Source organism: Struthio camelus, chromosome 2 (assembly GCF_040807025.1).
Source record: "Struthio camelus isolate bStrCam1 chromosome 2, bStrCam1.hap1, whole genome shotgun sequence".
In the NCBI taxonomy this organism is placed as follows: Eukaryota; Metazoa; Chordata; class Aves; order Struthioniformes; family Struthionidae; genus Struthio; species Struthio camelus.
The window spans coordinates 135,089,703-135,161,791 of record NC_090943.1 but is presented as its reverse complement, the minus strand read 5'-3'; the positions used below and the strand labels follow the sequence as shown (position 1 = coordinate 135,161,791).

Genomic DNA, 72,089 nt, shown 5'->3' with positions numbered 1-72,089 from the left:
TGTGCACGAGCTGCTCCTGAGTAAAGCGAACTCAATTCTGGTTTGGGTGTGGGTATGGTGCAGCAGGACGGAGCAGACGGCTGCACGCTTCCCAAGCCCTGCTTGCAGCCTCCTCTGAAGGTCGTTCTGCTTTGAGGTCCTCACATGCACCTCATGAAAAGAGATTTTCCAGGGTTGCACAGCTCTATCCGTGGTGGCAGCAAACAACATCATAGCAAGAAAATCATCATAGCTGAACCTGAGAAAAAACTTCTTCACTGTGAGGGTGACAGAGCACTGGCACAGGTTGCCCAGAGAGGTGGTGGAGTCTCCTTCCCTGGAGATATTCAAAAGCCGTCTGGATGTGATCCTGGGCAATATGCTCTAGGTGACCCTGCTTGAACAGGGAGGTTGGACGAGATGATCTCCAGAGGTCCCTTCCAACCTAAACGATTCTGTGATTCTGTGATTCTGTGAAGAAATGGCTAGACTGGAGCAGATGTGCCTGGTTCTCCAGTCTCTTCATAAACAGGTATTTCAGCAGTTTCTTCACAAAACTGCTCTGCCGAGACGCTGCTGCCTGCCTGCCTAGTGTTTCTGGCTGCAATGAGTTTGCTTTAGGTACCCTTGGTCACAGAGATTCCTGCATCCAGAGGTTGCCTCCCACATTACACCGGGATCTGCGCTTGAATAGAGATCTGAGAGGACAGATACAGTCAGGCTCTAGCAAAAAATAACCCTGCTAATACTTGAATTGTCCTCTTCATCTATGCCTTAAATGTTGATTGGGTTTTGCTTATTCAGTTGTGCATACGAATGTATAAGATATCTACAACGTATCTGATTTCATCTGTGCTCTTCAAGCTGTGCTTGCAGACAGAGAAGACCCAATGGTAGTCAAGAGTAGGGATGTTGTTTTCTGATTCTTCAGAGCTAGGGGATTTTCAAGAACCTACCAGGGGAAGCTGCTGATGCAAGCCTGTGAACTGTATGAGCCAAAGTAAAAACAGGGACTTGAGCTGTTAGGGGCTCCAAATTCCCTCTCTAGCTGCTCTTACAAAGATAGGGAATGGAAAAGTGCCTTCCCACATTCAGAGGACGTGATCAGGCCACCTGATGTGTTACAAATGTGCCAGGGGCTCCAACAGTCATGAACAAATAGTTAACACTGATCGTGAGAACACAGGAGTGTGATAAAGTACTCAGATAGGATTTGCTTATTTCTCATTAGGAAGAAGTAACAAAAATATTCATTTTGGAAGTAGCTGCTCAATTAACAAATTTATGGTAACATTCAAGCTTTCTACCACCTGCATCCTGAGTTTAAACTGATATGATTAAGGGACTAGTGACATTACCAGCAACCAAAAAAGTCTGTGCTGGTTTACAAAAATGAACCTCAGTGTGCCGTTAATTGAAATAACCCACTGCATTTACATTATAGTAGGTGAATCTGTTATCCACTGCTCTTACTATAGCAATTGCAGATGTTGTGAACACAGTAACTGGCAGCAAAATATTCTGCTAATTTTTATACTGACAAGCCCATTCAAAAAAATGATAACTGCAATTTACTGTATATCAAGAATTAAACTCTTCTGCAGACCTTAAGGTGTAGCAGTGAGTTCTTCCTTAATCCATCTAATTTCATGTTTGTTTGTCATAATACAGGGAGGGCAGATACTGGGTAAACAGATTTTTTTTCAGAAAGTTAAATAACTCTTCTAGATGAGACTTTGTGAGTAAATAAACACACAGACATAAACATGAGTTAGCTAAATATAGTCAATTCTAGGACAAAATCACAACTTAGTTTGTCTACAGAAGATAAAATGCCTATAAAGACTAATTTTGGTTTCACTGTGCTATGACAAATCATTTGTTTTTTTAAAAAAAAAAAACCTCAATTCTGTTCCACTGAATGGTGGGGGAGGGGGTGGTGGCCACCAAATTGTATTGACCATTAATGAAGTCTGAAAGTAGAATTAATGCAGCATATGTATTCCTGAAGCTCTCTTTATATCATGCACTTTCAAAATGTATATTTTGAAATACACTTGCACCTTCAAAAAAGTATTCAGATCCTGGAATAAGGAGAAAAAATAGTGGGAGGAAGCCTGCCAATTTTTTTAGTTAAAAATGTGTACTTTCTTGTTCATATAGGATGTAACTGTAAAGTAGTCTTTGACATTTCTCTTTGAGAAGATTACAGATCTTTCTCTAAAACACCAATTTTAAATGCTATCTTGTTATCTACAGTTGATGCTCTCACCGTTCCTTTTTATAGCAACCATTTTCAAATGGCCTGTGAGTCACTGCCTCGGTCTAGCCACCACTGTCTCTTTGAACACTCCTTCCTTAGTCCACCCGGTGCCCAAACTGCTGACTGTCCCAGATCTAAAAGATGAATTACTGCATTGAAAAATATTCAACCATCAAAATGGCTGCTGTCTTTGCAAGAAGCTGCATTAAAGATTGGAAGTGGCCTAGCATAGATATTCCCATTATTAACGATATAGTAAAGAAACCAAAAATGTGTTTACCATTTCATGTGTTAATGATTCACAGACTAGTGGGATAAATGTGTGAGAAAACGCAGTGCCTAACTTCCTTGCCTCTCTCTACCTTTTTTAAGAATTCTTGTTTACATTGAAATTTCCCACATCTATACAGAAGTTCTGCTACCTCTGCTGGTAAAACTGGCTATTTTAATCTGCTTATATGTCGATCCAGCAAAAATGTGCTTGGTACATCCTCTGGTGGCAACACTTAGGAACATCAGTTGAGTTTGTAAAGAACTGACTCTCTAGTTTCTGGTCTTGGTGTTTTTGAGCAACCTTTTTATGCAGATCTAACTCTGTATGAGGGAGATTTCACAGGAGATAGATATAAATGACAGGAAAGTCTCACTTCTATGCCAAACTGCCATGATATGGTTATAAACCCCAGTGGCTCTTTGCTATATAGATCCAGAACAGCTGATGGCACTGTCACACCACGGGTCTGAGACTGTGTTGCTGTGTTATCCCACCACCTGAAATCAAGCAGTGAAATTATAACTTTTTTATGAGAAAGAGGCAAAGCTGTGTAAGTCTCTGTTCTGGATGCTTTTGCCCTGAGTGCCCCACAGCGAACTGCAGCCGTCTCAGTGAAGAAACATCATCTGGTGGAGGCAAAGGTGGAAAACTTCATTCAAGGCAGGTAGGTAATGTAGAAGAGGACATATTCTCAGTGCTGCCTTTTTCAACACAAACAGGGCAAAGTAATGGTTATTGAGGCAGTTTTCCACTGGGCTGTACCAGCCCAATTCAGCAGATCCCTCTAATGATGACAGCTTGGCTGTTCAGAAGCAGAAATGCGATGTCCCCTCACCTCTTGCTGCGTTTTCCTGGCTCTGCCTCAGCGGCGCCAAGCCGGCACCGGTGGTGCTCCTCCGTCGGTGCTGGAAATCAGTAAACAACAGTGACAGCGAAGCCTGGCGTGGGAGACGTACGGTGTCAATTAGGAATTAATTAAGTGTATGTGGAATGAGGAAAGAGCTATGAAATAGGTGTGAAATGAAATCAATTTAAAATTAGCTAGTGCCTGATTGTCTGAAGAGCATGTATAAATAGTTCTCTTTCTGATCAGGAGGTTTTCTATTTTACCCAGAGCATAGCTGTTTGCCTTTTTTTTTTTTTAATTTTCATTTTCATTTTTTAACTTGGGGGGATAGGTAATGTACAAAACATTTTGCTGTATTACTTTACACTCGAATAGCAAAGAGGGTCCAGTTACTATTTATTCAGACGCTGTCTTCTCAAGACTTGTTGACAAGGCCCACAGAAATTAAACAGTGCCCGTTTCTGTTTCAGACAGCGGATTCACCTTGGGGCGTATTTCTGTCCTCCAGGGCGAACCCCATGAGGCCGTCAAAGAGAAAAGGAAAGAAATCATCAGAAATCCCCTGGAGATTGGCTGCACCACTGGTTGCCACTTGTATTGCAGTCCCCTGGCAAGGGCAGGGTTTCGTCATACGTCACACACAGAAAGTCAAGCAGAGCCCGTGTCTCCCAGACTTTAGCATCTGAACAAGAACAAGATGACTGCCAGGTGCAGAACATACTGGTTTCTTTAGAGCGGTCACAGGCTTGTGGCGGGTAAGGATTGTTAGAAAGAGGACCAATTCCTGTGTCAGGGCCCAGCAAACCAACTTTCAAGGGACTGACTACATGGCTGGGCAGAACCAATGTAATTTTGTAGAAGTTTGTGATGAACAATCAATAAATAGTGCTATGGCCCTAATATTTATTTATGTATTTGAATAGTAAAATATTTGAATAAATATGTATTCAAAACTGCATGATTAGGGAGAGCAACCTATTACTACTCGAGATACTAGCACATCTCTCTCAGCTCCAGCAAGAGGAAAACATGCGTGCCTGTTATAAGAAGTGTGTAGCAAACATGACAAGCAGACAAGAAATAGCTGCCAGGCCATCTCCCATTGCTAATAGATGGTTTGCCTGAGATATTATGCAAGAGACAGGTCTTGACCAGAGCTCTGAAGGAGTGAAGCATTTGGACCACCCTTACTCATTCTGCAATGCCTGGAAAATATGCTTCCATGTTTGAAATCACATGTTCTGAAGATCTGTGAGTCAAAAAAGAGAACGGACCGATTCATCCTGCAGCTGGAGCTGCAGGACTAACAGAAGTGAGAGTCAGATAATGCCTGAATATAGACAGGTAGACTATTTACTAGATAAAAAAGGTAACACATTTAGTCACTTTCCGAGAAAATTTTACCTTTCAATGAAATCTGTCAGATCAAGGCATCTAGTGCAATGAAGTGGATATAAAGGGATAAATGTCATTCCTGAGAGGTGCATACATTCATACAGGTCTTTTATATGTCATTAATCTCCCATTTAATCATTTTATTTAAAACTTTTAAAATAAAAGGATCTCTAACACTCTTTGTGTGATCTACACCTCTCTCTGAAGTGGTCAACAGCCTTTTTTTGCTCTCACTAAAGACCAATGATTGCTCTGAATTTATTCTGAGTTCTCACCACCAGATTTGTTTCCTGTCCATTTCCCTTCTCACCTTGTCACTCCATTGCCCCCCAGCTAACTTGCAGACATACAGATGAGCAGTGACAACTGCTATCTCATACAGTTCAGAGTTCAGCAACTGTTGTGGTTTTCCCCTGCGAAGGCCTGAAAAGCTTTTTCTTAGGTTGCTGTGGTTTGCAGTCTCTGGGGTTGGTGATACTCTCTTAGACTACATCTCCGTTTTGTGGCTGAGGCTTGAGCCCCAGACGTGCCGAGCCTGCTAACCCACTGCAATAACGGTCTACGTTTGATGGCCAAACACAGATCTCAGCTGGGAGGCAGCAGGCAACAGACTTCCCCAGTGTGGCAACCATCAGCGACAGCTGTCTCTTACCCACAGCTGGTGGCTTACACTAAGCTAGAGACACCAGCCAGGCCTGGGAGGTGGCACTGGCAGCTCCTGTCTCCCAGCTAGGCTGACGCTGGCAGAAGAACCGTTTCACTTGCAGCAATAGCTGAGCAGTGGTCTCGCAGATAGGTTGAGTGCGGGCAGCTGCTGCTGCCTGCCTCTCCCTGATAAGACCAGTGCTTGCCTGAGCTCCTCTGTCTATTCTGTTGGTGGCTATTTGGCTGCAGGCATCGACAGAGCAGAGGCAAGGCAAGGCAAGGCAAGGCAAGGCAAGCCAAGCCAAGCCAAGCCAAACCAAGCCAAGCTCTGGCTGGTCTCAGTTGGCAGAAGGGAACTAGCAGCGCTACCTCCTCGCTGAGACCTGAATGAGTGATTTCTCTTACTTGCTTCGTAGGAGACGATGGGCACCTCTGTCTCCTGGAAAGCAACACTGCTTGCCATTTCCCAGAAAGGCAGAGACCTCATGTTATCCTGCTCCAGAGGTGAGCTGCAAGTAATAGCTGAAAGGCAGCTAGGAACAATGTCCTGAGGCAAATGTGTCTCACCAGCCTGTCCATACTGCATACTACAGATCAGTGGTCTGGGCTAAAAATCTTCTGAAAGGAGGGGGGCTCAGCGAGTGCTGGCTCTCACACCGAGAATCGCTCTACCTGAACTAAGAGGTCTACCAATGCACAGCGTGAGAGTGACTCAGAGAACGAACCCCAGACACATGCATACTAAATCCCGGGCTAATCCTGCACTGAACAAACAACACGCTTGTATTACTGGATGCTTCCTCTATTTGATATCATGGGACCTTAATGTTAAATCAGAATGATGTCAGACTGTTGAACATAATGTGGATTACTGAAGGAAATTCTACCGTCTGTGTTGTTCAGAGGTTCATGTGAAATCACAAGTAGGATACTTTCTGGTCTTAATATGGGAGAGTTTATTAGTTCACTGACACTGGTATTGCACAAACTGTACTTTGACAAGATAGTAAACCTGTTTTAAAATGCTCATTACAAGATCAAAAACCCTATGGCCATATGACACAAAACACTAAAACAACTTCAGTCTGTCAGTTCAAATTTGTTCCAAATATTTTGAATTCTTAGTACAACTTCAATCTGTCTTGACAGATCAGTTTTTAGCTCATCCTGCCCACTCTAATTTTATGCTGAATACACATCATCTGTTTACCCATAGTTGGGATAAAGGCTGGCATATATCCATATCCTGTACTCTGGCTAACTCATCAGAAATACGGCCATGCCTCATTCAGATCAGATTTGTACCCCAGAATGATCCAGCAGCACACAGATCTTACACCGCAGAAATGCAGCCTATGTGTGTGCTATTGACAAAAATTGCATGTGACAGAAGGACTCTAAAAAGAGACTAAAAAGTATAGAAGCTGTAGGAAATTTGACGAGGGAAAAAGAATGAGATCTGAATTAAAAAAAAGGCAAGTGAAACAAAATGTGAAAACTAAGCACAAAAAAGCATGTAATGTAAACATGGTTAACATGGTTACACGTAATACTACATGAAAGTCATTGAGAGTATAGACTAAAAGTTTTTCAGGAGTAGGTGGAAGGTCAGTGTGAGCTTCTGGGTTTGATAAAAGAATTACTGGAAGAAATTCTGTAACCTCTGCTATGAAGAATAGCCTAAATAAACTGAGGGAACCTTTTCACTTCAATATTCATTAATCATAAGTATTTGCAGGTCCCTTTGATAAAGTGGTCTGGATTGCACAGGGGTCTAACTTGAATGTATTTTTACTACAACTCTGTATGTACGGCTGTACAGCTGGAAACAAACAAACAAAAAGAATGTACCAATAAAAAGGGAAGGCTTGACTTGGAGGAGAAGAAGAAAAGCTCATTAAAATCTAATGAAAGACAATTTAAGAGACTAAGGAGATAAAAATACCACAGGATGGCATTAAATTAGTAATTGGAAAACTCTTGAGAGCAGATTTAGACTTGGCAGATTTATAACTCCTTTTCTTACTCTAGCCTAATGTCCTCTTCTTATGGGTATGACTGCTTCATTCTGGGTGACAATGGCTTTGCCCCTGCACATAGACACCCATCGCAACTAAATTGTCGGCTGGAATTTTTCAGTGGGAAGGAGCCCCTGTTTTGATGCTTTTCCTGTTCTCTCCTTTTTCTGACTATTAGTGAAAGTAACAGGCATAAGGAAAAGTGAAGGCTTGTGGCTAAATTAGCTTCCAGATTGGTCAGCAATATACTACATTCAGAGTGAAAAAATTAAGTGTCTATTAGGGAGAGCAGTTGTTAGGAGATACAGTGCAGGTGGGAGGAAATTATTCCAAGGAACATGTCAAAATCAAAGATATTTGGGCTCGTCTGTCTTAGAAGTTGGTGAAAAAGCAGCATTATAGAAAAAACATACAAAGCAATCTCACCTACACATAGCTATCTTTCCTTTTGTAGAAAAAGATTATCAAAATAATGACAGGTTGCTCTTTTCTAATTGGCTAGGTATTAAAAGGAGATGTGTATTCAAGATCACGAGGTCTTTCATGTTTAGACACAACAAAGAAACCACGCACAATTACTCTCTTCATTTACAGGACAACTTCCAAAGCTTTCAAAGAGCATTCCTCTTTTTCTTTTTAGGGGATGATTTCTGAGAATTAAAAACATTTAACAAAACAAGGGTAAAAGGCAGGTTGGTCTAGAAGGAAGCAAGACGCTACATGGAAAGAGAAACTTAGCTGATATAATAAAAGTCCTATGGAGTGCTACTAAAACTGGTTTAAATTTTAAATTTCAATACTTTGGGGTATTCTTATATGAAACAAAAAGTTCATTCCAGTTCAGAAAAATACCAAAAATGTCAAAAAGTATCATTTCCTTTTTTTCCCCTTGCAGGTGAAACAGAGAAGCCAAATGACCTATCTGCCAGGGGCTCCCTGGCTGCCCAAGTGAATGAGGAGCAGCTAACCACGTGCCCCAGGAGCAGGGAGCTGCAGGAGCACGCCACCATGCAGTAAGGCGCCCAGAAGCCATGCTGGCCCCTGCAAACGCTCCTGCAGCTTTTAAAGCTGAGAAGCTCCTGATTGCCAGCCAAGGAAAATGGAAATCTTCAAGAGGCCCATTTTGGGCTCATATTCTGAAGGTTTTCAACTATCTTCTGGAAAACCTACAGCTCCATTCATGAGCAGCCCTGGTTGAGTGTCGGCTCTCACGATTTTCAGGCTACTGCAGAGCAGGGTATCTCATCAAACTAAGCTCCCTCTCTTAAGGGGAATCATTTCATGGAACTTGAAGAAGCCACAGACCTTGGAAGTCTGGGCATATGAGAAGCCTGCCTAGAAATGAGGGAACTAGGCTGGCTTTTTTGTGGAATTCCATCAAAATAGAATTGTTTTCTTGAAGTAGTTTCTTTTCAGTCACTCAGTGTTTCATGTAGGGAAAAAAAAAAAAAAAAAAGATGCTCTATTGGAAAATTCTTGACCTATACTACCTGTGATGCTATTGGGAAACTAATGATTTTTTCAGCACTTTTCAAAATAATGCCAGGTATATAGTATGAATTTTGGAGCTAAATTTTAAATATCTACTTCTGGAAAAGTGCTCTCACAGAATCACAGAATCACAGATTGGTTAAGGTTGGAAGGGACCTCTGGAGATCACCTAGTCTAACCTCCCTGCTCAAGCAGGGTCATCTAGAGCATATTGCCAAGGATCACATCCAGACGAGTTTTGAATATCTCCAAGGAAGCAGACTCCACTACCTCTCTGGGCAACCTGTGCCAGTGCTCTGTCACCCTCACAGTGAAGAAGTTTTTCCTCACATTCAGATGGAACTTCCCATATTTCAGTTGCTGCTCGTTGCCTCTTGTCCTGTCACTGTCCTGTCTCTTGCCATAGGTTCAAGAATGCAATAATTTCGTTAGTGATATATCTTTAGACTTTGGCTGCTTGATTTTTCTAATATTTAATAGATACAATTATGAGAGTTACAATTTTTTAAACCTTCAAGAAGAAAGGTATTCATTTTACATCTGCTGGGTCAGACTTTGAATGCTTCTTCTAAAAAAAAAAAACAAACAAAGAATTGCCTCTTCTAAGCAAACAGATATTGATTACGCTTGTAAAAGGAACACACATGAAGGACAAAGAGAAATGTTTTTTAAAAATCCTGAACCTGACAGTTCATACACATTTCTAAATTGATCTATAAATATTGGGTAGTCTTTTCAGTTGTTTGCTCACAAATTACCTATGAACTTCAATATTCCCTCCTTCCCACTTCAGGTAGAAGAAAGGACACATTTCCTTGCATGACCTAAAAGTGATGCAAGAAGATTTAAGAGCCTGATCTCCCAAGATTTCTCATTAATACCAAGAGTTTAATACCCTACCAGACAAGATTTTTCACATTTTAGTTTTTGCATGCTGACTTACACAGAACAAAATGGGAGAAGGAGGACCAAAGGTTTCCCCTCTACCCTGCCCCTGAGTGTTTATGGCAGCTTGTGCTTACTTCTGTGACATCAAGATTAGGCACACTGGAGGCTCTTCTCTCAGGTCAGCTCATCCACCGATAATAATTACAGGATTTTTCTAAATAAAAAAAGGATCTCTGTGCAGGAATGCAATGAACCATGTACAGTTTAACTCTCACATAAATGGCAAATGCATTCTGCTCTAATGTAAAAGGAAGTGGCAATAACTGGTGATAGGCTGCACGTCCACCTCTTAAAAACAGAAAAATGTCCTCATTGCACTGTCCCTCAGCTTCATAGAGATTGCAAAGAAAGAATTTGACTCTCACTGTTAAAGACAGTGAAAGAAAGTCTCTGCAGTGAATAACTATGAGATGCCAAAGGATCTTTCTTCTCCGCATTTACTAGATGAAAAGGGTGTGAAACGAGCTTTACAGTGCTTGTTAGCCTTTTCGTGATTAAAAACAAAGTTAATCTTGATGGAACACTAACCACAATTATGGTTATTAACTCCAAAATGAGAATGAATCCTTAATATTAGATTCAATTTATTTAATGAGAAACTGGATTTAGGACTGTTACATGATTAACTAACCAGGAGATGTAAAGAAACAAGGAAAGCCTGAATATCTTTCGGCACTCAAATCCTTATGGAAAATAGTAAATACTGTAATGTCAAGCAGCATGCAAAAGCAGCTGTGCTCTGCAGCCACCCACTACTCTGCATTCAGAAAAGAGTCTACACCAGTAAAGCAAGGCATTCGATCAGGAAAAGCAAGAGGAAGTTGCTCCAAGGACCAAGGAAACCAAGGAAACCAAGGAACCAAGGAACCAAGGAAAGAAAATCAACATGACAGAGATGTCAAGAGGCCTTGGAGGAAGGAGGAAGCAGGCAGACTTCTACATTTAAGGGTTATAAGACACTAAATAATCTGTTCATCTGGCACTACAATGGAGTCATTTAAGACTAGGATGCCGTGGCTAAGGCAGTAATAATCTCAAACCCCACTTCTGCCCTAACTGTGTGAACACAGATGAGGGGAAGCTGGCAGTCTGGCCTCAAGCAATACTTGCTTTCAAGGCGGTGATGAAGGCCCTGAGGATGCCCATGTGATGCTGAAATTAAATTCTTGGCATTTCAGAACAGCAGGTACCTAGAAAGGGCAGCAAGTGATTTTGTGCTGGGCGAGAACTCTGTGAGAAAAATGTTTATGCCGAACAGGTATGTAAATATCTCCCCATACAGCATATGCACTCAGGCTGGGGTGTCCTATTATGCAGGAAAGTGACTCCCCTAAAAATGTGTTTGTTGTTTTAAAGTAACAAATTATGACTTTACCTTTAAAATAATAATCCTTACAAAGGAAGCCCCTGGGGATTACATCTGGGGCTCATTGTGCTCTCTGATAGCTGCCTTAGAAAGGTGGTTCTCAACTTTGCATTTCCTGCAGCACCAACTGTGTTATTTTCATCAGCTAAGCTCAATAAATGAGTTCAATTTCATAAATAAGAAGCAGAAAGAAAAAAGATTTGGAGGCAAAATAACATGAGCGATCATGGTGCTCCTCAAAGCAACTAGAGGTTCTGCTGCCTGCCGCAACAATACGACGATCTCCAACGCAGCCGCAGCGCTGCCGGGGAAACCGATGCCCGGAGCCAAAAATATGCCGAACACCCACCGAGGCAGCAGAATTGCACAGCTGCAGTTGCTACAGGCCCCGTGGCTATTAGCTAGGGCACGTCTCCGAGAGCCCGCGGTGCGCCCGCAGCACTCAGATCTCTGGCCCCTGATCTGCAGGCGGGGCAGTGGCCTTGCCCGTTTCCCAAGCTGAGTCTCTCGCTTGCCTCCCGGGCACCCTCTTGTTAACATTGACGTTGCACCCACCCTTGCTCTTGGGTACACTTGCTCCCGGGTGCACTTGCTCCCGCAGCCTTACTGCTATCTTTGTTATGTTTACTGCCGCTTCTTTGAGCCAAATAACCTGCTTAATTGGAATTCCTGCCAACTTAGGTAGCAGTAATTTTGACTCAATTGCAGGCATTTATTTATGAATTTTATCTCTGAGAAGATGTGACCTCAACAGATGGCTCAATATACAATTTTCTTTCTATTTTTAAAAGAAACCACCTTCAATTTTCATATATATAATTCCCTTTCAGATTTTCTCGTAGCCTACAGCTACATTCTTTGACAAGGGGCACATGTCAGAAAAAGCTGATATCAAATTATAATACAGACAGACATCCACAGATATTGAATTTTCTTTGTCTGCCTTTTATACTGGGGACCAAACCCTGCCTGAAGCTCTACAGTATGCAGACATCTAGTGGCTGGATAATATAGTGCAATTAAACATCTTTATAGGACACCTGTAAAAATTTTACACAGTGTCATTGTAACCTTAAGACCAGACACCTCGGGTCCTGCTGAAAAGAGATTCTTTGGCTCCGCAAATCCATTTGTCATTCATTTTGCCCCTGGTTGTGAATATTTTGAGGAACTCTGCTTTCTTGTGTTTCTAGGATTTCTTTTTAAGTTGTGTGTTACTGAGGTGATCAAAATATTCAATACCTTGAAATCAGGAATGTTCAAAATACTGCAGCACATCTGCTAAATCACAGTCTATAATTTCATACTGAGACTCATGCGCTTGATAACCATTACTGGCTTCCCTGCCAAGAGCACATAGCTCTCAGTGTTTTTTGTGTTTGTTTTTAGTTTGTCTCTTGAGTAAACATTTCCTTATCTATGTGAATTACTGCATATTTCTAAGCCATGAATAAATCTTTCTGCTACCTTTGGTTTGCCTTTTTCTTCTTTTTGTTCAGCCACACATAAAATTATCCAGCTAAAGAGATCAAGCCTCTTTCCAATTGTAATCCAAAATAATGAAATTCACTTCCCATTAACCAATAGTACATCAAAAAAAAATCTGGTATCTTCATAACATGAGGTTAAACACAACATTTTCCAGAATTGCTTTACACTTGCCATTTAAAATATTGCTGACATGATGTATCATATGCAGTTATATGTGTTTCGCTGTGTTATCATAGCTTTCATCTGTCTCATACTCACCGCTGTCAGATGTTTACACGGGAGGCACTTCAGAAAGCACTGCTTGTAGTGTGTATTTATATTAAAGCCTAAGGGGTGCAAGGAGTTTATATAAGATTAAGATTTTTTTTGTCTCCAGCTCCGACACAAACACTATCTGAAATAAATAAGCACATATGGGTTACTTTTGTGCTTGAAACTCCAGCCTTCTCATGTGCTTTACTTTTTAAAATAATGTAGCTTGTATTATGGCCTTATTTCTTTATTGTCTTCTCTGAAAAGAAACCCACAGGGAATGTGGTGATTAGTCAGGGTTTGGGATGAGGATTCCCATGCACTGCCCAAGGAAGAGCAAGGACTTCTGGGGCCCTGCTGTGACAGTAGCTGGGTACCCATTGGAGTGTCCCCACTCCCTTGCTGGGAAGAGCAGCAGACTTAGGAAACAAAGCTGGATAGACATGGTTTCTAATCACTGATTTGGGCGCTGCTTATGATTTAATCAGCTTGTCTTACCCAACCACTTTCAGCACAATCAAGTTGGGAAGGAAATAGAAAAGAAATATTTCCAACTACATCTCTGCTAAAGAAAAGGACACTTAGTAAGCAAATTTATTTTTAATTTATGCTCCTCAAGGCTTAAATAGCTCACTGTGTACTTTATAGGACAAGTTTTTTTCAAGGTTAACTGATATTTCCCATCTCAGACCCCATCTTAAGCTGTTTGTCTGATATTCAGAGAGAAGGGACCCTTTGAACCAAAATGTGGTCTGAGGCTCTGAGGAAAACCAAGCAGAAATAAAGAGCTGCCATTGCCTCTGCACACAGCAGGGTACGAACACTGTGCTCCAGGTATTCTCAAGCTGATAAGGATGTGAAGATACTGGAGAGATTCAAGGAAAGGCCACAAAAATAACCCAGCATTGAAAAACAAACCTTATGATAGATGTCATCAACTCAGCAAATTTATCAGAGGGAAGACTGAACAGAGAACTTGATTATTGAGTCTATGCTGGGCTTTTAACTTTGCAGACAAAGTTTGTAACAAATTCATCTGGACAAGGACCACGCGTGTTACGGGGCAATGTAAAGAATCCCTCTCTAAAGTGGCTAGTGAAGTCTTTTTCTTATGTTTGGTCAGACTGCGACAGAGAGGACTGTCTTTTGGTTGATGTAGGGAAGAACACAAAGTCAGTGTAAAGATAAATTCATTAATACCCTTGAAGCACTTGACTACTGTAAGAGAGAAAACCTTATGAGAAAATGAATGATTATGTCTTCATAGCAAGTTTTGGACACCATTTAGTAAAAGAGGGCCTGGGACTGAGTAATGATTAATAGGGGAAAAGAGAAGGGAACAGGACTTTAAAACATATTCTTTAAGCAAAGGGAAACATACTTGATCAGCCAGATACTAACTATATATGTACAGTGTGGTGAATTAATGTTAGGTGCACAGTCTTCATTCTGAAATTTCTTAGCTTTCATAGAATCACAGAATAGTTGGGGTTGGAAGGGACCTCAGGAGATCATCTAGTCCAACCTCCCTGCTCAAGCACGGTCATCTTGAGCACATTGCCCAGGATTGCGTCCAGGCGGGTTTTGAATACCTCCAGCGAAGGAGACTCCACTACCTCTCTGGGCAACCTGTACCAGTGCTCACTCACCCTCAAAGGAAAGTTGTTTTTCCTCACATTCAGATGGAACTTCCCATATTTCAGTTGGTGCCCGTTGCCTCTTGTCCTGGCCCCATCCTCTCGACACCCTCCCTTCACATACTTGTACACATTGATGAGATCCCCTCTCACTCTTCTCTTCTCCAGGCTACACAGGCCCAGCTCCCTCAGCCTTTCCTCACATGAGAGATGCTCCAGTCCCTTTATCATCTTTGTAGCCCTCTGCTGGTCTCTCTCCAGGAGTGCCACGTCTCCCTTGTATTGGGGAGCCCAGCACTGGACACAGGACTCCAGACGTGGCCTCACCAGGGCTGAGGAGAAGGGGAGGATCACCTCCCTCCACCTGCTGGCAACACTCTTCCTCATGCACCCCAGGATCCCATTGGCCTTCTTGGCCACAAGGGCACATTGCTGCCTCATGCTTAACTTGTTGTCCACCAGCACTCCCAGGTCCTTCTCTGCAGAGCTGCTTTCCAGCAGGTCAACCCCCAGCCTGTACTGCTGCGTGGGGTTATTCCTCCCGAGGTGCAGGAGCCTGCACTTGCCTTTGTGGGACTTCAGGAGGTTCCTCTCCGCCCAGCTCTCCAGCCTCTCCAGGTCCCTCTGAATGGCAGCACAGCCTTCTGGTGTGTTAGCCTCTCCTCCCGGTTTTGGATCATCAGCAAACTTGCTGAGGGTGCACTCTGTGCCTTCCTCCAGGTCACTAATCAATAAGTTAAACAAGACTGGACCCAGGACTGACCCCTGGGGGACACCACTAGCCACAGGCCTCCAACTTGACTCTGCGCCATTCACCACAACCCTCTAAGCTCGGCCATCCAGCCAGTTCTCAATCCACCTCACTGTCCACTCATCCAACCCATACTTCCTGAGTTTACCTAGGAGGATGTGATGGGAGACAGTGTCAAAAGCCTTGCTGAAGTCCAGGCAGACAACATCCACTGCTCTCCCCTCATCTATCCAGCCAGTCATTCCGTCATAGAAGGCTATCAGATTGGTCAAGCATGATTTCCCTTTGGGGAATCCATGCTGACTACTCCTGATCACCTTCTTGTCCTCCACATGCTTAGTGATGACCTCCAGGAGGAGTTGTTCCATCACCTTGCCAGGCAGGGAGGGGAGGCTGACAGGCTTGTAGTTTCCTGGCTCCTCCCTCTTGCCCTTTTGGAAGACTGGCGTGACATTGGCTTTCTTCTAGTTCTCAGGCACCTCTCCTGATCTCCAGGACCTTTCAAAGAGGATGGAGAGTGGCCTAGCAATAACATCCACCAGCTCCCTCAACACTCGTGGATGCATCCCATCGGGGCCCATGGATTTGTGGATGTTAAGTTTGCACAAATAATCTCTAACCCGATCCTCCTCGACCAAGGGAGAGTCTTCCTTTCTCCAGCCTTCCTCTCTTGTCCCCAGGGTCTGGAATTCCTGAGGACTGGCCTCAGCTGTAAAGACTGAAGCAAAGAAGGCATTCAATAACTCTGCCTTCTCTATATCTTTTGTTAGCAGGGCACCCGCCCCATTCAGCAGCGGGCCCACGTTTTCCCTAGTCTTCCTTTTGCTATTGATGTATTGGAAGAAGCCCTTCTTGCTGTCCTTGACATCTCTTGCCAGATTTCATTCCAAATGGGCCTTAGCCTTCCTTGTCGCATCCCTGCATACTCCGACAATGTCCCTATATTCCTCCCAAGTGGCCTGTCCCCTTTTCCACAGGGTCCCATGGTCATAGAAACCAAAACCCTGCTGCCAACACCAGTGGCACAGCCAGTTGTTAACTCGGAAAATCCATCTACTCCCCCTCTCATCCTTACCCCTCACAGGCAGGATTGGGGAGAAAATGACCTGGGCTCCCAGACCCTTGACCACCATCCCCAGAGCTCTGAAATCCTGTTTGATGGTATCCAATTTGCCCTTGGAGTCATTAGTGCCCACACAGAAGAGCAGCAGCGGGTAATAGTCCAACGCATGGACAAGCCTTGGCAGTCTTTCTGTGACATCTCTTATTCAAGCCCCTGGCAGGCAGCAAACCTCTCTAGACAAAAGGTGAGGTCAGCAGATAGGTGCCTCTGTCCCCTGCAGCAGGCAGTCACCCACAACAATCACTCGCTTCTTCTTCCAGATGTCCCCGTATGGCACAGGGTCTGTCAGGCCAGTAGCTTCCCTTGAAGCCATGTCCAGCTCCTCCTCAGCTTGGAGGGCGCTAAACTTCTTCCTCAAAGGCAAGTCTTGAGGAGGAACAAGAGCCTTTCTCCTGCGAGAAGCGACCAGTTTCCAGCCTTCTTCAACACTGTTATGATGTGCCGTTTCACATGGTACAGAGCCCTCCAGCAACTCCACTGCAGTGGGGGGGTGGGGATTCCTGGAGCTGCATGGTCTCCGAGAATACCCTGTTAATCTCCTGCTCGTCTTCTCGGAAGCTATGCAGCCTACTAACTTCCTCCCATAACTCCTTTACTTGGCGATACCACTGATCAGCCACAGCACACCTTGCACAGGAGAGCTATCAGCCCAGGCCTCACGGGGAGGCCCTAGGCACTTCCTGCACCCTGACACTGTAGAGCTGCATCTGCTGTCAGAGGGTCTGTCTGGGTTGAAGCTTCAGACACAGGTGATGCAGGAACTCCAGCAGCCAGTGGGGAATGTGCTCTGCAGCATGTCATGACCATACCTGGGGAAGCACACACTACTACGAGAAACGAAGGTGCCTTCTTTGCCTTCCGGCATCCTTCTGCGTGAACTGCTGCCCGTTTGCTGCGCTCCATAAATACATGTGCATGTGAACACTTCCAAATATAACCTCAGGAGATGTGGTGAATAGTTCCCCAGCTGCCTGTTATTTCAGTAGATGGTCCAGGTTTATGAAGAATGAACACATCTCAAAGCTGACTCCATGGCTGATGATGCCGTTGTGAAACCCAGCCAGGGAGAAAACAACAGGCTAAGGCTTCTCCTCTTTCCACAGCCCTTAACTCTGAAAGCATCTTCTCCTTTTCCCCGACTGCCTTCATTCACCAAGGGATTCCCCCACATGTACAAGGAAGGAAGCTTTTCCTCATTCTCACTGGCATTGATGTGACAAGCATGAAAGGATTAATTTGTACAAGGCCATTACTGCACTAGTGCTGTGCCTCCTAGTCAAATTCAACCCAGAAAATGCTGAGCTGATGTTTGCAACCTGGCAGTTCTGGAGAATACTGATGGGTGGGACTTTTGCAAAGATGGTTGTATATGGAGCTCTCCCTCCTCGTTGTTTTTGCAGTCTCAGCAAAATTCAGCTGAAACTTCTCAGTAATCTTATTTTTATGTTGCCCTTGTGCTAAACATGTTTAACATTCCAGTCTTCAGTCACCCTCTGGGATTCAAGAACACCAGTGAATTGCCCTTTACGCGACCAACAGGGTCATTGGCCAGAGACTGCCTTTTATTTCCCGTTAGACTCACTGTTCCAGGTCATGCAATGCTTTTGCATCTGGCTACTATACAGTGCTTGTCACTGTAATATCTGGGGTCAAATCCCTTTATCCCACACCAGTTTATCCACCATTCACTGCTGTTCTACTTGTGCCTTTGTCTTCACGCAAATGAAACAGGGGACCTGCTTGAAAGCAGTCAGGAGTCATGGTGCTATCCAAGACTTTCCTCTGAGCTGACATTCAGGACCCAGGATTGTAGTGCTGAGTGCAAAGCATGTTGAGCCATGGTCTAACTGTAAGCTAAGAGCTTTAGGCCTCTAAGATTTCCTGGGAGCTCCAAAAAGGTACAAAGGCACCAAAAGCATACATTACCTGCAGTGCAGAGATCTACGACAGCACAAGTTCTCCCCACCTCATCTGCCTCCTCTCAACAGCTATGTTTCTTCTTATTCTCTGCACTAGCCAAAAGTTTAACTGAAGGCTGCAGAGCCAGCCCCAGGAAGCCTAATGCTGCTTGAAGTATTATGTCATAAATTTATTGATCAACAAGTGTGTAACTGCTGCCTGTGAATTTATTCTAGCCTCAACACCTCCTTGAAACTTTTAATTCACATTTCTAATTCGTCTTCAAAATTATATGGAGTGCCACACACATTAATAATTATCCTTAAAAGGACTTCCAGTCTGATTCAGACGTTTAGCGGGTGTAAGCTTGAAAAAGAAATTATTAATTTAGGGCCCTACACTGCTCTCAGAATACCTTTATCAGTTTTTATGATTTCTTAAAAATGATAATACAAAGGCAGGAATGTAGAACTCTGGAAAGTAACAGAGCCCTACCACACTCAGTAAAACTGCTTGTTTGCAGTGTAACTGAAGTAATACATGGAGAATCCTTGCTGCAAGCTCCTCCTTATGGATTCCTCCTGAAACCAGAAAGACTAATTTAACTTTTCCCAACACACTAAGAATGTGGGTTGACCAATCTGTAATTAGAATGGGCATGTTTTGTGAATGAATTTGTTCTTGTAATTAGATCTGTTTCTAAAGATAAAATACAGTTTTAAGCATTTTTTACATTTTTTTTTCTTTCAAAGTCAAGCCTTCAAAAAAAACCTAAAAAGTCTCACTAATGTTGAGATAGGTTTGCTAATCTCAGTTGCTCCTTCAGCTGTAGTATTTATCCAGCTAGAACTTCACCGTACAAAGCAATGCAGGAAAGAACAGTAAACACAGGAAGGGAGTACAGGAAAAGGAAATAATAGGCTTCATTTTTTTTGGAGGAGACATTACATCATTTGCATTGCAACGTCTCCTTCTTTCACAGTCAGAATACTATTGTCCAGGTCCAAGATAAGGAACACATTTATTTAGAGAATAAATCTAGCTCAGATTTCATCATAACACCAATATTTGCCGTATTAATATTACAGTTACTCTCAGCTAATACTCAGCAGTTAATAGCATGTTGTGTGCAAAGCGAAAAGATCTAAATGAGCTGTAGGTGTAATCTGGGAACTGCTGGGCTTAGAATTTGGTTCACTCCATTTTTGGAGGGTTCCTTCATTGCTGGGTACAAGGATATAGGGATTGGTCTTCAACTGGCAGAAACCAGTTGACTTCTGCCTCCTAGTTTTTTTGTCTTTTTTTCTTTTTGACATCTTTAGAGCCCAAGACGACGAGAAGAAATTATCAGGCTACTATCAAAAACTGCAGAGAGTCTGGCCTAGCCTTTGCAGGCCAGACATTGCTCTACTTGCAGCAGACCTCATGCAGAGACTCCTGCTGTGAGATGTGAGTCAGCAGGAGGCTGAACTCTGGTGCACAGCGTGTTGGGTTGGGCTCCAGCTGCAGCTGCTGGTGGAGTAATTGCTGAAGGATGAAGGGCAGCAGCCAGTGAAGCTTCTACTTTGTCATTATGGAAGTGCTGGGCACACTGCAGATGGAAGGTGTATTTCTGGCCTGCACTTAAATCATGATCCCCTTGTCTAGAAAATGCAGTCATACATTATTGAATTTGGGCAGGAGGTAGAGAGGGACTTTCTTAAGCACAATCTTAAAAATCTAAAGAGCTTCTACAGGCAAAAAGAACAGTTCAGCTATTACAACTGTCCTGAGCCAGAAATAAACAGACGACTTCATGAGGGGCTGCTTGCTGTGTATTTTCTATGCATTCATTGCCATATATGATGTGAAGGGCAACTGTGTGTCTCTCCAGTGGTAGCAAATGTTTCTGCAATACACGCTTATGAACACATGAAGCAGTGAGCAGCATTCACTCCCCTTATCCAGCTCATGCCTAGTATGTGGGTTTGTCCTATTGTTCACACTGCCCCTAATATGCACATAAATGACTCTGAGAATTCCCAACTCCCTATTCAGCAGCAGCTCTGAAGAGGTGGATTAAGGATGCCTTGCGACCTTCATTTACCACTGCATGGTGATGACTTTGTGATTGATGACTCACCAATCTGCTTCCAGGGAGTTCCTCCCCTTTGTGAACCCTCTGTTTGCATCTCCATTGTGTCCCTGCCTGGAGCTTGCCATCTGCGCCTCAGGCGTTCCTCCACTCACACAGGTCTCTGCATAAACCTGCCCTCTTCATGCTAGTAAAATGGACTGTGCTGAAAACTGTGGTGATCAAAGCTACTTCTCACCATGTTATTGACTCTGTCTGTCAAATCTACATGTTGTGCAGGAATAGAAGCTATGAGCTTGATTAACTGGCTTAGACTACCTTTCCCTTTTCTGTTTTGCCAGTGTTGTGTCCTGTGTGGCCCAGCGTGGCAATCCCCATGCTGTGCAGTGAGCTAAGGACATGCAGAGCAGGTCCCCAGACCACCATCCTCAGCAATGTGCAGAAACAAATGGAACTGTCATAACTCACAGGAGAACAAGGGCCTATAATTTTCTGCCTGAATTGAACACATCTCTGCAAAGTTCCATGACCCAACAAGTAGAAAATAATCCAGATGACTCTGTTTATTGGTACATTGGTTAATTCTCCTCGTTTCAAAACGGTTCCTTATTTCAAAAAGGTTCCTAGTAATGCCAACGTCACTCAGCTTTATTCAGCTAAACAATGTTACATGTATAGGTTTGGCAGAGAAGTGTTCCCTTCTGCCCAAAACTGATTTCTTAATTGACATAATATCCTCTGTGCACAGTGAATGCTTTTATTAGCTTTACAGAATGTACCTCCCCTCTACAGAAAAGACATTAGTTAATGACAGCACAAGAAATACCATAAAATAAAATTAAATCCAAAATTCAAAACAGTGATGAGTATTTCTATATATATTAACATTCATGCCAAGCTTAAAACTAGTACTATTTGGACCAATATTGAATGAGATAGTAAAGAAACTACATAAGTAATGATAATTACCATTTTAAAATAGGTAACAGTGTGAATTGGAAGATTTAATGTGTTTTTTTATTTTAACGTACAGATCCATTCCCAGAATTTCACCGGACCGTGTGGACAGACCAACTGTCACAGCTGTCTATCAAGGCTGAACTAGATGAAGGCAAACAATACAGGCTTTGTGGTTCAACTGAAGCAGCAGTCTCAAAAGTTTCCATTTCTCATCCAAGGGCACTGTGGGAGCATTGTCTTCCCCCACTCTGAAAAGAGAATGGCACAATTATGCTACTGAAATTCCTCTGCAGTAGGTCTGAAAGACTGTTTATGTCCAGCCAGGGAGACAGGGGAAACTAAAAGCAAGGGTTTCATGATAGCAGGTGGGGGGAGTTTCAGGGCATATACTTCAGTGACATAACAGGCCTGATTCTTCTCATTTAGGCTGAAGCCAATGCTGGAAGATTTAACAGCAGTGGAAGAAATGGCAATGAAATTGCAACAGTAAATGCAGTGGTAAAAGTACTACCTTGAAACAAAGCTTTTCTACTGTCTTTCTGAATCAATCAGGTAATTGATGCTAATGTGAAGATCATAGCTGTAAACTAGACAGGAAAATATACTAGCCATATAGAGTTTTTGACTGTTTACCCTTTTAGGGGCCCTACTGTGTGAAGTGCTGAGTATACAGCTCTCATGGGAGTCAGATGTGCTGAGACAGAAGGCAATGACCCAAACTGTCCCTCCTAATAGCAGTAATATTCATTAGCGGTAGAGATAAACAAGTCTTGGTTTCATGCAAACACATACTATGTGTTTCAATATAAACTCTGGAAATCAGCTACTCAGGTTGCCCCAGCGCTTCTCAGTTCAGAAGTGGTAAGTGTGAGAGTGACGTTTCATTCTATTGTACTACAATCTCAGTTTTCCTAAGGTTATTTTAGTGCCAACTATAGCTCAATAAGTAATGAGTAAAAACAATTACACAATAATACACCAATCCTTAAGTGTTTGGGTGTAAATATTCACCTGCAGCTACTTTTGCTTGCAAGTAGAGTCAACACCTCCCTAGAGAGTTCCCAAAACTTTTTTTTAAAGATGGAGTGTGGAGGCAGCCAGTCACCAGCAGTGCAGTTGAGAAATTGGTGTCTACACAGAAGACAATCTACGCAATGATTTCCCTGTGCTCCCTGATTATCATCCAATATCCCCTAAAGTCACAAGGTTTGGCAGCAGGACCATTTGATGGTCAACTTGAAGAACTTTCTACTGGCTCCCTTCAACAGGAGACTGTAAGCCCTTCACAAAGCAGCTATTTTTAGTCATATTTTAGGTAATAGTATAGCAGATGCCCAGTTCTTCCTGTGGCCTTGCTATAAAGGTATAACATAAAAATATTTAATAATAACAAGTTATTCTTGGTATTTTGAAAAACTCTCAGTACATTTTTCAGTGGGCTACTGACATGAGGGTGCAGTGACCAAACCCCGCTGGTAGCGAGCAGAAAGATTTCTCTTGAGTGGAAAGACACAGGGTGAGGGTATTACATTGAACAATCTGAGCCAGTACGCTCAGAAAAAAATAGAAACTTTGTATTCTTAAGGTTCCATGTAGGCAAACTAACGCTGTGACACAGTGACACTTTCTCAATCTCAATTAGTGCTAAACTAATTAACAAAATTGTTCTATACACCACAGCAAGTAGTATCTATCTTCTTTCTTGGCTAATCCCTAGTGTGATGTAAGGGTGACTGAGTATCTAATTACTCCTTAATTGAATGCACACTTTGTACATTTTTCACTAGTTCAAGCTTAATGCTTTTAGTCCAAAAATCAAATTCAGTGAAATTAAGTTGAACTGGGATTTGGGCAGCTATTGTATTAATGGATTACTTTTGGAAAGGAACCTAATTATGAGCCAGTCAGAAGATACCAGTTGTGTTTGTTACAGAAATATATAACATATTGTCTGACAAAAGCCTAACTGTATATATTAGCAGTGTTGTTACTCATGTTTACCCATTATTCTTGTTTAAGAGTAATTTTTCTACCATGCTAAATTCAAAGCACTGTTTAACAATACATATGGTCCAGTATCGCTTTACTCAGACTAAAGGTTTACGTAGATCAAGATATCTGCTTTCTTCACTCTTCTGAAGAGCGTTTGGAAATGTAATAACTGAGCTAAATATTACACAAACGTGCATGTGTGTTATAATTAGAAAATTGTCCACATGTGCTGATTGTTTGAAGTGTATATATGTGCCTCTGAGATTTCCTTTGCTTGGGTTGATCCCTACACATAAATAGAGTCCCCACTGCTTCTGGGAGGTTCTCTGCAGGTCAGGCACCTATCCCCAAAGAAAAGCTTCCAGGATCAGCATCATAAACTGTAAACACCTGGGGAACTTGAGGGCTCTTATCACAATAACCATAGTTTAAAACAAAGAAATATTAACCAGGTGAAGCAAAATTCACAAATAATTATTCTGGAAATAAAAAATTATTGTTTCCTAAATAGTTCTGTTAATATTTCACTGCAAATTACTGAAAAAAAAAAATTAATGGCTGCATATTCATTTCTAATTCTTTCATATATTAATTTTATGTATTTATTTTCCTAACAGAGAGTAAACTTTCTTGAACAAAGCTATTTATCTGAGATAACAATGTCACTGCAAGACTGTAACTTAATCTCGGAAACAAGAGGCAGGGATAGGATCACAGAGAGATCCACACCGGTATATTTCTAAGAATCAAAAGTCCCAAGTTTCCATAGTAATAGAATACACTTATAAAGGAGAAAGATGTTAGGAACATTTCACTGTAAAAGATTACTTTTCAAAGTCATCCAAAAATGTTGAAAAAGTGCATATAAGTGGAATATGGAGAAATGAAATAGGATGGACATGATAATATGCCATTCCATCTGACAAGGAGGTAATGAGATACCTCATTGCAGCAGTCTTAGTCCAAGACCATTACACAAGATCAAAAACATTCTTCTGCTGCTTAAAAGTAGACAATTCCCTTTCTGGACAGCTTTTCCACCTCGTTTGTCTTGCCATATCCCTTACTATGGTTGTCTCACACAACATCTCCATTTTGTCCCTGAAAAAGTATCTTGTCTCCTCCTCCTTAATACCAGATTAAACTAAAAAGTTAAGAAAAATTTCAAAAGACGTGAGTAGCAAGATCACCTTAACACTGACTACATACGACCATTCTCCTATCCCATCTAAAAGACAGCGCCTGAAAGCACGGTCAGGCATGGACTTCAGAGTGTTTCAGAAGAGAAGACTCACTACCTCATTCATTTTTATGTTTCCTGTGACATCTTGTATTCATCTTCCAGGACAAGGCCACAGTTTATTCAGTGCCGTGCTCCACATCTGGCTCTGTGGATATTTAACAGTACCTAACCAACAAAAGTGTATCTTTATTTCTCTTGAGCTGTGGTGATACATAAATATGTTTTAAAAATTACAAATATGTTTTGGTTTGTAACATCATTCTGTATTTCATAGACTTTGGTGTCAGTTACAAAATATTGCTAATAACAATTACTACTGGTATTCTCTTTCTTGAGTGAGTATTACCAGCTGCACAAACATTTTCAGCATCCCAAATAACTTGATCAGTTTGGTTTTTTATCTGTTTTCAAAATATTACCATGTGCTTAACAAGAGTTTGTTTGGAAAACGCATACTTTAATTGCATGATTTTCATCCATATGAAAGAATCGGAAATTCCAAAAAGAGTAAAGATCTGTGAATATTAGGACCCTCAGTTCCAACAAAGTAATAACATTCTGCTTTAATTTCCCAGTATGACTTCATCTAGGTAAGAGAGTGTACTCCATTTCCTGATATCTTGTATAGTACTGCTGAAGAAACATCCATCCGCATGTTGTAGGCTTTCTTTTGTGCGTGTGTGGTCAAACACAGGTACCTGCATGTCCTTCTAATATCCTTGACATTTGAGAGCTGCTACATCACTAGATTTTATATCTACTCATTTGAGTCTTTATATTTTACAAAATACTAAGATTTATCATAAATGATTTAAACTTCCTACCATTTTCCCTCACCACGAATTTGCAGCATTTTCCCCAGAAGTGAAAACAACGTAGCAAGGTCTCAGTGTGTTCAGACCCTAGCTTTTGTGTTGAAATTGCCAATAAACATGATGTGAAGGGGTTTTTTTTTATGACATGTTTTCCTGATTATGCTATCAGTTTCCAAGTAGTGGTGCACAAACCATGCATGGTTTACTGTGAGCAGCTGGAAATTAAAGTCTCACAATGTTTTTTAAAAAAGGGCTGATGATAAGAGTGCGTTGTGGATTGCAAAAAGCGTGTGCTGTTGATTGAGAGCCACAAGCTAAGAAATTGGGGAGACCTTGTCAACATGAAGTAAATAAATCTCATCTAAAGGATATAGCAGAGGTCTGATTCCTAGGTTACCTTAAGATTTTGTTTAGCTTTGAGAAAGAGGCAGTAATTTTTTCTTTTTTTTTTTTTCCTTCTTCCTGTTTCCTATTATTCTACCGGTATTTATGTAATTGTAAAAGGAGCTCAGCAAAGGATTGAACAAGGACAATTCCAGTATGTTACCCATTCTGGAAGTAACTACAATTCAAAATGGTTTTCTTCCTCGTTCAGGGCTTGGTGATTCCCTGTATTGATGCTGTGGCCTGGATCAGCACAAATTCCTACTACAGTGGGCTGCCCATGACTACGGAAACCTTAAACTGTGGCTCCTGTGCCAGAGATATGTCACATGAGCAACAGAAGTTGGTACTCACTAACTTCCTCTACTAATGCTACTCCTAATTCCCTCAGCTCTAGGAAAACAAGTCCGGCTGACATAACAGGGTCAGCCTCACTGCACATCCCATTCCCTCCTATTACAATGAAGTCGTGGGAAGCCACCTGAGAAGGCAGCACTTTTCAACCATTCCTGAAGCTCTTCCTCCCGTGAACTCCCCTGTGTTCCTGGTATGTTTCCAGTAGCTCTCAGATTATGGTGTGTGGTTGAGAAGCTAAAGGTATTTGGCCCTCTGTCCCATGGTCTGCTCATGCTCTTAAATGGAAGCACGTTCTCAAGCACTCTGAAGTGGCAGCAGCATTGTGCACTGTACAGAAGCTCTTAAAGACAGGAGAACAACAGTCAGTTTTGTTAACGACATAAAGTTGAGCCTCTTTCAAAGACTGAATCGACAATTAAACCAACTGCTGCTTAAGCACAAAATCCAAAATCATGGAGACAGACAATGACTGATGAAAAACCACTTGCTGAGAAGCAGAACAAATATTCCTATTTCATCACATCTAGGAAATCAGCATTTATATTTCTTAAGAGCCAGTGTTGATAGTCATTGTTTTGCTTTTTTAAACCAGGAAAAAAGAGAAGAATGGTTATAATAACTTAATGATGCATGGATGCTGAAAGCTCACTCCAGCTTTGGATCAACACAACAGGAAAGTATAAAATCCCTGAGCGTAGGAACTTCCTCAGAGCAACTTGTCAGTGAACTTCCAGGAACCACCAAGGCAACTAGTAACTGAGAGGAAAGATATATATTAATTGGTAATGTCAACCTCCATTAAAGTGTGAAGTTCCCTGAGATCTGCTTAGACAAATAACAAAATGACAAATAGAATCACGCTGTTCTTAATTCCAGTTCTCAAAGGCAAAGCATAACTGCACAGCTCACTCTTTACCTGAAAGGCCTTTCATATGTATATTCTACCTATATCATACAACATGTAATATCACAGAGAGGAAAACGCACTACTACCTGTTTAGTAATAGCTCACTCCCACTGGCAACACTGACGCTCTCTTCAACACCCTATGGAAGGGGCAGCACATGGTTTTGCTGCCACAAGAGCAGCTCAGCAGCTCCAAAAATAAATTTGCACCACGCATTTACTAAATGCCATGGAGACTGTCACCATATGGCGCTCTCTCTTTATCTGTATTATGAAACTAATGCTGTGCTACTTTTTACTTGTCTGCTCAGACCCAACAATACCATGCAGATAGTCTCTGCAATACCAGGTATGCTGTCTCTGTTCCTCCCACCCTAAATTACTCTCTCCCATTGATCAGGTCTAACACAATCCCTCAGTATTTTAATGATGTTACATACTTCTTTCTCCTCTAATTTGAATGTGCAGCTTGGAAAGCGGTAACTATATTAAGAATAGCTTTTAATCCAAGCTAATTTCAACTACTATAATTTACAGTGCATTGGATAAACTTGCAGCTACTGACAATCTGAGGTCACCTACAGAAGTACGTGTACATATGAATGTGCATGTGTGTTTATGTAAATAAAAACTGATGCTTTTTCAGCATTTTCTGAATCAGACACAGAAGAAGTTGTTCAGGAGAACTAGAATAACATAGATAGGTCGACAGAATACATAAAGACCATCACCATACCTGGAAGACAGTTCTTGATTTATGGATGCCAAATAAAGTTAGTTCTTTTTGTAACTGGTATGCGCACTTTTTAAAAGAACACATTGAAGACCAAATTCCATTGTTTATTTGTTATGCTTAGTGGTAAATAAATTAAAGCTTACTCTTTTCAAAAGGAAGCATGTTCTAAATATGATTTTAACAAGTCATTTTTAGCACCAAGTCTTATTGCCTTCTATTAAAAGAATCTCATTGATTTCCATGACTTCTGTACTAGGCACTTATCTGACCTTCTCTGAGTCAATGAAAGCAATGCCATCTAAACTATAACATGCACGGAATCATGTTTATACACCCTGATTTGCAAAGAGATGTAGACTTGTGTATAACTCCTTAAGCATGCTGCCCTGAATTCATTATCATTATCAATGCAGGCTGATATCCACACGTTTGAAATCAGACATCTTTCTGACTCACTGTCAAAATTCTCAGTACCTTCTGTGAATTTTGCTTACAGAGTTAACCACTGATATAACAGAGGAGATGGCATTTCCATCAAATCAATTACACGTGAAGAGGAGATGGCATTTCCATCAAATCAATTACACGTGAAGTAACAAGGATTAAAGAGATGGTACGTCCATTGGAAACCACAAATAATGCTGTTTTCAGTGAAAAATACACTCCTGAAAAAGTACTTATCCATATATTACACAAGGCGTTAAGCCCAAAAATATGATAGCCTGCTGGAATATTGACGAATCACACATTTGAAAATAATGAATCAGGCCCAAAATTGACAAAAGACTAGTCTTTAATAAGAACGGTAGATTTGTGGTTTTTCTTATTTGCTTTCTAGGAGAGATAGCATTTGGTGTTCCCATTTTTAAGCTTTTCTGTATAACAATAAAAACTACAAATCTTTTTCCAGGATCATCTGAAATTTTCCGGAAGTAGCCTGATACCCTTAGCAAAGGCTCTGAGGTAAGTATCAAAAAACTAGTGGTAACACAAAGGTCACAATGCTATCCTTTCTCCCTTTTCTTTTAGAAAAGGATCTGCAGATCCCGGTGGACAAGAGGCTGAACATGAGCCAGTGATGTGCCACTGTGGCAAAGAACACCAACAGCCTCCTGGGCTGCCTTAGGAAAAGCGTTGCCAGCAGGTCAAGGGAAGTGATCCTCTCCCGCACTCAGCACTGGTGAGACTACATCTGGAGTACTGGGTCCAGTTTGGGGCTCTCCAGTACAAGAGAGACATGGATAGAATGAAGCAAGTCCAGTGAAGGGCCACAGAGATGACTAAGAGACTGGAATATCTGTCATAGGAGGAGAGGCTGAAAGAGCTGTGATTGTTCAGTCTGGAGAAGAGAAGGATCTTATCAATGCATATGAATACCTGATGGGAGGGAGTAAAGAAGATGGTGCCAGACTCTTCTCAGTGAGAGGATAAGAGGCCATGGGCACAAATCAAAATACAGGAAATTTCATTTAAACATAGAAAGAAAAAATATTATTACTGTGAAGGTGGTGAAACACTAGAACAAGTTGCCCGGAGAGACTGCGGAGTCTCCTTCCTTGGAGATATTCAAAACCCAGTCGGACAAGGCTTTGAACAATCTGCTCTAGTTGACCAGTTGAACCTGCTTTGAGCAGTGGGATTGGACTAGATGATCTCCAGAGGTCCCTTCCAACCTCAACTAGTCTATGATTCTATTTTCTTCATTGGCTAAAACATAACTGAAATTGTTCTCCCACCTGTCTGAAAACAAATCCACACTGAGCTTTCCCTCCAACTTCCTTACCACTGGATTGGCTCTATCACAGGTGGATGTGATTGAAAGAGGTTGGAAATAGAAAAAAAAAAAAGAAAAAAGAAAAAAAAGAAAAAAAAAGAAAAAAAAAGTCTTTTCCAGGGAAATGGATGTAAAAATTTCACCAGCTGCAGGAGATAAAAGCACATGAAGACTGTTTGGTAAAGGATGTATTTCAAGAAACCCCACAGAATTCAAAGACTCACTAACCCCAGGGTATGGGAGACAGATGCCTATTTGTGTAGGCTGGTTCTGTGGAAAAACAGAGTCAAAAGTGGCCAACTAGACAGCAACCTGCTTATCCCACACGCAACAAATGAGTGGTTAGAGAGAGGAGTGGAGCTAAAAAGTTCAGAAGGTGAACTTTTCTATCTGCTGTGTCCTCCTGAACACTCCCTTTAGAGCCTGGCTAGACTTCATCCTAGAACTGGAGGGGACTATTTGGAAATCTGGCCTTCTAACCACAGAGGAAAAAAAACCCTCAAACTCAACAAAAAAACAATCTGTTCTTTACCCGATATCACACACCATGGTGTATCATGCTCAGGTCATCTCTGCCTTCAGTTCAACAAACTACCACAAATTGCATGAAAGATCAACATCTTATATGCCATTTGACGATAAACCACAAAGGGCTCAGCTTTGCCAAGGTTTCAATCACGGCTGAGGAACAGATGTTCTGAAGATTTATGAACATGGCATACTTAGAGCCAGCACTCTGATTCCGTCAAAACTAATTAGACCTTTTAAGCAATCTCTTTCTACTCCTTTCTATACACCACTTAAACTGAAACATTGGTCTCCTCCTTTCCTTGACAGACTGATGAGGTCAGAACTCAACGTTCCTCAAGGTTTTTCAAGTGGCTGCACCACACTGGCGTGGAATAAAAGAGAAAATACTAGAAACGCTACAGACAGGAAAGTGCCAGCAGCCATGTGGGGCATCATGTCAGAAAGGAAGTCCACCTGTGTGTTCATAATTGTAATATTCACGGCATATCAGAGCTTCAAAATAAAAGGTGATCTCCTCTTTGAAAGCAGGGGATGCTCCCTTTTTGATCACTATGTAGATGCCATCCTGTAAACTATTATCTCGCTGTCTGCCACTGAGTCCTCATAGGAATATTCAGCCAACGTCAGAAGTTCAAGCTGAAGGACCATTATTCATTCCTACAAAAGAGGGAAGACGCCTTTTCTGAGGATATCTGACCTTTGTGGTAAGCTGCTGTCTCTCAACACCTTCCTCCTGGAGGAAACAGTGCTAGGAAAGCACTACAAAGCAAGTAGAAAGCTTTTCTTCCTCTTCTCCCTCTATGTGCAGAAGGGAGGTCACATGGTTTATTTTTAGGCTTCATATATCTAGTTCCCAGCCCATCAGAGACAAACTCAGTAGCAAGAATGTACTGTGAACCCTTGATTTGTTCTGTGCTATTTGGACTGATGCATCCAAAACTAAAAGAGAGGACTTCACCAAAAGAATTTTGTATAAATAATTCAATCAGGTGTGGAGAGTCAAGGCCCATGTCTTCTGCGTGCTCTCACAATGCCTATAGTCACAGTTCTTCAGTGCTTGAGCATCCATAATTAGCATAGCCCTGCAGTAAATACTATAATTTTACATTAAAAATTCCATCATTTAGGAATTAAAACTGCAGATTATTTCGTGAAGCATTGCCAAGGTAAATATTATTCAAAACAATTACTTACAAGTGTTGACAAATATAAAATTTCAGACATGAAAGTAAATAGGACGTTTTCATATTTCAATTCCAGCAGTTGTAAAACTCTTTCGTGCTTAAAATTCAAAGTCAGCATGTCAAGTAATTTCAGTGTTACAGAAACTTGAATTACCTGCATTGGCCTTAGGGCATTATTCACTCAGAGAAAAATTGTCCTTTAATATTGCTATGATTTTCCCAAGTAATTTTTATGCAGAGGTTGGGTTGAATTTGAATCATTCATTTCAAGATTAAACTGATGACATTTTGTGATTGCAGAGAACCATGTAATTGAGAATTAGGCTTAGGGATGTGGCCAAAATTAAATATGGGAATGAGAAAATAATATTAATGGAGGGACCAATGTTTTGTTTTCTTCTCTTAAACCCTGAGATGTTGATATTAAATGAAGTTATAAAATGCAAATACTTACTTGGAAAATATTTCAATGCTTACATTATATTGAAAGACCTTCATCAAATTGTTGGCCACTGTCCTAGCCCATTTAATGATTTCTGTCACATGCAGGAGGAAAGATAATCTTCCCACTGGATTTTAATGCATCCATTTTCGGAAGCTTTAAATTATTAATCTGTGTCAGGGGTTATCTGCTGCCTGATCATTTGTTAACTTCATCTGAAGTTGGGGGCTGGACCCAGAGAATAATATGAAAAGGCTTGACTCCATAGCAGAGTTTCAAGTGAAGTAGGGAGTTCTGTCATTGACTTAGGACAAGAATTTAATGCACAAACAAATGTCCTTACCCTATAGTGCATATCAAAGCCTTTCAGCAGTATTCTTCCAGGTGAAACTCTGGATAAATTGGTTCTCTTTATAAGCATATGGTTTTGAAGAAATGTTCAGACAGAAAAGCTGATGCCTTTATATAATGGATTCTTCCAGTAAAATAGGGTAATGAGGAGCACCCTATTGTTGTTTTATTATTTAAATAAAGTTTATTGTATGATACTAGATGAAAACTTTTATTAATTTATGTTACAAAGACGTAGGACTTACTACAGAGAGCAAATGAAGACTTTCATTCTTTTCTGAAGACTTTTCAAAGTAGTTATCTTATTAGTGATAAGCCGGGCCACTCCTATTGCACAAACAACCATAAATGTTGCTGTCTGACTTACTACTTCAGTGATAGCTAGTCTTGAGAGCAAATTTTCTTTAATCTAAGTCTCTAAGAATCTCTTTATCAGGCTTTTCATTATAGTAAAACATTGATTACCTAAGTGTAATGAGGTTTGGTGAGTAACGGTGGAGTATTGAGGGAATTTTCCTTGTAATTGATAGAGGCTGGGGGAACACGACATGGGAAGTTTTAATAACTGAGGTGTGGATAATGCAGGTTCACATGTGTATTAGCTCTTGTGCACTGAATCCAAAGTTATCTCTAAATTCTTGCTCTGTGAGCCAGTCGGGACTAGAAGCATCACTGAGGATAAGCAGAAACAACTACCTTGATAAACGAAATAATGTGAAAAATTAGCCATGATAGAAGTTAATTAATCAGCCTCCTCTTGCATCTGCACTGGTTTTGCACAAGACTCATTGTCACGTTGGGAAAGTACAGCATTCTAACACAGGGAGAAGGAATCCAAAAAGAAACCTTCCAGAATTAGTACCCTGTTTCTTCTAGTGTATAACACTAGAAGGGCTAGAAGGACTACGATTGACCTTATAAGAACACATCAAGAAATCAACCAGTGTACTTCCATAACTGGGAAATCTATCACATAACCTTCGGTGTAATATGCTGCTGCTCATTGCAATAGGAGAACTTTTAAAGCTGCAAGAAATAACTGTGATCTAACCTCACCTGATCCACTATCTACTGAAGTCAACACAAAGATTCCAATTCACTCAACTGCATATTGGATTCCAGCCACTGAAGCACCTAATTCTTAGCATTTCAGAAAGGTAAACTAAACTGTTTTTACCACAGGATAAAACAAAATATTACAGAGTCAAGATTTATAGTTGTGACAATGTACTCCATGCATTTTCTCTTGTAGCAAAATCTCCCCAGTGAAAATTATTTCAATGTTTTGATTGTTCTGCTAAGCTTTTACTCACCTGAATAATGATTTATTTTTGTTTTTCTTCCTCTTCTGCTACTGGAATGCAGCCCTGATGACTCTGTCACTAAGTGGCTGAGTTGGTCTAAAGTTATCTCCTAAGATTCCATCGCAGCCCTCTAAAAGTTCTGCACCTTTAACATGTGTCCTCAATCTACGAAATTCTTCTATCTGAAAAAAAACAAACATGAAGAAGCTGAGATATATTCTTCACCATGGGACTCATGATCAAAAGCAGCCATGCCCAGCCACTGTTGCAGCTTTGAATCTTTGAGTATTTACATACCACATATTTAAATATTCACTATTATCATTTTAATATAATTGCCAGCATTGTCAAAACATGTAACATGTAATATGTAGGGAAAAAGAAGAACTTTTATGCACATGGTTTTGCAAACTTATCCTCCCCATTTTCATCATTTTTGGGGGGATCTATATCCTTCCTCTCCATTGTAGATTGCATCCCACATATCAACCGCACGGTTTTTACATCAGGGTAATCATTGTAGTCTTCTTCAAAGAAGTGCATTTCAGCAATAACTCAGTCAACTAGAAACTGTTATGAATTTTTTTCAGTAATTTATTTATTACCTGAAATCGTTGCTTCATTTAAATAAAAATTATTTGCTAAAGCAGGAGCATTTTGATCAGACTCCCAACTTCAGATGAAATCTGACGACACTTTACACTGAAAAGCATCATGTTTTTTCCAGTCGAAATGAAACTACACTTCGAGGTTCTGCAGATGTGGGTGCTACATATCTTTTTTATCAAATATAATTTTGGAATTTTTAAAGGGTCATATAAAATACTTCAGCTGATCCAAAGGAAATATATTTCTGACTTATTAATCTCACTTTTCGAGATTTTTTTCAGTTTTATCTGATTTAGGTTGGTGATAAATGTCAGTAGCTTTCATCTCCATACTCAGTATCATCACTGAGCTACGTGTGATACAAAACTAAGAAAATCATTGCATCTTTCGGCAACATTACACCTCACTGTTCCCTAGTATTGTTTTTAGAAGTCTGAGTGGTTACAATTATTCAAAAAACTGCATTTTTTTTTTGCTTTGGCATGTTGAAAAACTGTCCGAGCTGTACACAGCAAACCCACCTGAAGGCTGACTCATGTAGGCTGAGCCTCTTGTACTTCTCACACTGACCGTGATGCCTCACTATCCAGCTCAGCTGTACCTTGAAACTGAAGCTATACAGAAAGCATAATGGGGCCTTAAATATTTTATCATTTATCATTTTATCAGCTGAGAGATTAGAGAGTAAGTGAGAACTACCCCATGAAACACACCCTATCTGACTAAAGAGAGAATTCAAATCTAATCCCAGAATTAAAAGAAATGAGGTACTAAACAGCAGGTAATGGCATTTTTATTCCTGTATTGCCTGCAGAGAACTACTGAACTCAAAAGACAACTGCTTTCATTGTTGTTTTCCACTCTACAGCATAAATGAAATAGACTTATTTAGTTGTTTCAGAGGCTAGCTCTGCTCTGCTGTTTTTTCCTCAAAAATCACTGTTCCTAGAAATCGACACTCTTCTGCTGCTTGCAGCTGACATATAAGGCAGCAACTTACACTGAAAAGATGAAAGGCAGAAAAAACTGTGAAACTCCTTTAAAGTGCTTTTAAGGGCAGATCCTTATTTTGGAAGTGTTTTTTATCTTTATTTAAATCAAACTGATAACAAACCCACTACAGGCTTGTGAACTGAAAAAGTCGTCAGGACTCAGATGTTGGTAAATCACTGACTGGGTTCTATAAGATAGCCTCTATCACCATTGCAATCAACATTGCAAAGTCTGAAATAAATGTCGTTTAGGAAGGAGCATTTTACAAGCATATGGTATTTGTCTGATCTTTTGAGAATGAGGATTTCAAATAAACATAGATGAAGGAGAGGGGACAGCTGACTCTGCAAAGCTGGCATTTGTGAACTATCTGCTACTAAAGCAGCTTCCAATTTGTGCAGTCAAGAAAGTAAGATTGACCTGATCCCCATGCCTGTCCTTTAGTCTGCAGGGAAGTCAGGAATTGCAGCTGCACTCTGGGGGGATCACTTCTGAGCCTGCTAGCCTCCTGGTTCAGTCTTGGATATCATGATTCAGACCCATCTGACAGAGACCCTCTAAATACATGGTTGTCCACTTCACTCGTGAGAAGTGGTTCTGTCAAAACGCCTGCCTAAAAAGAATGCTAGCTGTGCTGATACTACTTTTCCCATTAAATTTCCATGTGGAAAAGGGAATGTGTGCGCCCCACTGATTCTGCTTCATCTGACATGGGATCATTTACTATCTCCTCCCCACCTTCTTATCCCAGTCTTCTCACAAATCAGTGCTGTGAAGTACACCTTGTAGGACTATAGAGGAAATAGGTACTTTTGAGGGACACAGATACGAATCCTTGGATATTTACACACTTTTCAACAGGAAGAGCCATGCATAAAAGTTCTTCTCATGCCCAGAAGACCCTGAGCATGACGCAGTCCTGTTTACACCGCAATTCAGGATCAAATTCTACCCAGTGGAAGAGTAAATCCACAAAGTTAACATTCACGTATCCACTGAGCAAAAACAAAGTTTATACTTTGCAGAATTTTCAGGGAACGTTTATGCTACTTCCCCACATTTATTTGCCCAATACCGCTTTATTCTGTTTTACTTAAATATTTGCTGAAGAATAGAACAAATAAATAAAATAAAGAATATTTGCATGTTTTCTCTGTGCACATTTCTTTCACATGAGAAACAGGAACATTATGATTTTCCTTGAAAATTTCATATGCCTTCATGAAAGCAGACCTGTTTCCCAGTGAACAGAATACCATGAACCTCACAGAGCGCTTTATTTCACAGACTACACAGATTTTGTATAATTTCTACTCTGTCTATGATAGTTACTATTTCTGTCCTTTAAAATGATTTGATTTTTCATCCGCTGGACAAAAGGACTAGAGACCTAGCTGCTCAATACATAAACCAGTTAAGTCCAATGATGAGTACAGCAGAAAGACAGCTCCTCGCTGTATCACTGTTTAAGATCCCTACTCTGACTAGCTTAGACAACGTACTTGTTCTGTGCTTCAGTGAACCACAAAGCAAATCATTCACAAAATGTCCAATTTTAAAAATATATAGCGGAAAGAAGTATGAGAAAGTCCTTCCCCATTTCTTCCTGCTCTTTATAGGCCTAGTAGGAGGGAGTTTTCTATTTTTTCCTTATATTTCTGCAGTATGCACACACGGGCTGGGTGTTTCACAATAGCAGTCAACACGTAATTCCTTCTGTGCTGTATATTTTAACATGAGACAAGTGAGGATGGTAAAAAGACAAAAGGAGGATGTGCAAAAAGAGTACTGTCAACAGGAGGACGTAGCTTTCCAGACAAGCTTTGATCTCCTTTCCACTGAGGTGAATAACGTAACTCCAAGAATCAGACTGCAAAGCCCTTATTCTCAGTGGAGAACATTCACTTGCACATTTTATCCAGACTTCATAGAACTATTTGTGAAAGAAATCACTCTCTGAAGGAAGTAAGGACCAAAGCATCAAGTCACAGATTTCAGTGTAAGCAGAATCAGGCTCTAGAAATGCACGTGCTGATGCTGCAGTCCTAGTTTGCTCTTTTGCTATTCACATAACCAACACCTTCAGATCACAGCTGCTGAAGTGAGCTGCGTATGGAGATGATTCTCCTTTTATTTACATTGGCTTAAATCAGGAGTAACTCCACTGCATTCAGCTGAACTTTACCATTTAAAATTGTCTTCAGGAGAAAAAGATTCTCTACTTTGAAATGGTCAGCCTATTACACCTACGGGAAAATAGTTACTTCTCTATTGTTTTATGATAAGCAAATATGAAATTATACAGGTATGCCCATAAACAAGAATTGTGATTTTATTCATTTTGTTTTCCCTTGTGTCTCACAGTATGTTAAGCTAATCAATATCACTATGCTAATTACAGGAAATGAGAATGTGAATAAGTATCTTGTCTCCAATGTATTCACCTTCAGAGGAAGGCAATAAACCCTACTCTATATCTGATTGTGTCATTCTTTATTATAATTTATTATTGACACTCAGGAGCTGATTATTTTATGGCCTGATGCATGAAAAAACAGAAAGCCCTAAATCTGTCTCTTACCTGCGATAATCACAGATGCTACTAGTAGTTATATTAATGGTTTGAAGTTTCATAAACTGTGTTCATTCATATCCCAGAGAATACAGTTCTACAAGTTAATGACACATGTAAAAAATATGTATTTAAATTAATTAGAAATGCATTTTCACTGATAACTATGCTTTACTGCTACAAGCACGGTTAATAAAATTAAATGCCTTTACCAGCCTTCCATGGATGATTCAAAAAGGTATATGTTATACTACATCCTCTTATTTTCCAGAGTCAAGAGTTCTGGTATTTCTAACATCTCCTTAGATGGAATCTCTCTTATGTCCTCTCACCCATATGCACAAATAGTCCAGACACTTAGTTGCAGCCAAAATGTTGAATACAAGTTAAAGACTTGGAAGTCCTCTTATTTACCCACATCATATCTGGATGATTAGCTGCCATTTTATAAAATATACTTTATCTTTAAAAATTATTCTGAATCTAATAATGCCAGTAGACATACGTTTTCATTTACTCCATAGTAAGTAAACATAAGACTTATCCTTTCATAAGCGAATAAATACCAGAGTCATAATAGGATATACTTAAGTTGCAGCTAACTTACAAATAAATTTATTGGGAACTACTGCTTTTATCCTAAGATTAGAACTAAAATCCAGTTTTCATATGAGAAGAAACAGTGTCAATTTCAAATGAGAAGTTGTTAGAATATTTTGATAGCATTACTAGTAAAATTTTAGACTATTAAAGCTGAAACAATTTAAATTTTAATTTACTACCTTTTATGCTTTTCTTTTTCCTACTGTTTGCACACTTTTCAGAACAGGCAGTAAAAATTAAAGCAGTTTCCCTTAGACTATACCCACATTTCTTCAGCTGGGATTCACAGACTGCAGGATAACACTCATTTGCTCAATGCCAGCTGTTTTCACTGGGATTATCTGTAGACAGGTTTGAAATGTTCTCTATAGAGAGGTTCGTGTGAATTGGGTATTTTTTTAAAAAGTACTTAAAAATACATATATGTGATATCAAATTGAAACAGGCAGTTTTCATTAGCCACTCACTATCAAGTAGAACTAAAAAAAGAGCAAGGTAAGTTAAATATAGTTCAATGCAATATAGCTAAACTACACTATGTTAACATTTTTCATTCTCCAGGACATAGTGTCTCCCAGTGTTTTTTTGTTCCTTTAACATCAAAGAGCAGTGGTATTTGAAAGCTTACGATTACAAAGAATTGAATTTCCTTTGCCTACTGACTTCTTTCTTTCTTTCCTTTTCTTTCACTTTAGCAAAGAATTATTTTAAATGCAGATGATAAATGATAACAAGGAAACAAGGTTTTTCATCTCTGACCTTTATATTGCTTTCAGTGAATCAAAAAGCTTAACCTTTACTTGAAAAGTCATGTACTGATCTAATGGGATCTTCAAGGAGAAGCAGATATAATGCCCTGATATATGTATTTGCACGCTATAACCTTTAGCTCGTAACCATATTCTAAGGTCACTTTAAGCACAGCTGTTACCTGCACTTGGGACACAGTCAAAGGATAGCGAAATAATATCCAGGTGACACCTTCACTGCAGGGCGGAATGGTTAGGGAGCCTTCATACACCCAGTAGTCACGTAGTAGAGGATCTGAAATTAAAAGAATTGTTGAATTTTTATGACATTAAGGAAGAGGACTGTGACCTTTAATTATGATAGCTTATGATATCCATGGGCTTGTTCATATGACAAAGTTAGTATGCAGTAAGCTAAGGTGTGAATTTATAGCCTGCTGAGTACTGTCCACTACTTTCTCATGTGAACATACATGAGTACATGGTCACTAACTCCACTCTGAAAAAGAGGTTAATGGTCACTAACTCCGCTTTGAAAGAGAGGTTAATATGGTGTCACGTTGTGTTGTAAGTCTCCTCACTTACTTTACAGTAACTTCTCCCTGCAAATTACTACTTTATAGATGAACACGTCACTTTACAGATGTGAAAAATAACATGCACCCAACTCCTCAAAGTTACACAGAAAATAAATAATATGGTGGTAAAGAGCCTCCAGGTTTCCTGATCCCACATTCCCTGCTGTAATAAATCTCTTAGAGCTGCCTTCCTTTGCACCTAGCTCCACATGCTTGGAAGAGGGGATGGAGGAATTAGATCTCTTTTTGTCGCTCTGGACAATTAGAATCTCAAGCCCAATAATGCATGGAGCTTAAAGTTCACTGCTGGATCAAGATCTAAATTTCTTATCTCTTGCTAACAGAGGCGGAAAACATTAGTGTCAAAAGCTGTAAGAAAAATCCCGTTTAGAAGGTAGAGGCGTGAAAAGGGCTGTGGTGATTCCATTTGGACTGAATTCTATATTTAGGATATGTTTTAAGGATGAATTTACTTAATTTTGTAGAAAAAAAAAATCAGTGAAAACAACTCAGCTCAAATTGTTTAGTTCAGAATTCTTGTGACACACTTATTTGAGATACACTCAAAAAGATACACTCAACTTTTATCAGAGTTTTAACTCTGCACGCAACAACTTTGATTTTAACGATTAAATCCCCCAGAGATTCCAATTGCACCGCACTTCAGGAGTGAGATGAAGTAGGACTGTCCTTTGCTGCTGCAGGCCACATTCACAGATGACTCCCCGACACAGCTTATGAATTATGTAGAAAAAACTGCCTGATTTGAAAAGAGGGGATAAGAATCAAACCTAGAGAGAAAATGGAAACGGAGGGAGACTCATTCGGAGAGAGAGCTAGGGAACATTGTGACCAGCCTGACAAGGACAGAATGGGATGCTGGAAACTGGAAAAAGTTTGCTCAGTTGACCTAACCTGTTCCTGCCATTTCACTAGTAGCTCAGAGGAATATCATTAGAATTAAACCTTGCTAATGAAGCATGTGATTGTCAGGACATGGTTTTTGTTTTATTGGTGTAATTTTCTTTTACAGTTAGGGGATTACATAGAAAATCCATTGAAATAAAGTTGCATTGTCAAACACTCAAAAGTTCAGAGTTGCAAGAATTAATTCAGCCCATCCTGTGCATGCACTGTGACAGTCTCATGGTATGATTATGTATGATTTTTCTAGACAACTTTTCATCATATAGTTGCAAAGATGGATGATATTCTCTTGAATAGCAGCTACCAACATTTGGCTTTCCCATTATTCAATATGTGGTCCTAGATCTTCTTTTTTCCACGCTATTCAAATCCTGCCTGTTAGAGGACCTAATTTTTCATTTCCTCATGGTGACTTCTAAAGCACTCATTTCTTCACTAAGTGCTTCATAAACATGAATTAATCTATTGTTCCAACACCCCAGTGTGGTGAGGAAAGATAGATTATTCCCCCGTTTTAAAGCTGGGGAACTGAGATACAGAGATATTAAGGTCAAATGCATCTATTTATTTGAGATGTGCAACATGAGATGCTTAGAACCTGATTTCTCAGAGTAGTTAACTTTCTATAGCACTTTATGCATTCAGAGCACTGCTCCCATTGACTTCAGTTGCAGGTGTAAGCACTCAGTACTTCTGCAAATCAGACCCCATGATCTCAAGTCGGGCACCTAGAAAATGAGGAACACATAGTTAGAGATCACTTGTTAAAAATTAGGTTTATGTGACTTGATTAGCATCTAACAGGAACTGTGAAGCAGGGGTCCTGTAAAAAATAATTTCTGGTCATGCAATTAAAGGATGTTTTATAATGCATATGTATAAAGGGCACAGGCAGCCTTAATTCCTGCAATTCCTAATTGCTGAGCAATTGACTTTGCAACCCAAACAATGTGCTTCTGATATAGCTAATATAGGTTAGTACAGATCAGAGTTTCTTCGCAAAATCAAGTTTAAAATTTTTGCCACTATGACATGAAAGTTAGCTTAGAAACATTCACTGAAGAAACATTTTTCTTCTAGAAACTCATTTTTTCAAGACAAGGTAGAGTAAGTGACTGTTTCCTTATTGTTACTCTCTAAATTTTTACTACATGAATTTGAATTTCCTCCCATTGACATTGTTCCCTGCATGTTATAAAGGTGTCGTAGCATTTATATGGTCTTTTGATGCTACCAGAAAGCCAGTTTGGCAAGTGGATAACCTTATGCTCTCTTGGGCAAAAATAGGCACTGTTTGAGGAATATCAGCCTCCTATTTTATGCGGAAGTAATGCAAGGATTACGCATAGCTCCCCCTCCAGGTGAGAATAACAAATCATGGAGAAAGCTAGCCACAGGACTGCTGAGGCTACATGAACTGTAGGGATGCTACAACGTCACATTCCACTCACATGATGCAGGTGCAAAGTTACCTTAAGTACCAAAGGGACTTTTTCTCTACTTGTATTAGCACCATTAGGTGCAAAATGCACTACTGAGGATATCCTCTCAGGCTTGCAGACAATTGTTTTGATCAAGATTATCTCAGCTTCTGCAATTAGCTTCAAATAAACAATGTCTTTAGAGCTATTTTATCTCAGCATGGGTCTGTGCCCTTAATGAGTCCTACCACCTGGGGAGAGGGGCTGTAACTACCTTCGAGTATCAGTTATCCTCCTTCTCATTAATATGATCCAGCTGTATTGCAGAGGTAATGCTTTTGAGACTGTTAATGGGCACAGTAAGGAACAAGACGGACATTCATTGGATAATTTCCAGATAGACAAAATTTCTTTCCTGTGTTAAGACAACATGTTAGATAATGTTAGACAACATTATCTCCTCATGTCAGAAGTGATAAAGAGCTTTGCCAGTAATCCACCCACACAAAAGTAAGTAAAAGCACCTACCTGGCAATAAAGAGTTGGGATTAAAACAGGGTATTGTTTTGGACTTTCCCTGAAAAATGAATACAAATCAATCTCATTTCTAGTTTCTTACTAAAACAAAGATGAATGGAAGGGGAAAACACACTGTGTGTTGTTTTAGGGCTAAGCCTTGAATTCCTGTCCACAGCAACCACATTAAAAGCCTCCATTTATTCACCATTGCATTTGTCCTTGCAGCTATGCAAACACCTTTTTTTTTTTTTTTGTATTTTGAATTTTAAATCCAAGGTTATCTCATTAATTTTTTCACTCGATGCTTTTTGTACTTGCGCTTCTTTCAGATCCCAACCTTAAAATTCCCTACATGAATTTTAGTGCTCCTATACAAAATGTAGTTGTTGACCAAGGGCCAAAGTGAGCTTTTTCTTGATCAGCATAGCTAACATCTACTAAAATAAAGCTGGTTGGATGTATTTAATGAAAACAAATTTTATGTACGCACAAAGCATGTTTCAGGCTGACCCTCTAAAGACCAACCTGCTGACAATGACTTGGCCTTTCATGACCTTCATCTTCTTAGCTGTACCTTCAGTAATGAAACCGCATAGCATTCTGTACACTGCTGCTCTTTTTCACAGATATCTAAATAAACTATTAGTTTTTAAAATTAATCAGGATGCCTAAGTCTACCATATATTATCAGACTAAAATAATATTTTAGATTCCCTTCTAGTAAGTTTCTCATTTTTCTACACTCAGCATCCACTAAAGTGAGTGGATAGTTTCTCCAGGCCCATATAGAAAACTTTTCATTCACAGATCTCAAAATACTTTATAATCAAAGGTAAGCATGACTATGACAGAGAGAGTGAAGCAGAGAGATTAAGTAACTTGTCCAAGGTCACGCAAGATAGCAACAAAATTCCGAAGAGCACCCAGATCACCTCAATCCTGCTACACTTTTTTATCTGTCCTTCACGCTCCCTACACGTAATCCACCTGACAAGGCTGCTTTGTGCTTTGGCTGTTTTCCCACTGCAAGTTAATACGAGTGTTCAGTTTATCTATTTTTCCCTCTATGGCGAAAACCAGACAAGTTTGGACATGCCGCCATTGGGGATCCCTGAGCATGTTGCAGTGCTTATATTCACATTGACTCTGTACTGATAATCACTGAAAATGTAGTACTTGAAATCAGTTTCTAGTACAGGAGATGAAACTTTCCTTTGGTCAAAAAAGGAAGCAACTACAAGGTCTGTATATTGCCTAAAAATACTGTAAAATGATAACCTTCTGATGCAGGCCACGGGACTATGGCTTTCACATGTGGTTTTACTACAAACAAGTCTGAAACCATTCTCCTGGCTTCAGTGTTTCACATATACCCTTTCCCTCACTTACTCCATCTCTGGTCAGTGAAGGTAGTATTTCTTCAGACAATGCCTTACCTTGTACTGGATGTCCTGGAGAATTTCAGTCACAGCCTTTAGGCCTACATGTTCTTTCCCTATCTGAAATACAGTAAGCAAAGATGGATTTCAGTATTCTGTTATTTCTGAAACTGTGAGGCAAGACAGAGGTCAACCAGTACAGTGAGTTCTGTAGTTGTTTTTAGTGAAGCTATATAACCTTGCATTAGCCAAATACACTGTTACATGGCAACTCTAAACACTTATATCACATACAATAAAGTCATCAGCAAAAACTAAATGAGGTTTAAATAACTTTAAGGCAGAGATAGAAACTGACAGAACAAGAAAAGGAGCCAAAGTTAAGTTTGGTAAGTCTTAACTAACCTTGTTTTGCAGCATATGCTGCATATAGGGTCAAAATCATGTAGCACCGTGACATATAAATGCCAAGGTTTCAGTTTGTCCTCACCAGTTTTTGTTAGAAAAGTACACAGAAAGGAACAGAGTGAACAAACACCAGACATTTTTTCAATTTGTTCCCACAGCTTTGCAAATCCGGGCCCAAGGTACCTCTGAAGCTCAAGGAAGTTTCGTCTGACTGCAGAGTGCAGAACGACAGATCCCCTCGCGCACATGCGTCTCTAAGCTTCTGCAGGCGAAAGCCTAGCTACACACAGCCTGCAGCACTGCCTTTACCAAAGGTCTGTAAAGCACAGTTTGTGGGGCTTTCAAAAGAAATCAAATTTTGAAATAAGAAATTCTTTTTTTTTCCCCCATGAACACTGTTCACTCTGCACACTGATTTCAACAGAACAGCTTCTGACCTGAACTACCCAACCTAAGACCCTAGCTTTTACCTTCAGAGCAACGCTGGCAAAATAGAAAGAACCAGAATGGCCTTCCACTTGATTTGTTTGCCAACATGTACATATCTGAGCTGGAGAGCTAAGCGGATATGGATAAGAATAGGAGAGGTGGATCCTGAGAGATTTGTTCACTTTTTGGTTTTGTGGAACACAGCACAACAGTAGTCTTCGGAGGGAAGCAACTGATCATCAACACAACGTAGTTTATATTTCTAGGAAGTCAGGAGGATTTGTTTGTTTGTTTGTTTCAGACTAGGATTTCAGTTTAAAACCCTCAAAGTAGGTAAAAGAAATTGAAATCACTTCAGAGATGTGGTTTCTAGCTTAATAACCAGCAAGGTCAGTCACTTAAAGAAAATATTTTTGGTAACCTTAAAATGATTTTTCTGAGAACTATAGTGCAAAATGATTATTTTCTATGTCTTTAACAGAAAAAAAGGGTGACTGAATTTGCTCTCTCCACCCCCTTAACAAACAGCATAAATACTGTTTTTCCTCAGTCAATTTTAATTATATGAAGCCCTTCTTGGCTACTGAGAAAGCATCTTGGAATGTTTAAGAACTCTGATTGAGGTGAGAGACCAGAAATGGAAAATCATTTCAGATTTATTTAAGAACTTTATATATAACTTTGTAACTCCAAGGTTACCTCTGCTGGAATTAGAAGGTGACTTGCATAAGCAATTATGACATAGCCCTCTAGGACACAACGCTGAGAGAATGAAGACTTTCTAACATCCATTTTTAGCAGTTCTATCTCAGTGTTGGAACTGTAACCAATGTACCTTTAAATTCAAACAGAGGTAAAGCTCAAAGGCACTCATAAAGTCATTACGGAATATGACAAATTAATAATACCAATGTGAAAGAAAATCCATTTCACCTAACTATGTATTCTAAATCTCTTCCTCAAAACCAACTTAAATGGAACACTTTGCCACCTCTCAAAAAGAGGACTAGAAACTGGTGTTTGGGGACTAAAACTGATAACCTTTTTTATGGCGTGCAGCCCTTAAAAATTTTTGAAAAGCAATTAGATTGTCCAGCCAACTGCCCAGTTTGCAGTTCTGACCAACAAGCTTTGAGTGTCTTCGTGAGCTTCTCTGAGGGTTTGCCCAATCGCTCATTACACTGTCACGTCTGATGTCTCTGAAGAAGTAATACGATCCTACGGCACATTTCTCCTGTAGGAAGAAACATACTTGTCCCTGTGTTTAGAGAAGAATAATCCTACACAATCCTACAGTTTTGGGCAGTGCCAGTGGATTAGTAGGCTTTTTTTTTTTTACCTTTGCATATTTTCTCAATCCATGAGCGATGGGCCTGGCCAGGAACGGAGAACACATTACAGAGATAGTAAAGCAGCTACATCCCCCTTAGAGCTATAGGGGACATCATAACTCCTTCTGCCCTCAGAGGAATGGAGACTAGAGGTCTGTTTATAGCCAGAGTCATAGAGAAAGAAGGCCTGACTTTGTATTTTCCATTCTGTAACTAACATACTTCAACTATACTATTTAAACAAGAATTGCTTATTTAGCACGTGCATGGAACACATGACACAGAAATATCTTCTGAATATTCTGAATACCTGCAGTCATACATTGTTTTATTTTAAAATGTCATTAAAAATGAAAGAAAACAGAAAGTAACTCCTTTTCCTCAGACAAATGATAGTGCATGATAAGCAAGACAGGAATCTTACCTGCACAAACAAAGCAACAATAGCTATGCCGTGCTTCTTCCCTACTGCCTCATCAATGCTGCTGTACAGTGTGGAGTTCCAGTGCATTAGATGAAGCTAAAACAAAGCAGTGCAAATAGACCAATAGAGAAAACATGTTTTGCAATTAAAAAAAAAAAAAATCAGGAAGTTAACTTTAATTAACAAAGCCTCCGTGGGTGTGCGATTGTGTGTGTGTGTGCATGAATATAAATGTACGCATGCCTGTGGCTGTGCAGGTATATATAAATGGATTCTTACTATGAACATCAGGAAAGCCATGAGAAAAAAGATCAGCTGCAGAGAAAGTGATTTATAATCATTACCAAATACCTGCAACAAAGGTAGGAATAACAACGCTAAAGATGATTAACAAGCTCTCTCACTTTGGGCACTGAAATAAGCTCAGCCAATGCAACCCACCAGCACTGCCTCTCAGCCAGCCACCTCTCTTCGCAGGTAGGAGTAGATTATGGATATAGGTTGTCCAGACGTACAGTTGGCTGGCTGACTGTGCTATCTTAATATCACTTGTCTCACATATCACCTCCCAGGACGAGCCACTCAAATGTCAGTAGTAAGAGCAGGTGAAGTGATTTGAGGAAAGGTCAAATAGAAAGAAAGTTAAGGAGAAAAAAATGGCTGGAGAACAAGCTCTAGGGACAGCAAAGGGCTGCTAAAGAATAAAATGAGAGCCATCAGTTGCCACCTTCCACAAAGTAGCAGTGCCTATATGAGTTAATGCACGTATATATGTGAGGCAGTAAAGTGACACAGCTGTCCAGAGTGATTTTGGAAGTGACATTTGAGAAAAGTACTGAAAGACAGACTAACAGACAGACAAACAGAAAGGAAAATGGAAAGAAAGATAGAAAGCAAGAAAGTAAGGCATAAAGATAGAAAGAAAAGAAAGGAAGGAGAAAAGGAAGGAAAAGAAGGAGGGAAGGAAGGCAGGGAGGAAGGAATGGATAGACAGATGGACAAACAGATAAAGTTATGTACTGAAGGGTAATATGCTTCTCAAACAGATGACTTTTTCCAGTGCTAATGCTAAAATGTAATCTCTGTGACATGGCAGAGCTTCAACACCCTAAGCACAACTTCTTTGAAGTTTATCTGCCAACAACTTTTGCACATAGATAAAACACCCCCAAAAAACCAAACTCTTAAATTTAATTCCTGTTGTAGAATCAAGTGATCTATGTTTTGCTCAATCATGTGCCTAAGAAGTTAAAACGCCATCCTCTTATCTAATATTGTTTCCAGGTTCAGTAAAACTAGTTTTTAAAACAGATAGCATATCTTCCTATTTTGTGGGCCACTTCTGCCCAGTAACTGCTCTGTGAAGTGATTATTGCCCCTTAGTTAGCATGGGTTCACTCAGTGACCTCCGCATTCACAAGATTAATTCCTCACCCTACCCTTATTTCAACTCTGATGAATATCTGGAGCACTAATCTTGATGACTGTTATTTCAAAAATCTTGCTCAATATAAAAATGTTAAATGAAACTACTGTATATCAAATTAAATTTCAAATTAACATTACAAATAATTCAGTTCATGCTGATCAAAGGCATTTGCTGTGCTAAAATGGAAAAATTACAACTTTTCAAAAATTCATTTGCACCTCAGAATACTAATGCAAATGTACTCGCTAAAGGCTACAAAACTTCTAGGTACACAAACGAACAGGTTAAGGAATTGTAGTTCTCCAAGAAAGGCCTGGAGTGTGCAGGTATTAATTATCCACTAGAGGGAGCTCAGGCAGTCTGATCATCTTAACCAAAATCCCGACAGTAACAAGGAAAAGTGAGTGAGCTGCAGACAGGCCTGAGGGCACATCTGAAAGAATAAGGTTCCAGTGACTGCAGCTGTGATGGCCACGTCCTTGGTGCTGCAGAGAACAATGCTGCATGGCACTGCTATTAATTTTGTTGGAAACGTCAAAAGTAGGCTTTTCCTTTGGTGATTAGAACAATAGTGTTGAGAGTGATAGTCAACTTTAAAGAGACCGTTACTTTGACTATGTCAACAGGCGGATCTTGGCTAAAGCTGCCGTGACATTCAGCAGGTTGCTACAGTCACTTGGAGGTAAAGTCTGTAATCTGACATTTGTCTGCACTCTGGCAACTGCGTTGTTTTCTGAAGATTTGAGAGAAAAATGCTTAGCTTCAGTGAGAGGAAAATGAGCACGCGCATCAGACTGCACCAACAATGACCTTAGCTCATCTAGAAACAGACTGTTGTCCCAAACCTCTGTATAATACTACAAATCATTATTAGGACAAGAATGTGCAGCAGCATAAACAGCTTGACAGGAAGACATGCAGGAAAATACTCTTAGCTGCTGCCCTGAACCGGGGAACATAATGCCTAATTCCTTGCAGCTGGAACTGCTTTCCAAAGGACATTCCAAATGGGCCAATACTTCTTCCCACATCTCCAAGGGACACAGGAGAGTAAGTACTAGCTACCCAATTCTTGGGATGTCTTTAAGTCTGCCATTTACACGGGCAAGGAATTTTTTCTGCATCCTCTCAGGGCCTCCTTCCCACCAGCTCAAGAGAGGTCAAGACGGTCCAATACAGAGACATACACGACAAAGACAAAAAAAATGGAAGTACTTAAGGCTAATCTAGACAACCCTTGACTAGGTTCAGGTTTAGTAGTCAACATTAGTGAAGACACTGAAAGGAACGCTCATTACTTTTTTAGTGCAAAGGTTTTATAACTTTGACATTCTCCTCAAGGATGCTTTATATTTGCACCCAAGGTTCCTTGGAAGAAGAACCATCATTTTGTATTGGGTTTCTAAAGCCCAAGGTGGAACAGACTTCAGGCCAGCATTTACAGGCCATCGCCTTAGCTGTAGGAATATTTACAGTAGGTTAATAATCTATTTCTTCCATGCAGGTTGTAAACCTGCTGCCATAAACACTGTGGAGATGGATAGTATCAGTAGGATCACAAAGGGATTAGACAAATTATGGACAACAGGTCCAAAAACACATACTAAAGGAACAGGCAGAGACGTAGCCTCTTGCACTACTAATCCCATGACTGTAGATGACTGGGGGTACAACAAAATGTGATCAGGCTTCTGGGCTCTACCTACAAAGAACATCTCCTATTGCCACTGCTAGAGACAGAGTACTGGATGGACACCACCATATTCTAGGATATAATAGCATATAAGCATATAGGATATTGCTTCTGTTCTTCGGTCCTAAATCTGGTAACCTAATGGGAAAATAACACATAATACATCATATAATACATCCTAGGGCAATAGGGCTTGCATCTTCTGCTCTACCTTTGATAAGCCTGTGAATGCACACTTAAATAATTAAACAGATGTCAATGCTCACTTAAATAAATGGAGGCCCAATCAAATGAATTCTTCTATAGATTATGAAAAATGTAGCTCAGATAGGGGTGGTTAAGTAAATACAAAACGGATTTAAAAAAGGAAATATTAAAAAGGAAGGAGTAAAAGTTTCTTAGGAAACTGCCTTTTCAAACTGTGGTTTAACCTATGTATTTGTGTGGTTCTCTGGAGCTACACTGCCTTTTGTTTGCTCTTATTTGTAATATGGTAGCAGATGAAAATTTCAGATACCCTAGAGAAAAAAAAAAACTGATGGCAAAAAGCCAACAAACATTACAAAATTTGATCTCTAGGGACTAGAGTCCACAAACAACATGGCAAGTAACTCCTGTTAATATTAATTGGAATCAGACGTGAACAGAGGGAAAGACCCCAGCGCTTTTACAGCTTTTCAAACTATCAATATAATACAATGCCCATGTACATTGTCAACTGCACACCCGTGCATCCGTATCTTACACATAGCAAATTATAGTCAGAGAGCCATGCTTTTTACTTATCCATATTTTGCTAACCTTCGGTTTTACATTGATTTGAGACAGTTATATAAAGAGTGCCTACTCATAAGGAGTGCCAGTTTCTGATACGAACACAACTATGTGCTTTTTAAAATAATCAGCTGCAATGTATTGGCAGCTTACCGTTGTATGGTTTTCATTCAGAGTGCAAACACGCTGCACATGTCAGCACAGTAGGAAAGGTTCTGTTCAAGTTGTTAGCTCGTGTTTTGATACTCAGTAATTATGATGTTTCTATACAGCCAAAATGACTCAACTACTCTGCTACTGATTATCATGGCTAGCTTAGAGGTGCCAGACAGTATACTTTCAGAAAATAGTCACAAAGCTGTGAGAAACTTCTTAGCCCTTGAAAATACATTTTTCCCTTGGCTAAAAAAATAATCTGGAGCATTTTAACATTCCTACTGTAAATCAAAGAATTGCACTGCCGTGGTGGTGACTTCTTTCAAATTGGATGAACTGAAGCCTTATGAAAAGGTAATTGTTAATAAAGTGCTGATGAAGTTGATTTGTTCTGCGAACAGCTGGAGAGACTCTCCTTGACAGGAAAGATTAAGAAATTATTCCAGGTAGCAAAGTGAATCGCACACAGAATGATTCTTCTGCACGGAAGAAAATCTGAGTATCTTCTCAATCTTCATCCAGTCAAGCCAAAGACTATTGATCCCAATCCTGATGTCGCTGCTCAGGACAAACTGACACTGACAATAACTAGAGGCTTGTCTCAAATCAGGACTGTTTCAAAATTGAGTGAGGACCGGGGATTCTGGCTTTAAAATCAATAGCCATATGAAAACTCTACACTTAAGTTTCTCTACCACAGAAATACCTTTTATGTTGAGAGGAAAGGAAAAGGCCCTGGGATGGTACAGTGACACAGAATCAGAGTCACTGGAACGACAGAGTCTGGCAACAGAGTCAAAGCTATATACGAGCTAGTAGGTTTGTCAGTTCTGGAAGCCAGTTCATCTCAATAAAAAACAGATTAAAAAGCATATAAATTTTTCCTTCTGTCGAGGGCACCACCTGCTCTGTGGAACTCTACAGGGTCACAAGTTCACTGAGAACAAACGTGATCTGTTAAGCTCTGTTGTTGGCCTTATTTTAGTCCTAGCTCACACACAAAATCAAAGACTCACAGGATAATCTACACTGGAAGGGGTTTCTGGAGGTCAGCTGGTCCAACTCCTCTTCCTCTACTCAAAGCAGTGCCAACTTCAAAGTTATTTACTAATTCAAAGTTGGATCAGGTTGCTCAGGACCTTGTCCAATTGAGTTTTGTGGATCTCCAGGAACACAGATCGCACAGCCTCGCTGCATAACCTGTTCCAGTGATGAACAGGTTGAAGAATTTTTTTCCTTGTATTTAATCAGAATGTCTCTCGTTGCAACCTGTGTCCATTGCCTGTTGCCCTTTCACACTTCTGGGAAGAGTCTGGCTCTACCCTCTCCATATGCAGGAACCTAAGCAGAAATTGCCTACAACTGCCAGAATGATGACTCTTGATTGTAAGAGTTCCTTCTCAGACCCTCTGTCATTCACCTATGTTTACCTGGTTCTTGCAATGACAGGAAAGTCACTGTTAGCTTTGTCCCTTACTGCCACATGCTGGTGTGCATCTGTTATCCAAGTTGCAGACCAAATATGAGACAAGCGACGCTTTATAGGAAAATGCTCTCTGAAAAAAATCACAGCTTATCTTTTGTTATGGCATATCTGAGTAAGGAAAGGAGGACTCGGTGCTCAAATGTTTCTGCACTCTTACAGGATACTTACTTGAACGTCATAAATTTGCTATAAATCTGCACAATTCAGAATGACCTGCTAACATAAAAAGTAGTTCATGTAATATTATTGCTTTCTTTATGAGTACTTATTACTGAATTACTAGAACAGAATCACAGAATCGTTTAGGTTGGAAGGGACCTCTGGAGATCATCTAGTCCAACCTCCCTGCTCAGGCACGGTCCTCTAGAGCATATTGCCCAGGCCTATCACATCCAGGCGGGTTTTGAATATCTCCAGGGAAGGAGACTCCACCACCTCTCTGGGCAACCTGTGCCAGTGCTCTGTCACCCTCACAGTGAAGAAGTTTTTTCTCAGGTTCAGATGGAACTTCCTGTGGTTCAGTTTCTGCCCATTGCCTCTTGTCCTGTCGCTGGGCACCACGGAGAAGAGGCTGGAAACTCTAGAACCTAATTTGTTATTTGGATCTCTATAAAATGCTGTTCAACGTGCAGTGTTTCCACTGGCTAAGCTAGGCAGTGCAGAACTTAAACAGACTTGCACAGCTTCTTGGAGTCTATGGCAAACGTGCCAATAGCAAAACTCCTGACCTCAGTTTAATCAGAACCAGGCCTGCAAGGGAGTTTTGCCTGACATAACCTCCAGCAGCTGAGGCAGCATGAAACATCTACCTAACCTGGCCTAGGTACTCCTACCTTAATCTAACGAACAACTACAGTCCATTGTGCTCCTTCTACAGGAGATTGTGATATAGGGGATAATTATCTTCAGTAAACTCCTTTTCGTGCTCTATACACAATAAAAGACTGTCACTTTAAAATAGTTCCTCTTTATATCTGCATATTAAACTACTAGAACATCTCACTGTGATATTATCTTCACGAGGCTTACTTGAATCCATGCTGCTTTTACAATCACCCATTACACTTTTTCCAATCCCTACATTCTTACTCTTTAGTAAAGAGTTAATTATTACAAAAGCTTCTTTCTTAAATGCATGCTCCATGAAGTGTCAATTAACCTTCTGGAGAGCTTTGTTTCTTAGCCAGAACTAGGTTATACAGATAATTCTTGTTAGCTGGGCAACTAGCAGTTACAAGCTCCAGAAAAGTCTGCTTAGCCTAGTAATACTACGGGCCAAGAACGCTTCTAAAGATTTGAGATACGTTATTGCGCCCCTTCCTGTATCTCTCATATCTTCCCAGTTCTTCTTTCAATTCATTTAAGCTGTACCTTAAAAGACTAAAAGTTAAGTGGACATTGCATCACTGCATCTTAACCAGAGCTGCACCTAAAACACGTAGTCTGGAAATTTTAAGCATATAGCTCTTTGCTATATTTCTGTCACTGCTGAGAAAGACAGTTGGGTTGAATCTCACCTATGCTTCCACCTAAATGCCATCTTAGAGATGAATCTATCTCCTTAATGTAAATTAAAGGAGCTTCAGAGCTGCTCTGCTAGCCATTGTAGAGTCAAGAACTGTTCTCTTAGCCCAGCTCAGGTTTGTTAGGGATCATTACACTCCAGTTTCATTCACAGCATGCCATAAAAGCTGAGGAGAGGGAACAGTAGTGGCTACCTAATTATGGCCAGCATAAAGTCTCTCCCCTGGTTTGAGGGGAGATGAAATGAAACTGAGGATAGCCTAGTAGTACACCGATGATGTGTAATTTCAATAATCCAGATATTTGCATAAATAATGTCACATGAGGACAAAATGTGGAAAGATTGTGTCTTGCTATTATACATATGCGTAATAATTTATGAGCTGATACTTAACTTGCCACTGAATTGTTTCAGGAAGCAATTGACTAAGCTGCTGGCAGTGACCATAACATACAGTAATTAAGTTCCAAATCCTCACAAGGGGACCCAACCAAGGATATGACCACAGAACTCTGTTTCAAGAAAGGTGATTAAAAGAAACAGAAGGTTAGTTATTAACAGCCTGAAGGAGAGGGTTAGGAAATTAAAGTTAATGAAATTGATACAGAGGCTATTTGAAAATAATCTTTGGAGAAGCAGAAGTACATGCACATACTCCATGCCACGAAAATAAAGCAAAAACCCATAAAGTAACAAAGCCTGCATGGTTAAACATTACAGTTCAGCCAAGGTAAATATGCTTGCTTTGAAAATGCAAATGCAAATGAAATCAAACAACCAGAGCATGGGCTCTAGGCAAAAGCAAGAAGAAGAAGAGGAAGAAGCTGAGGTAGTTAGGATACTAAACAGTGTACCTGGTTTAGGTTTGTAGGGAGTACTTCAAGGCTTCTGTGGTAGATGAGTGCCAAAACGCCACTGAATTTCAGTAGGAATTAAACCTCCTTTACAATTTCAGATACAGACTGTTGTCACATGGAAGACACAGGGGAAACCCTGCGCCCATCTTGGAAAGTAACGCTAAGGTCAGCCCTAAGGAAGATAGGCTGAAAGCAGCACAAAGAAACACTGACGACAACACCATTAGAGTTTAAAACCTCCTAATTATTATAACGTGGGGGAAGGGAAAGCACTTCTGATGGAACTTCTGTGTGCTACGAGTTACATAAAGCCTAAACATCTAGGAAGTTTAGTCAGGAGGTTAGGCGCAGGCTATGTACAGAACAAGGTGACATTTCCTGAACAAAGAAGCCTTTAGTCTAAAATCAGAGAAAATAGGTGGAAGCAACAAATCAAGTTGGGAGCAGAACACAAGGTACCCTAGAGACACTGTTTAGATAACTTTGCAATCGTAGTGTGAGATATCATATATCTTAGATTAGAAGGTAGTTCAGAGTTAAAACAGGCAGAACAGGAATAAACGCTCAATTCTATGGAAGAGAGCAGAGTAATCCTGAGGACTGAACTGTAACACGGCAGTAAAGAAAATGATTTTTGATTAGACAATAAAAGGAAGGGTTGCAAAGACACCTTCCAAAACACATGCTCTTTCCAAAAAACAGCCAAACAACAACAAAAGTAGCCTAGGTACTTGTGTGGTATAACTTCAGGTGTGCCCTTGAAAAGATAAGGAACAGTGGGACTGCTGAATTGGTTGCAACATCTCTGGAGAAGCTCTAGCTGTAACTGCGGTAAATTCCTTGTAGCACTATCTATCTACACTGGTATGCCATACTGAAAAAGAATAATAAGAACACTTCAATATCTACTATTAACCGGTGATTTGTGTTTCCTCCGAACGGTTCAATCACATACACTAGCTTCACTGCATATAAGATGCAGAACTGCTGGTCCTTTGAAAAATGAAATTAACACCAGGAAGAACATCCATGTATGGAGAGATTCAAAAGACTACAGCTACAAACAGTAAGCTGAAAAAAAAATTAATAGGATCTGTTTAAAAAAAAAAAAAAAAAGGCAAACAGTGCTCTTTACTGTTCTGGCAAAAGCAGCTAAACAACTAAGGACAGTAAATCAACATAGAACTAATAAAAAGGGAAAAAATGGGTCAAAATTTTGTATCCTTATTCTAAGCAAAGATGGGCTAACTCATCAGAGAGAGGATTCCACTATATATAAGGTAAGGAAACAGGAAGGCCGCACAAGGAGGCTGCCACAGAGCCAAACACCACTGCAGTCCTTGCAGCACTAATGGGGAGGCAAGACATGAGCATTAACTACCTCCATGGTTAACGCAACCACAACATCAATATCTTTACATTGCAATGTCTTTGCCTTGCAAATTCCACCTAGACCCCTTCATTTCGTTCAGGCCTTCAATATCCAAAATATCTCCCTCTCATTAGCTCACAGAAGGCAGCTGACATTGGACATCAGATTGATGGCAGTTTCTTAGGAAAATCATTGGCAAAGCATCATCAGAAATAGTCCTGCAAACATTCTCATGTTTAAGTATATAAACTCCTTGGAAACTTGTATAATGTTAGACAGTGTTATGGGGTAATTATAAACTGTATTCTATACTTCCCCCAATAATTCTGCTTTTGCCTCATGTTTGTTGATTAAATTAAACCGTATCTTTCTATTTGTGAATTGTTCACAAGCTAACTTTCTTAAATACAGCAGCATTCCTAATTTAATGTTACACTTATTCAAGCAAGAGAGTAGACTGTTGAGTAACAGCTGGAGAATAATATTTCCTTCAGGCATTACATATCAAATAATTACATTACACTTAATGTATCAAATTATTACAAATTATCAAATTATATTACAGTAGAATTGTCTGTTTCTGCCTTATAGGATTTAGCATTTGTAAAGCTAAATAGTGGGGTAGATAAAGATATAGGGGAAACTGAGGATGGTGTAATTTGTGCATATTTATTTTTCTTCCTGTTTGAAAGCACAAGCATTGTTTATTTCTACGGGCATGCACATGAGGTAAAAATAAAATGGGAACTAATCAAAAATAAAATCTTTTCTCAACTGTAATAAATATTATACAGGCTAAGAAAAGAAATGAAATAGGCAAAACATCCTTGATCCTTGATTGCTGTCTTTCAGCATCAACCAATTCACTGAAAAACAAAAAGTTTCATAGTTCTTACAGTCACCTTCATACGTCAGGCTCCTCGCTGCACCAAGTTGCTGCTTACTGTATGAAGCAAGGAGCTCCACAAAGCAGGTTCATGTTCCCCAGTATCATGTGAGGCCCCAACAAACATGGGAGTTGAGGTGTCTCGAGTCTGCCCTTACCTGTGCTAACTGGAATAAACATACATTCACACTTTGCTGCTTCTTTCCCCTGAACTTATTATAAAGGCTAGGAAGGAAAAGGCAAGGATTTTAGTCCGAGACCTTCCATCCTGCTTTTGCTCTGGATTCTTCCCAATCTGAGTGGGTGTATGTGTGTGTCTGCATGTGATTTCATCTCTCTGTGGTTAGAAAGAACAAAGCTTGGAAAGAGCCGACCTCACAGAACAGTTGACATTATAGGCTATCAATGCCATCAAGAAGAAGGAAAATAAAAAGTGATTAATTCTGCAAGTATTGTTTATATGACTAGCCATTTAATATAAGCAGCCCCAATTCCATAGAGTGTTGGCTGCATTCTGTTGTCCTAGATTTAAAACGAGACTGTTCATATGTGGAAGGATTTAAATCACTGATTTAATTTTCACCAATAAATTCTCTAATGAAGGTAGGATAAAAATGTTCTCTCTTCCAAGTTTTATTGACAACTGATCTGAATTCCACAGTTTTGTGTCTACTTCAAAGCTAAGGGTCTCTCTAGAGAGACGAGAGGCTGCAGCTGCGTATTATCTTAAGTCGTAACGCTGACTGCTCTCCAGTGAGCAGTTGTTCTTCTGTACTACATTCTTCTAGGAAACTCAGTTTTTCTTCCTTAACGTTGGCCAAGTTTGCATTGAATAATGAACTTCATTATCCATCTCCAACAGTTTCTCTTGAATTTTACTTTACTTTTACACATTGCTAGTTTTCTTCTAGCCCGTAATTCCACAAACAAGTTAAACTCCCAGAATTTTGTTCTTGGGACTTGAACAGTTCCCCAATCCAGTTCATTATGTGGCTTAATGCTGGCACAATAGGGAGGCAGGAATGAGACTACCTCACTGGCAACAGTGCGGCCTGACTTAAAGAGTCTACGAACTAGGGCATCAGAGAGCTTGTAGTTAAATTGCTAAACTGGGATTTACAACCTAAATTACATATTTTGGTATTGCAATCTCTGCAAATCTTACTAGAATTCAACCACCTAGGAATCATAATAATAATATCTCCCTTAGTATTTGCCTAAGCTATAAGGGAGACAAGGTCTGCTGTTGCCAGTGAATAGTTAAGAAAAGAAAGTTCAGAAAGGTCAAAGTATTTGACCACAGTCACGCATGAGGTCTTTTTCAGAACTGACAGAGAACTGGCTCATGATTCCTAGGTGGTTGAAAAGCTTTTCAGCTCTTACATCATCTACAAGTTTTATCTTTTATCTGTTAAGAGACAGGTGTGTACCACTAGCACTAATAACATGAACCTCTGGTTTTAAACTAGCACTGCAAAGCTATTATCGCCCTCTTAGAGTATTCACTCACATACTGGGGCCTACCTAGGAATTGGTCCTGACACAACTGTACAGCCTGGAAAGGGAGGAAAGAAAGAATCTCCTTTGCCAGCTTCTTCCACTAGTGACAGGTCTTTAGTTAGGAAAATAGTTAGACCTAGTGGTTAGGGCAACGCGCCAAGACACGACAGACCAGGAAACTGAGGCAAGATGCAAACAAAGTCCTAACAATGATCATGGTAGAAATTAAGAGTATGAAGTAAAACAGGCCAAGGGCAGACAGCAAAGAAAGACGGCGGGGAAGAGACTTGGGCATCTATCTTGCTTGCTGTGCTCAAACTTGGGCTTAAATCCTATTCAGGAGTTTCATCTTCTAAGTGACCATACAAGGTTTTCTCCCATGGCAGAGCGAAAGCATAAGCAGCCACCTTGTTAAAGTTGGGATTGCCGTTTACAATGAGGGATATCATGATATCAGTCTCAATATTCGTGAGTGCAAGCACTGTCAGCAAGATACTTCTGTGAGATGGCGTAAAGTAAGGAGAAGGCAGAGCCATGTTTCAGCTCAAGGAATGGAAAAGATCTGCAGCTTTTGAAAAAGTATCAGAGGCTACATTGCTTCCGCTACAGACAGGGATTGCTAAGAGCTATTTTGCCTTCAGGGTCACTTGGTTCCCTTAACCAGGATGCAGTGCCACAAGACTTGTTACTACAGGCTGTGACTCAATGTTACATCCTAGCCTGGTATGATTGCAAGAAAATTTGGTGCACACTGGCCTTCAGCTTTTGGTAGAAGTGAACCAAGAAGCGGAGGTAAGATGAAACAGGGAGCACAGAAGACAGCTCTTCTCTTGATTCATTTCTCATTTCCCTCTCATTCTCATTTTCTTCTACTAAACTCCTCTCCCTCCCTGACATTTCTCCTTAGAAGAGTTTTTCCTATTACGCCCAGTCATTTGCAGTTCGGACTGCTTATTTCTTAAAAGAGTATTGGAGTTCTCTCTACTGGTAGAAGCTATAAATCACAGACTATAGCAACTGCCACCTCAAAACAGTTTTAGGTGCAGGAGACATGAAGCCTGTTCTGCATATGACTGGCTGGAAATAAGATGATGCTTGGAAGACAGATAAAGGGATAAAGACATTTCAGGACAGACTGTCAATGCTCTTCTTCACACGTCTTGTATGTCTTCCACAATCCAATAAGTAAGTTGCAGATTTTGCTCAGAAAGAAAATCACAGGTGCCACATCTAAAGATATATACCGTTCTTCCACAGAGCTTAAATAAGCATTTCTCAGAGACTAGCCAAGCTAAAAGTATGTTTGTTCTAGCATATCAGTCCACTTTTACACCTGGTTTCTTCATACAAAGAAGTATGAAGAACTTCCTACACTACAAAGCATATAGATGTATCCTCTTATAAATTCAAACTACACATGACCAAGCAGAACAAGGGCCAGTTCAAGCTCATACTGACAAATTACCTAGAAACAAAGTATACTTCAGAGACTGAGTGTGCCTATTTAGGGCAAATTAGCCCTCAACAACAATAAAAATGTAATATTGACAGAGTTTAACAACTAGTAATCTCAAAAGTCATGTGCTGCTTATCTGTGCTTCTATAATGATGCTAATTTTGTTTTTATCTTGTTGTCAGTTTTCCTTTAGTACACCGGGAGAGAATAGAGACCTCCCAGTTTTGTACCACTGAAAAACAAAAACAAACAAAGTTTCCATCAGTTAGGACCCTGCAGAATATATGATACATAGAAAACCCCCAGAAAGGTACTTAGAACACTGCACATATAGGGCTAGGATCACATGCAACGCAATTCAGTGACAACCATGGAACTGGTCCCAGGATCAATTTTGCCCATGGAGTGTTGTGCAATGCTAAGTATTATTATTATGCTAGTAAAAGCATAATGTGTAGAAGATTGTTTCTTTATAAAAAAGCACTGATATGGAAAATAAAACTGAAAACATCTGCTTATATAACGGCCTGATTCTCCTGTGTCTTTCTATAATCATACACTCAAAAATTAGACTATGTCCAATGAGCATATCTGTTTTAAACTATTATTGTTGCTATTCATAACCTATAAAGGATACACAATATATAGGATATAGGACATATAAAGAATATCTAATGCATGAATGTAATTAGTTTTTGTATAAGAACCGTTTTAATCACGCCTCAAAGCATTCATCTGCAATAATTCCAAAATTTAGATGATCATCCAAGCCTAATTAATTAATTTTCCACTAGAAAACTTGGACATTTTCTAAGCAGAATTCCAGACCTCAGCACTAAGCTACGTAAACTATTCTGGATTCTGTTCATTTTGCCTCCTACTAAATTCATAACTGCCTAAGCATGACTTAGTTCATTCATAGGCCTTGTGCTGCCAAAGGAAAGAGAATGAATTCATTTTTTTTTTCACCAATAGGGAATCAATACAACCAATCAAGGCAACAGGATTTAGTCCTTGGTTCAAAACCTTATCTTATAAGGTTTATGACTCAGATCACAGTCCCATTAAAGTGACTAGCAAAAATCCTACAGATCAGAGGACTAGGCTCACATACTGGAAACTATAGTCATTATGAATTAAATCCTTCTTGCCTGATTTCAGATCTGGGCACTCAGAAATACCCAAACCAAAGACTGTAAAGATTTGAGAGTAGAGAAGTATAAAGGTAATGTTCTAAACTGAAGCACTACAACTGAAACTCTGTCTGATGAGATCCTTAGGCAGGTATCATTTCATGTGAACAAAGGAAAACGTAAAGGTTTAGAATGGACTGAGGGAGTGTGAAATGTATTTTTTTTTTTTTTACTTTTCATCACATCAATCTTTAATCACATTGCAGCAGGTATTCCACCAACTCTGAAAGAGACTACAGAATGAATTAGTTTGCTTTTCATTACACAATATAAAGGAAAAATCTTTCTTCCAGCACAGAACTGATTCTGGTCCTTCAGGCAGCTGGGTTTTACTCTGTTGTACTCAAAAACTGCAGGATAGATAATAATACAGTTTTTAATCTTCCTGCTCATCTTATAAACATTCTTAATATGATTTTCTGCTAATTCTCTTCTACTGAGAGCTTTCACGTGGTTGAGAGCTAATACGATCCTACATTTTGAAGAGGGTGGATTATAGAGAATTATCCTCCTGGTCACACTACAGTCAGTGAAAAGGACTGTTTTATTTTCCCAGACACAGTTTTATTCCAGAGCAGCAGCCTGAAAACAACTGTTTCCATAAGGTCAGATTGGGCCTTCAGTCACACCACATTGTGAGTAACTAAGAGGAGGAGACGCTTTTAAGGCATAACTTTCTCTCTGTTTGCCTTCACTTAAAGAAGCAGTTAATAACATAGTAAAACTTATCATAAAACAGCACTGATGTCATCATATGGTTTGCTTTCTCCTGCTGTCTGTCCTGCCTTTTATAGACCCTAAGCTGATTGGGCCTGGCACTATGGTATGCTAAGTTTACACAGCGTCCAGGTACAACGGGGCAGCATTTTTGGCTGCCTTTAGATGCTATTTTAACCTTGTTAGGAATAAATGTCTTGATGGCTGAGATGAGAAGTAATTTGTTACTTCTGTCTCCCTCTATCTTCAGCCTATACGGCAAAGATGAGGTAGAAAGCCTCAGCTTTATCAGTTCATTTCTTCCTTCCTCCAACACATACTCGCGGCATGAGGTCGAGGAATAAAGATGTGGAAAAGTCCTCTTTTTTTACACCTGAATCAGTTTGAGGTAACCCATACATGGCTATAAGCGCAGGTTTTACTGCTCTGTGTAAATGTGTATTGTAAAGTGCAGTCTAACCTTTGGTACCTTGTTCCGTTTGTTGGCAAGAAACAATCTTTCATTGTTAAGACCATTATTAAAAACTTAACACAAGCGGTAGCCAAAGGGCAAAGTAACACTACTTATGCACAGTAAAAGTACTTGCTGAGAATGATTCCTGGAGAAGGTTGCACAAATGTCTCCTTCCAATTTCTGGCCAAAAGGTAAGAACGCCATTTGTGTTTTTTTATTTTCATGGCACAAAGAGAAGAGTATTGTACCAGTATGTACAGCATGCCACTTCTATTTTTGTTTAAAAAGACATGCTACGATATTTACCTGTGATAACCATTTTCTGTTTTCTCCTGCTTTCCTGACTAATTGCAAGCACAGATGTTTCAGTGAAAATGATAACACTTACATATTATTTACAACATTCTGATTTCTTCAGTCAAGGAAAGTGGAAAACAAGTCTTTGCTAAACTTCAGATAAAAATAAAAATAACAATGAAATCAGCCTCTGAGTCACATGAACAACGCTTTTCTCCAATGTAAATTAGTTCGAGAAGCTGTTCCAGAGGTTTCACAAGCTGAGAAGTCTAACCTATTTCACCATGAATCTAAGTATCCTAACCATGTGCAAAGGCCCCAGCTGTCTAGTAAGAAATAACAGATTGCTGCATTAAGAGACACAGGATATTGCTTAATTAATACAGGATATTGCTGAATTCCTATCAAAACAATTATGGTATCAAAGGTGACGAGCCTATGGAAGTAAGTGAAGAAGTAGTTCTCTTCCAGACTTTGAAAAATAGCACTCTTTTTCAAAGTCATCCTTTACAAAGATCATTAAACTGATAGTCTGAAGCTGTTTTGCAAATATCTGGGCCAATGTAATAAAACAAAGTCTTAAAACCTTCAGTTTTAAAACCAAATTGCTGCTTCAGTCAATAATTACACATATCTAAATAGTTACCTCAGATAGATCTGTTCAAATTCAAAGTTGCTAAATTGGCTTCGGTAGAACTGCTCAGGATTTATAATAACGTAACAGAACATACAATCTGGGCCTAGTTCGTTGTATTCTTAATGCACTCAGTTAAACCAGGTGCTTCTGTTCTTATATTACTGTTTTTCCACTTGGCTTGTCTTCTCCACAAAGGGAGAAGAATTCAAAATCTTTGTATTTGCTTTATAAATTCATTTCAGGCTTCTTAAGAAAAAATTCTTCCTAGATCTCCTCCACTAGATCTGCCTGCTTATTTTGCATTTAGTACAGGATTCCCCCAAAGTGCTTGCATATAGCCAAAACAGGCGTTCTATAACTGTTTGTGTGTCTACCAGTCCAGTGAAAACCCAACCTAGCATGTGCTCAGAATATGTTGATTTCAAACTAGAGTGCAAGCTAATGCTAAAGTCAAGAAAATAGTTCTCCCATTTCCCTGATCAAAATGATTCTTCTCAGCAAAAACAATTGGGTGGGGCAATCCCTGGAATGGAAAATCTTCCACTCTGGAGTCTTAGATGTACTGCTCCATAAACATTTACAGTGGTTACAAGCACTTATTTTACTATTGCTCAAGTATAATATTTGATTTGGATAATTTTAGCTAGATTTGATACAGCAGCTCTTTATGCATCTAGCAGAATGGAGCAAGACTCATCTGCCAGACTGCTGTGCACTTTTTATGCAACACAGGGCAGAAGATGATGAATCAGTCCAGCCAGTACACCTGTGTGCAGCTGACTCTGGATACAACAGTGACAACTACACTGCCATTTTCTACTAGAAGAATTAATCTGCATGAGGATCTGTTTGCAAAATTATATATTCATGCCATATTTAAAGTGTATTTGTGTTTGCTACAGACTTCTTGCACCATTATTTCTTAGGATCAGAGTTTTGCTGAAAGTTGTTTAGATGCAAGAGGCAGGATAACAGTGGCTCACTTATCTTGAGATGATATTCTTCAGTGGCGCCAGCATTTTGTTTGTGCAGCTGCCCTGCTGCTTTTGAAGTAGGTGAAGAATGAAATCCCTTTATGACTGATTAAGTCAGTTGACTTGCATCTCTGGGTCAAGTTTATTTCTCCCTGGACTGAAAGGGAGCAGAGAATTCTGGGGTTTCTGGAGAGTTCACTAGTCTGTTCCTACATACCACCAAGACTGTCTGTGAAGTCATCCTTAATAAATAAGAAGAGAGCAGAACCAGCTAGATTCCCAAGCACACTGCTTGACATAGCTCCTATCAACATTTCTTGATCATTACATGCTGTATCAGTCCTGAGGAAAAACACTGAGCTTTCATAATGAACAAATTACTTCCAGGCTACTGCAGTGTCACCCTGAGACAGAAGGTCCTGCCGCCCACATAACCCACACTCTGGTAAACCCGAGGCAGAGGCTATTCCTTTGCTTTTACTTTGTTTGGTCAGTCTTCCGCATTAAAGTAAATCTCCTGTACTGCCAGGATTTGCTGTCTGAAATCAGCCTGCAAAGCCAGTATGAGTGGCTTTATATTGGCTTTATTTTGATAGACTAATGCAAAATAGTCAAAAACGGAGACCAAGATCTCATCCACCACTCTTAAAGCTGGTACCTGAACAACTCTATGAACTAGATCGATGGTGTAAGTCTGCATGTTTTTTATGCTTAGTTCTGCAGTATGTGCGCCAATACTTTTTATATTCTCTTCCATAAAGCTGTTCTATTCCAGTAGTCTGGTGCTTGTGAAAAATGCTATAATAACAAATTCCAGATAAAAAGGAAATAGAGTTTCAGGCTCCCAAGGGATTATCATAAACATACAAGGCAAAAACAATTCAAAGAACTTGGAAAAAAAATCTTGACAGTTTCTTTAAAATTGGTACAGTGCACAGCAAATGAAATAAAAGATGCATAACTGAAGTCACCAAACATCAGGGTGGGTATCGGTTCCAGCTACCACTGAAGCCCAAGGACTGAGGGGTACTCCAAACCACCGCTTGATGACTGTAAGCAACGAAGCAATGAATAGTGAAGTAACAGGAAGAACGGCTGCTGGAGGGCAGGAAAAATGGGTCCTAGTATTTCATTTGCCTAGAAGCCCAAGCTGACACCCCATGAACAGCTGAAAGTTTTCAGACTGCATTATCACTTTGCTCATGTCTCATCAATTATAATGCATAGGGATACGAAAGAACATAACTAAGAATCTCACATAATCTTCAGTTTTCAGATACTGAAAGTATTTCATGAGCAAATTACCATATGCTTACTCCAAATTTACCTAAATTGTTATTACTCGGCACAGTAATATTTCTAGTGGCTATTTCTCCCCATCTCTAGCTATTAGTCAAGGTGACAGGAAGTGTTGAAACAGCAGATCTTGTTAGAACACTAATATTATTAAAACAGAAGTTAATAATTCTGCAAGTTAACCTTATGACCAATTCATCACACAATGTGATGAGCGCTGGAGGCATTCTACTCCAGATGCATATCCTCATTTACCTGCACTAAAGCACACCTCAGCAAGTAAGCTTTTTGGTTGAAATATAAAGCAATGAAATGCTGAGCTAAAATAACTTCTTTTTTGAAATACCAGGAATTCAGGCTATGACTGTAAACCTTGTGCGTTTAACAGGTCTTATGCAATGCAGCATCACTCTTACCTCCATGGGAAAGGCTTTAAAATTAACTGTGTGTTCAGAACCACGCTGGTTTTCTCTCCCCCAGTGAAATCGAACATCATGTAGTTCAAATTCATGTCCTCGAGGTAACGGCCCGCCTATTAACACTGGAAAAGAACACAAACAGTAACACACTTAGCTTTCCAAGCAGACAAGCCACTGAATATATTTTTTCAAATACACTGGGGAGATTGTTGCAAGGTTCTTTACTAGGGACTGTATTAGAGAGGACAAAAGCGGACAGCCTTGATACCTTAACTTTTGGCATCCAAATTCATGCAGTTATACACAACTGTGAAAATACTGTTATGGTGTTTTCTTAGCTTTATGAGGCAGAACAGCTGGTCATAACACAAAATAGAAGCATTGTAAAGGTGTAAAGGTACACTGATAAAGATCAGTTAGGGCAGTGAATAAGTTCAAAACTCTTACCAAGAGAGTAGCTCTGTGTTCTAAACAGATGGTGAAGAGGTTCTGAGTCAAACTGATAACTACCACCAACTTGTCCAAATGCTTAATCTCTATCACCTGTATTTGCCGTGAGTCATGGAAACTGATAGAAACTTTTGGTTGCCAATATTTTGCTAGGTAAAGATGTTCAGCCATATACCACCTGTCAGGTTTCTGAGATACAGAATGCCTTCATATGCAGATACAACTGATCCTGCCATGCAGTAGCAACAACATACCTTACTTACAATCAGCTCTAGGCTGCCATGCTGTTTTTAAACACTGAAAATGTCTTAGCAGCATCTGTCCACAATTGCAAGACAAAGAAACCAACCTATATAGTAACTCAACTCCTTTGCATTAATATAGCCTTTCACCATAAAAATAAGCAGTGAAAACAAGCAATCGTACCTATATGAGTCCCAATATACTTATGAATTAATTAACAGAAGCATTCTGTCCAGGAATTTGTTAATCTGCTTCAGACCAAATAATACCAAATACAGTTGGCAAGCTGTAGGTAACTTCTTGCTGAAATCACTGAGTACTGGGTTTCTACCCAAAGCTAGATTTTTAAGGGCATTCTCGTCTTCCTTGGAATCCATTAAATTCTAGTTTCCATATCATAGACTTTGAATGGACCTCTTACAATACCTAATAACGGATAAGAATTATTTAATTGCACAATGTATAGCTTTAAGCAATGACAGTTCCATAATATAAAATGTCATTTAATGTCATTTAATACACATACTCTATATATGTATATGTATATATATAGTTAGTTGGGAGCACAAGTCATAGAGTAATACTACTAAGTACAATTCAGCAATTGAATCATATTGCAACTGTACAAACACAAAAATGAGAATAGAGAGCTATAAAAAAACTGGAAGAAAACTGTCAATTGGTCTTTTCACCATCAATTACTCTGCAGAAAAGAAGTGAAATACCCAGACTAATCCTCCCTTAACGACATGCCATAACCAACAACCAACAGGGTTTCTAAAATGAATCATCCTAAAGGTAGTTACAGATTCAAATTTGCACGTTAAACCTTTTTTATCTTTGCTCGCTCTACCTATACCTATATCCTATAATGAAAACTCGTAAATCTGATGAACATGAGGGAAACCATTCAGCTAAAGTATTTTTGGGAAACGTGGAAGAATGTAGGGAAATAGGATGTTTTATTAATGCTGTTTTTTTAGGAAAACAGACTGTTTTCTCCAATTTAAATTATTGTTCCTAGTGCATATGCCTGCCTGTATGTAACTAGAACAAATGTTCTCTGTGTGATGTAGTTCGGGACCTGCACGAGCTTCCAAGAGTTTCTTTCTGAGGCTCATATTACAACACAGATCCCAGGATAAAAGTATTTCAATGTAGGAAGAACGTTTATCTTTGTTCTGCTGTTCATCAAATTTTGATCTTTGTCAGTGGATGAAGTGTTTAACGTTTCTTTGCCTTTCAGTAATTTTCGAACCTTATTAGAAAATGATTCTGAAACCATTTTGTGCAATCCACCGCTGGCTTAAGAGAAGTCTCTGTATCCTCTGAAAGGTTTTTCAATATACAGTTCCAGTACACACTTGGTCACACTTCTTCCAGCTAATGCCTAACATATGTATGATGCTCAAACGGGAAGCAGCCTGTAAAAAGGTTTACAATTAAATAACAAGCAGGATTTGGGAATTCCAGATGGACTGTGTATTCTGAAAATCAATCATCACTAACGACAAACTGATTTTTAGTATGTATCTTAATCATTTTATTTTTTTCTACCAGGAGGTTTTTCTTTGGCTGTTAAAATTACAGTAGAAGGCAATCTCTTACACATTAATTGGATAGAGTTTCAAAAGCACTTAGTGCTCGGCAGTTCCCATTAAAATAACCTGGCTTAAACGGACCTGTCATCAGAGATCCCCTGTGAGGAAGAGAAGCTGCATGAGTTTCCGCAGTCACTGAAAATTAGCCAGGATACTAGGTCAAACATAGCTTTTCTCTTCTAGGAAGGGATAACAAATGTTGTCCCAACCTCCCAAAAAAGGAAAAATTATCCCCAGTCAACAAATGGAGAATAGGAAATTATGTAATACGAAATCCAAGGACAGCTGAAACTACACTGAGATTTCCTAAATCCTAGTGCCATACCTCAATCATAAACTTGTATTCTATTTCACATTGTTTCTTATATGTCAACACTCACCAGTCTGGCATCACTGTATTCAAGTTTAAAAAGAAGTACTTTCCTTCCTCTAAACCTCCAAAGCTTTTGCACACGCATATAGGTGTGTTGGTTTATTCCTATTTTTATACTATTGCTATTAAGGTGCAAACCTCCCTTGGAAAAGGTAGGGTGGAATGATTAGCACTTTGGCATGCAAGCAATTATGTTTGCAGTCAGTCTTACTTCCTCTGCAAGAGAATTCAAGAACCTTTCAGATCTTGCAGAGAAAACCTTGTTCCCTGGGAACAGAGCTCTGCTTCCGAGAAAGGTAGTAAAACCGACTGGAAGTACGAAATTACTATTCCATTGGAAATCTGCAAAATTCTGTGGAAAGAATGTTCTGTTTTGCAATACAATACAGAGTCTAGCATGAAAGGGAAGTATAAGGGAAAACAATTATTAAAGTAACTGAAACCTTTCTGTTTCAAAAAATTCTGTGTAAAACTGAACCGACTTCCTTGCTCCCAAGACTCCTGGGATCTCAGAAGGAAACAAAAGTTGGAATGGCTTTGGCAATGCTTAGCTGTTTAATTGCCCCATAAAGGCTGTTACTAGCTAACATAGGTTAGAATGACTTAAAAACCCTTCCAAACACAGGGGAAGAAGTACCACAGTGTTTGGAAAACACAAAGGATCTCCTTACTTTCCTGACAGTTATCTCCTTCATATAAAATAGGTTATCTAGATTAAAGGTCTGAGTCAAGAGATCCTGCAATTTCATTTGAGTTGGAACTGTTTCTTTTATTGGCTTTCAGTTCGTCTTTGATGAATGCTATTGAAAAACTCTTTAAGAAGCGAGGACCAATTTGCAACCTGTTCTTTATCAACACTGTAAGTGTCCATAACTGGAGTATCTGTCCTAAACAAACTGTTGAAGTCTACAGTTAGCAATCACAGCCCACTCAACTGCATGGAGAACTTCCATGCTCTTTGGAGCAAGGACAAAACTTGCCAGCTCTACAAAGTAATGCGGCGTCCCGCGATCCGAGTGACAAGCTGGACCGTTTCCGAATGTGGACAACTGTTAATGCCAGCGAACTAGATGACACCACCACAAAAGAAAACGCTGCAGCTCCTCCAAAGCAACCTGACGGGCCGTCAGCGCGGAGGTGAGACCTCCAGCCCCTGTGGCAAAGCTTAGCCCTCTTCCGACGGCCGACAGCAGCAGCAGCCCTCCTGCAGGCCACAGCAACGCCGGACGGGCCCAACAGCCGGCTGCTGGCAGCAGCTAGCGGTGCTGCGCTCGGTTACGCGCCTACAGCGGGCCTTTAAGACGACGATACGAGCTTCGGCCTTCGTTCTGACTTTACTGGCAACGCCTAAGCGGTGTTTCGCCCTACCTGACTTCGACTTCAGGACGATCTGGATGGAGTGCCCGTCGTTGATCACCTCGCAGTCGCGACACACCACGTAGTTGGGCGACAGCCGCACCTCCAGCAGCGAGGGGTCGTACCTGGCTTCCCTCGAGTTCAGGTTAATAGGCGACTGGTACTCCCCGTTGGCCTCCGGGAATATCAACCCCCACTCGACCCCTAGAGCCAAACCAAGAGCCGTGAGGCGCAGACCGGCGCCCCCGCGCAGCGCAGCCGCGCAGCCGGCCGGGCCCCGCGCCCCGGGCCGCCGCAGGGCAGGGCAGGGCCGGGCCGGCTCCGCGCTGCTCTGCCGGCGGCCGCGGTCCGCCGCCCGCTGCCGGCCGGCCTCCGGCCGCTCCTCTCGGCGGTTTCGGCGCGGCCGCGCAAGCGGTTTCCCCCCCCCGCCTCGCGTGTGCGGTCCCGCTGCCCGCCACCCCCTCACCTTCCTCGTAGCCCCACTCCGGGGCGTCCTCCCGGCGCCGGCAGGGCTCGGCGCCCTCGACGAGGCTGCCGTCAGCCATGGGCGGGCGGGCGCGGGGCGGCCGCCGCCGTCGGGCCGGCGTGTGCGACCGAGTGCCTGTGCGAGGGGGCGAGGCTGCCGGGCGCCGCCGGGCAGCCCGGCCCGGCGCTGCCTCCGCCTCTGCCTCCGCCTCCGCCCCCGCGGCGGCGGCGCGGGGGGCGCGGGCGGGGCGGCGGCATCGGGGGCGCGCAACAGCCGCGGGCGGCGGCCGCCGCTGCGCCGCCCCCCCCCCCCCCCGCTGCCCCTCTTTGCAGCCCTGGCAGCCGGGAGGCAGCTCGGCCCCTTGCTGTTCCCCCCCCCCCCCCAGGAGGGTGGGAGCCCCCCGATGCCCGCCGGTCGGGACCCCTTGGCTCAGGCGGCTGCCGGGTGTGTTGCTCCGGCCCCTCCGTTTCGAGGAGGTCGGGGGGCTCTGCCGGCCCCTCGGCCGGCAGCAGGGCAGGGAGCTGGAGGAGGTTTGCTCCGTTCACGGGGAGGAAGGGCAGTAAGCGGCCTCCGCGATAGGACTCTTCCCCCGGGCAGTGACCCGAGGGGAATGGGGGCCCTGTGGTCCCCAAGAGCAACCCGGAAAGGCAGCCGGAGCTGCGACCGTGGTGAGTGGGAGCGCCCTTTCCTCGTCGCCCTTGGCCGCTTCGAGGTACGGGCGAAACCACGCTGCCTTCCAGCGTGCTGAGGGGATAAAATAATGTCCTGATCCTGGGCTGTTCCTCCGCAAGCTTTGAGCTGGCTATGGGCCTTGTCGCGCTGCCGTGTTCCCCAGCGCGGCAGCCGTGGTCCCTGCGCAGGGCCGGAAAGAGGGTGCGAACGAACATCCGTGTCCAACTGAGATGGACAGAGAGGAAGGATTAAGCTGGACATTCATTATGGAAGCAAGAGAGCACTGATTCATGAGCCATGCGCAAGGTGGGAAGAAAATAGGACAAAAGTAGTAGAAATTATTGGGGGATTTCTTTTCCTTTTTAAGATTAGAACAGAAACACAGGTTTCTTTCTGCAGGATCATTAGTTACTGTCTTCAGCACTGATGGTCAAAAGGAGTATATGCTACCCAAACGAACGATAACTGTGGTACAGTTCATTGCAGCAAAGGAGCAACTTAGCTGGTGAGCAAGGATCACACTCCAAACTGACCTTCTTCCTCATAGTTAATCCTTTACATCAGTACAACTGGAACACTCAGATTTTCTGACATGTATTTTTGGCACATAAGAATATCATGTTGTACATACGTAACTGTCTCCCATACCAAACTGATTTTGTCAGTTAGTCAGTTTTATCCCAAAACCATTTCTTAAATGCACTCTAGTTATTTCTATTAGTCTCAGTCCCTTTGAATCATTGCTCAGCCACATGGGAAAAAAGAAACGTTCCCCCTAAATCACGTTTGATTCTGGTCGATCTGGCGGTAAATTCATTTTCCCCTCCCAAGCATAATCCCATGTTTTGGAAAAAAAACAGTCTTAAGAAGCTGGGTTCATTCCATTGCTCCCTGAAGCACAGTACTTCATTCATGCCCTCTGCTAAGTCCTTTCCTGCGGTAGCTTTCCTGTGGGATGTCTGTGCCACATTTTCACACTTACAAACGGCAACATAATCAGACCCGTGATTTCCTGTTTTATAATACATACTTAACACTACTTTTCATGGCTTCCATTCACAACTGTAATTAAGAAATAAGCTACTTATATTCTACTTATGTTTGTTGCCCTTCCTTTTAACCTTTCCATTCTTTCTGCACCTTTCTGCAAAATCAGGCACAGCAGGTAAAGCTTTAATGAATAGTTGGCATTTCTTTGTTCCCTTATGTCTGCTCATTTGTTTTCTGTGAAAATATCCTATCTTTTCCATAGTTGCTCTCAGGCATAGCTTGAGCTAATCAGCAAATTAAATTCTGCTGAAGATTCTTAAAATGTATTTGATGCTAAAGTGTGTATGGAGCTGAGAAGTGAAGGGCATCTCTCTGCCATGAAACTGAGCAAGGGACAGAGATCTCTCAGTTAGCTCCACCCACAAACGCAGATGTTGACCTAA

At 40.6% G+C, this 72,089-nt stretch overlaps 1 protein-coding gene across 2 annotated transcripts; it reads right to left on the bottom strand.

Annotated features, from left to right (window-relative positions):
* Positions 1-21,001: 21,001 nt before the first annotated feature.
* CA8 (carbonic anhydrase 8) lies at positions 21,002-70,196 on the bottom strand. Of its 2 annotated transcripts, XM_068932633.1 has the most exons (9): positions 69,985-70,196; positions 69,531-69,722; positions 65,493-65,617; positions 46,375-46,470; positions 43,840-43,902; positions 42,413-42,461; positions 39,141-39,253; positions 33,442-33,614; positions 21,002-21,661 (listed from the first exon to the last, which is right to left on the bottom strand). In XM_068932633.1, the coding sequence occupies exons 1-8, from the start codon at positions 70,061-70,063 to the stop codon at positions 33,480-33,482; spliced, it is 852 nt and encodes a 283-aa protein (XP_068788734.1). In that variant the 5' UTR covers positions 70,064-70,196; the 3' UTR covers positions 21,002-21,661; positions 33,442-33,479. The 2 variants fall into 2 exon arrangements, with proteins under 2 accessions (XP_068788734.1, XP_068788735.1); XM_068932634.1 differs by lacking the exon at positions 46,375-46,470 and having other exon boundaries at positions 69,985-70,183.
* Between the last annotated feature and the right edge of the window lie 1,893 nt (positions 70,197-72,089).

What these genes read in the sequence shown, in the direction of transcription:
- CA8 (XM_068932633.1), bottom strand. Translation starts at nt 70,063, where the DNA reads ATGGCTGACGGCAGCCTCGTCGAGGGCGCCGAGCCCTGCCGGCGCCGG. An exon ending in TTGTTGCTTTGTTTGTGCAG is followed by an intron (nt 43,903 to 46,374) that starts GTAAGATTCCTG and finishes ACTGTATTTCAG; the next exon opens with ATAGGGAAAGAACATGTAGG. An exon ending in TCCAGGACATCCAGTACAAG is followed by an intron (nt 42,462 to 43,839) that starts GTAAGGCATTGT and finishes TTCATTTTTCAG; the next exon opens with GGAAAGTCCAAAACAATACC.